Below are 72089 nucleotides of genomic sequence, written 5' to 3'. Positions count from 1 at the left end.
TTAAAAGTTGTCTATTAAATCAAGAATCAAAAATTACAACTTGAATCAGAAAAGGCACAAATACTGACATAAATCAGATGTTGAAATTTTCTGGCATGGATTTTTCAGTACCTGTTATATAAATGCTCCAAGAATCAATTATAAATTATTTTGAAACAAATGAATAAATAGTGAATATTAGCAAAGAAAGAGAAGTTATTTATAAAAAAAAACTATAGAAATAAAATTTAAAAACCAAGAAATTTAAAATTTGCTTAACGGTTAAGTGTAAATAAGATAGCTGAATGTGACAATAAATGAACAGAACTACCAATCTAAAAACAATGAGAAAAACAGACAAAAAGTAAAATGAATAGATCCCAGACTTGTGAGAAAAACAACAAAAATCCAATATTTGTTATATCAGAATGCCAGAAAGACAAAAGGAAAAGAATGACGCAAAAGAGTGTTTAAATAAATAATGACTAAAAACTCCTTAAATTTGGCAAAACATGCAAATTTACATGTACAAGAAATTGGCTAAATCTCAAATAGAATACACCCAAATAAATCTATGTCATGGCACAAAATAATGAAAACTAGTAAAACTAAAGACACTTAAAAATAATTTAAAGATGCCAGGGAGAAACAATACATTATGAGACCAGGCGTGTTGGCTGACGCCTGTAATCCCAGCACTTTTGGAGGCTGAGGCAGGAGGATCACCTCAGGTCAGGAGTTGGAGACCAGCCTGGCCAACATGGTGAAACCCTATCTCTACTAAAAATATCAAAATTAGCGGGGTGTGGTGGTGAACACCTGTGGTCTCAGCTACTTGGGAGGCTGAGGCACAAGAATTGCTTGAACCAGTAGGCAGAGGTTGCAGTGAGCCAAGAGTGTGCCACTGCACTCCAGCCTAGGGGACAGAACAAGGCTTGATCTCAAAAAAAAGAAAAGAAAAGAAAAGAAAGGAGAAAGAAACAATACATTATGCCTAGTTGAACACAAATCTGAATTTTAATAGAGTTTAAAAAAAATCTGAAACCAAAGAGAACAGAGGGAGTGGTACAAGTTCTAAGAGCTGAAAGAAAAGAACTGCCAGCTATAAATTCTATATCTAGCTAAACTGTACATCAGGAAGAAAGACTAAAATGAAGACATTGGCATACTATAAACAACTAAAAGGCTTTTTTTTTTTTTGCTTTCAGACTCACCCTTCAATATTGCTTAAATAAAATACTTCATTACAGAGGAAATAATAAAAATAGTGAATCTTGGAACATCAGGAAGAAAGATAAGACAATGACAAGAGAGGAAATATGGGTACATATAATAGACTATTTTTTCCATTGTGACTTTTATAAATCATATTTGATGATTAAAAACATTATAGTACTGTTTACACTGAAGACAGATTATTGTTAGGCAACAATAGGATAGGGGACAAGAGGTTGGGCAACAGGATAGGGGAGGGAGCCAGGGGTAATTATAAAAGTGAAATAGGAGGGATCTGTGTGGTGATGGAACTGTTTAGTATCATGATTGTGGTGGTGAATACAAGAACTAATACTTGTAATAAAATTGTGTAGAACTCTACACATACACAAATAGTTATAAGTAAAACTGAAGATACCTGAATAAGATGGATGGATTGTTAACAATGACAATAGTGTTGGAATTATATTATAGTTTTGCAAAATGCTATCATTAGGGGAAACTTTTTATTGTTTCTTTTTTTCATTTTATTTATTTTTTTTGAGACGGAGTCTTGCTCTGTCGCCCAGGCTGGAGTGCAGTGGCTCGACTGGGCTCACTGCAAGCTCTGCCTCCCGGGTTCATGCCATTCTCCTGTCTCAGCCTCCTGAGTAGCTGGGACTACAGGCGCCCACCATCAGGCCTGGCTAATTTTGTTTTGTATTTTTAGTAGAGATGGGGTTTCACCGTGTCAGCCAGGATGGTCTCGATCTCCTGACATCGTGATCCGTCCGCCTCGGCCTCCCAAAGTGCAGGGATTACAGGCGTGAGCCACCGCGCCCGGCCACTTAAAACTCCATGTATCTCTACAAGTAACTTAAAACATTTAAATTTAAAATACACAAGTGATATTATCAGAAAGTTTTATATTTCCTCTTAGAAATCTTTTCTTCTATAGAATTGTCCAAAACCAGAGATGAGTACGCACACCTTTTCTAGTTTAAGCAGGAGGACACTAAAAACTCATCAGATTGTACGACTGTTGTTTAAACTACATAGTAAGATCACTGATGAAAACTGGCCTAAAACGAATCAAGGAGGATCCTACAATCATTCTAGGTCCCTAAATTATGTACATTATGAAAGAAAAAATGTATATTCTTGAAAAACTCCACAAGGATACCCTACCCTTTGGTTCCCAGGTTGTATCAGCCTTCGATAGAATATTCCAAGAGTGCTACGTCAAGACTGAGTTTGAAAACATGCAAATGCCTACAACCATGCTTTGTTTTTCTATCTTCACCTCAAGGTTCAAACAGATTCTTCTTAACCCTCAAAGCATCAAGTACCTGATGATATCTCATCTTCTAGATAATTACTATGCTCCCACTTCTTTAAGGATAACTACCCTCAAGATCAGCATAAAAGCTCCATTCTTCTGTAGAAGAGCTGGCAACTGCATGTCTTACTTCAAATGAGAATTTATACCATTCCATAACTTCCTTCTGGTATCATTTTACTTCTACCTAAAGTACTTCCTTTATTAGGTGATGAATCCATTTAGGTATGTCTTAAAAAGTCTTTATTTCAATTTACTTTCAAAAAATATATTCACTAGATGTAGAATTCTAACTTAACAGTTGCTTTTCTTGCTGTTGACTTTTTTTCTTTCAGTATTTTAAAGACCTAGTTCTTTCAGTAATTTAAAGACTTAGTAAGTTAAAGACTGTCTATCCTTAAAGAAGTGTTTTCTACTGATTATGAGGCCACCACACCAAGCCTCATCATGTGTTGTTTCTCCCTACTATCTTTAATTTAATTATGTTTACATAATTTCTGGGGGAAAATGTGCTGCAACTCATATCTCTGCTATTCTGCCCGTAACATTTTTTTTTCCTGCCTGCTTGTGAGAAGTATCTTTATAATTGATTTTGAGAAATTTGATTGTATTTTAACTAGGTCTAGTTTTTTTTTGTTTTATTGTACTTGGGTTTTATGGAGTTTCTTGCATATGTGGGACTATAGTTGTTTTAATCAGATTTGCAAGTCTGTTTTTTTTTCAAATCTGTTCCACTGCTCATTGATGCTCTATATGTTTTTGTATTTTTTCTTTCTCTTTTATCTTGGATGGCTTCCGTTGATAGGTTTTCAAGTTCACTAAGCTTTCTTCTGCAATGTGTAATCTACCAGCAAGACCATCTAGATTCTCTTTCATTTCAAATTGTATAGATTTTTAAAGTTTGATCTGATTTTATATAATTATTGCTGTACTTAATTATTTGAAAGTATATAATGCAGCTATAAAATTTCTCATGTACTTTTCTGACAATCAACATTTGTGCCAATTCTGGATCAGATTGTTTTGATTAATTTTTTCCTCATTATGGATTATATTTTCCTGCTTCTTTTCATTACTGGTAACTTTTGGATGGATATGAGAAAATGTGAATTTTACCTTGTTAGGTATTACATATTTTTGTATTTTTATTAATATTACTATTATTTTTCTAATATAAACTTGTTACTATAAAACAGTTCAATGCTTTTATGCCTTGATTTTAAGATTTACACATTTTATATGATTTTAAGGTGTTATTATCAAAGAATTGTTCAGTCCAGGGCTAATTTTTACCTACCTTTGAGACAAGCCCACTCTGTTAATTGTACCAACTACCCCATAAATTATGGAGATTCCTGAGAGAAATAGGAATAATTCCTGGCTCCTTGTGAACTCTGAGCACAATTACTTCTAATCATTTTTATGTGTTTCTCTCTTTTTTAAGGCAGTTATTTTTTTCCCATAGGCATGTGATCAGCTCTCTGCTGAGTATTCATTCAAAGGCGACATTTTGCATATCTCTGTAATTCTTGTAATGCGCATCTATCTCCTCTGTGGTACTTTGTCTTGGAAACTCTAGCTGCCTTGCTTTCCCCACACTCAACTCCATCTCTGCTTGTCAGGGAGTTTGACTTCTGCAATGGCCTGGAAACTATTTTCAGACAGTAGTAAATTGGACCAATAACAGAATTTACCTTCTAAATACGTAATTTCTCCAATACCACTGTCCTTTGTTGTCTATGTTCAGTGTCTTTGAAACTATCTCTATCTATCTATCATCTGTCTATTATCTAGCTAGCTAGCTAGCTGCCAACCGATTTTTTGTTTGTATCAGATTGGTGAGTAAATCCAGCCTCTTTTACTTTATCTTGAGGAAAAGTGACAGCTTTCCATCTATATATTTGAAGTCACAGAATCCTTATGAGGTGGTATCATCTGCTCTGATTTACAAACAATGAATCCTAAATGGCAGAGAAGGCAAGGCTTTTGTTCCCGTAGTCAGAAAGTTTAAAAGCAAGAGAGCAAAGACTTAAAATTAGCTCTACCTACTGCCAAATTCTGTGCTTTCTTTATGGGAAGAGAAGATTAAAGAGGTTTTTAAGAGTTAGCACGATAAGCATGTGACATTCTCCCTGTGGCAATGTAACAATACAATTTTTCTTCACCTAGCAACCTTTTATACTTTATGACATGAGTCAGATAACATCTCCCCTGACCAGGCTAAAGACGCTCTCACCACATTTTGCTGATTGTTTTCACTCATATTTGAAAAGTACACTGTGGCTGTGTTTGCCTTTAGCATGAGACTGAATTTGTGGGGGAGGGGAGAGCTATAAATTTTGTGTATTTTATCTTTCTTTTCTTAGCATCAAGCAAAATTCCTGGCACTTGGTGGGTAAAATCTGTGTTTGTAGAATTGAACTGACTGCTTGAGGCTTCCTCAAAGCAAGCCAAGTTTAATAATGGCCTACAGGTTGCACAGCAGAAGATATTGACAAGTAAAAGCACAATGTGTATTCCAAAGCTAAAGAGAATTTTGTTTTGTGGTATGGGTTTATCTCTCTGTGTAAATAAAAACAGATTAGCCTCTCAAATTGGAGGGACTAGGCTTTTAGAAAGCCTGTCCTTAAAGACATGGAAAACATGCTAAACTACAATGTATTGTTTAGGTTTGTGTTACTGCAGTAATAAACAAAGAATCAATTAATTGCATGGAGAAACCCATTTCAGGACCTACCAAGAGGATCCACAGCAGCATACGTTTTTGAAAGGCAGTTTGAGATAGCAGCAAAGACCGCAATTTCAACTCATGAAGCCTCAGGTTTCATGCTTCCTTCTAACACCACACATCAAATAATCTTTGGCAGTTGACTTAACTTCCTAAAGTTCCTCTTATTTAAAGTGTGGATAATTGTATTACCATGAGGGGATGTAGTAATCAGGAAATGAGAGGTTGGTATAGGACAGTTGACAAAAACACAGACTCATGTTTCCCTTCCAGTGTAGACTGAATGCTGGGAAGCATCTGTCCACTCAAGGACTGTATATGCCAGCCTCCAGCATTCAGGAGACACTTCATGACAAGTTCTTAACAACAGAATGCAGATGGGCATAATATACAGTGGAGGTGTATGAACATTAGGTTTGAGATTCTCTGTGTTCTCATATTTCTCATCTGCCAACTAAATGATCATGGCAAAGAATATCTGCATTGGTATTTGTTGAAGGGAGAAACCATATTGGTGTGCTAAGTCTTTGGGTTTGGGGGATTATATAAATTTCAGCAGTTAGCCTATTCTGATTACTAAAGAGAAAATGCTCATATAGAACATAACACAGCAGTTCAGTACATTATATATTATTTGCTCACAGACGTAATGATTCTTGGCTCGAACTGTATAAAGTGGTGTCACTTTGGAAAACAATTTACTGCTATCTACATTTATCTCTATCACTATGATAGTGTTGGATTAAAAGATCTCTAAGGTCCTTTTCAGCCTCAACACCACGTTTTCTTTGCTTAAGATTACTTGCTTATTATGACATATGAGCTGCTCCAAACCAAATTCCCAGGGTACAAAGAGTGATATCTCTGCCTGTCATGGGTACATGATAAGTAAGCACATATGCACATTACACATTATCAAAAGGGATCAATTTGCAATAGTGAACAAACGTCAAAGAATAGTGAACAAACGTCATGAACAAAGGGAGAGCTAAAATGGGACATGTAGAAAGATTGCTAAGCAATGCTGTAGGCCTGCATGTGTTGATCACAAGGCAGTACACACTCATGGAATTTTATCCAAGAGTTTCCAATATTCCAAAGTAAAACTAAAATGTAAGCATGTATGACTGAATCAATTCCATACATTTTAGGCAACGTGGAAAAAGACCAAACACAGGGGTATTAAGAGTCCTGATAAGAGAGTGGTTCAGATGTTGGATCAACCGTGATGCTGAGGCTGGTTAAAAAGTTAGTAATTATAGAATGGTTATGCAGATTGTGATATGATCAAAGTCTCCAGATGGCCATGATTCCATGAGAAGTGAGCTGGTGATGAAGGGATAAGAGAAATGAGGAGTTGTTTAAAGCTCTGGAGGGATGGCAGTTCTGGAAGATGGCTAGATGCATAGTATGGTCTGAGGATGAGTGGATAAAGTGGTATAAAGATAAAAGTTAGGAGTGCTTTATGTTAAACTTGGTTAACCATAGGATATGGGCATTTTCAATGGCATGTATTTGGGTGGAGAAGTAAACCATGGTCCTCTGTTTCTCTTATTAATGAAAGTAAAATAGTAACCCAGAGGACAGTAAATGGCAAGAGGAGAATTGGAAAGTGATAGAATCTTGTTGTTTACATTTCAGGAAAGGAACTTTCAAAAGAGAAAAAGAGAGTAAGTGTTTTAAAACTTAACTGGGGAGATTGTAGAAAAGGGCTCCAACTCCAAGCCTTGTGAAATATCCATCTGCAGGAGAAGTAGCTCAGTAGAATCAAAGAGGTGAAAGGGTATCTGTTCACAAACTTTAGATGTAGGCTTGTGTATCTACAATGGGTCTGGCATTTGCTACATGCAGTTATTGGGACTAGGCATTTCCTACATGTATTTATTGGGAGTAGGGCTCAATGATAGGTGAATTCATTAGGTATGAAACACAGGTTGTCTTTTAAGTCCTTTTATTTGCTACATTACTACTCCCTTAGATCTGTTTCCCTATTAATTTGAAAATATGAGGTTTAGACTTAATAATTTTCAGAATCTTTTCTAGTTCTCGTCTTTTCAATTATTTTATTCCCAAGGTAGACTTTCCCCAAGCCCCAAACTTACTAATATGACGTAAGGCACAGACTGTGAAAATGGCAGTTGAATTTTTAGGAAGTTCATATGCCAAAGGTAGTAGTCTGGGAAAAAGAAAGATCTCAAATACTGTTCTTACAGATAAAAGAGAAGGGAAATAATACAATCTGGGATTTTTCAGTAATTTACCAATAAGGAGACACTGTAGATGATGGACTGGTAAGCGAGTTGTTTGGTTTAATTGAATGCAAAAAAATCTACTTTTTAAAGAATTTCTTGTTCATATAATCTGATCATCTTTTGATTTTTATTACTTATGATTTTTATCACTCAATATATTTTCTTGTTGTGATAAATTCTAAGGAACATGAGCCCTAACTAAAGCCTTCTTATATTAAATCTTTGATGACAAAGAGAAAGAAGCTCTGAAAATTTCTGTATGTAGGTTGAAAGTTGAGATGTAAGGCAAAGGTTATTTATGAGGTTAATATATCACCAAAATTGAAAGCTGGAAAGTAATATAATATCAAAATTGGTCTTGGCTAAAAGTGTCAATCAAATCATTAAATATTTTTAAACATTGACCAGAGCTCTGGTAGGTGTAGTACTCCATCAAAGCTTAGAACTTCATTGTAAATTGAATTATTATGTAAATCAGTTAGCCAAGGAGTATTCATACTATAGAATAAAGTATTGTAGATTAAAACAATGAGGCATCTCTACAATTATGTAATTTCTGGCTTATTATAATCTATAAGGCATATTTTATTTTTAAATAATGAAATTTTACACTAATAAAATATGGTAAGATTTTGGCAAAAAATAAAGCAAAGCTATATTTTTCTTTGCTGGAAGAATTTACACCAAACTAATATTTCTCTGAGGAAGAAAACAGAATTGTAGAGAGGCAAGAATGACTTTGTTTTTAATTTGTTCTGTTGGAACAGTTTTTACAACAGCTAAGAATTAATATATTTGTTATGTGATAATTCTATAAAAATTAAAAATAAGATAGACCTACATGTGGTAATGTTGAGGATATAGTAGCGTATATATTTAAATGAAAGCACTAAGCAGCAAAGGAGTGTGCGCAATGTCCTTTCATTTGTATGTGTAAATGTTTGTGTGTGTGTGTGTGTGTGTGTGTATTTTACACTACATAAAATTTTAATTTTCCCACTTTCTCTTTCACAAGCTACCTGGTGAAAGGAGTTGCTTACTGCATAAGAGTTTCCTCAGGGCCCATGACATTTTGTGTTTTCTTCTCATTCTGACCTAATTGGTCTTATTCTTAGGTAAATCAAGGCACAAACCAGGTGTCTTTCAGAGTCAAAACTGTCTGGTATACAATTCTAATAATAACTTTGTGTTCGTCAATGTCCACAAAAGCCCACTACACCACCATTCACATTCTAGCAGCTTTCTGGCTATTTCTCCAGGTTGGCTGTGGGGAGGGAGGAAAAGTGAAGGAACAGAATACTCCTTTTTGATCTGGTACTTTAAGTAAACCTGTATTATGCTCTTTGGAACTGAGAGTTTTATAAATTACTTTCTCTCAAGAGGCTTCTTTGAAATGTCCACAGTTGGACTATTCTCCTCTGCTCTGGTAATTGCAATTATCTACCACTGCTTGTATTGGCTTTCTTCCCCTGCTAATGTTGCCTCAGCTTGGAGCTTTTTACTGCTGCAGTTCCTCTGTTCCTCTAGGGGCATATTTTGAGAGGATGTTGGAGAACTCTAATCCAATTGCTTATATATTCTCTACATCTCTATTTTGGGTCTCTTTTATGGCATGCCTGTGCATCCCTGGAAAAACTCCTGCATCTTTATCCTAACAGCAATCCTTGAAATACAAGCAGATTCCAATGGTAAGAAGCTCTCCCAGCTCTATCACTAATTCTGAGGGTAATTAGGAACTCTCATCTTCTCGATTTGTCAAGAAACAGTTAGGCCCAGGCTATAATGTCACAAAACTGCAGAAAAACACGTGACAAGCTCTCCCAGGGGTCGTGTTTAAATTTGAAGTTTCTAGGCCTAAAGCTAGAAAGTGGAATCATACCCAAACTCTCTCCTGTTAGGAGAGCAAGACAGCAGTTTTCCCCCAAAGAAATATCTTCACAAATCCTGTCCACATTCTGAGCAGTTTTTATATCCCGGAACTTGTTGATGGGACAATATAGAAGATCCATTTCCATGAGATATTTATTTGCAGATTCTGCATATGTTCATTTGCCTATGAAATGTCAACTCCATCTTATTAGTTTTCTTAGGCCTCTTGTTTTTCAGAACTTCAGAACACACTGCTATTATTATTATTGTTTTTGACTTGGTGATGGGAATATCACTAAAATGGATTAGGCTTTGCAAATGTTGAACAAAAAAACCCCACTAGGGTTCTTGGAATAAAATTGACGAGTAGTCTAAAAATGAGCACAGACATCACTAAATAAGATTATATATATATATATGCCTGAAACATAGGCTTATGTGCATATATTGGATTGGTAAGCGATCCAAGAAGCTATAGTTGAGAGTCAGGGGGAGAAAAGAAAAGAAGAGGAGAGAGTTAATAGGAAGATAATGAACTTTACCCCCGCTACAGGCAATTGGTTGTTCTATCCCATGAGAATGGATAAGTCATATAATGTGCTTTTGGGGAGCTTCTACCCCCGGTTGGTCAAAATTTTCATCATAAGGTTAATTCAAGGGCACCAACTGAATTTCCTAAGCAAAGAAATCCACACACACACACACAAAATGCAAAGGGCAGGAAGCAATAAAGTGGAGTGATGCCCCAACTGGCCGACCATAATGAGATGCCCATCATTTGCATTATATTGGCAAGATTTAAGAAGTCTAACAACACCAGCAATACACAGAATTATGGAAATATAAATTTCCATGGCCCAGGAAAGGAGCTGAAGTTTGCACTCCATGTGAGTTTGGTGAGGCTCACACTACAGTAACTAAGAAAAAAAAAGACTAAAGACTGACATGGAACAGAAAGATGCCCCATATCCTGGTAAGGCTTCCATTTCAGTGTCTTATTAGAGATATGTATAGATACACACATTGAGAAGGATGCGTTCTTTGCAGGAAATTAGGATAGCTACATTTTGATTGAGAGATTAGACACAGAGTGAGAGGTAGATTTACTCCATATTTTTCCTTTTTAAAATTTAAATTGGGAATTAAGAAACAATTAGAGAGTTATCTGAAGTCTCCTATGCTCCTATGTACCTTTTCTTAACCATATTCACCTTTCAAATTCTTCACAGAAACCCATATATAATATTGGGTGATTTTAATTAATATTCATTTAAAAATATTTTACAATATGTTTATATTATCTAAACAATACAATATTTTGGATGTTTTAAACATTTAAATTAATGGCTCCATCTATCATTAATTAACTTATTTTCTCAGAATTAATATATTTTAACATTATCTATGCTGAGACCCAATCTTCTATTTTATTAATGGTAATTACAGTGTTCCACATTTGAAAAAATATGATACTATACTCATTCTTTTCTGAATGAGAATTTAAATTTTCTCAGTTTCTTCATGACACTCAAGCTGCTAGGAACATTCTTTATATATGTCCCTGGGCCTGTGGGCAAGAAATTCTCTATGGTTTATGTCTGATGAATAAATAGTTGTTTCAGAAGGAATGTACATATCCAATTTTACTTTATATTGCCAAGTTGCTCTACAAAGTGGTGGCATAAATTTATATTTCCATAATAGAGCTTATCGCTCTACCTCCTCACTGCCAACGTTGTTAGGTTCTTATATCTTGGCAATATAATGGATATGGATGGGCATCTCATTATGGTTTTATTAGGTATTTACCCGATTAATGCAGAGGTTGAGCATCTATTCAAATGCTTACTGACTCTTTTGGTTTCCCCCTTTCTGAATTGCCTGCTTTAAATCATTGCCAATTTTTCTGCTGAATTGCTTGTCTCTCATGATTGTTTTGATTCTTTGTGTGTTTTGGATGCTAAACCTCTAAAAGTAGTACGTATCGCAAGGATCCTCTCTCAGGCAGTGGCTTGCCATTTAACTTTTCTTCATAGTGACTTACATTGACCAAAAAGTTTACATTTTAATGGAGTCAAACTTATCACATTTTTGTTTCTTTTTTATAAAAATATTTCTTAATACCAGGTCATAAAATTTAAACCTGTATTTCCTTTAAGAAATTTAAAAGTTTTGTTTTTTTCATTTGGGATTTTTGTGCACTTGGAATTGGCATGTGTGTATGTGTGTTTTTTCAAGGGCAGAAATACCTGAGATTAAAAATGGCTTTCTTCTATACTTATTACCTCTTACTCCATTATAATTTTTGAGTTATGTTTACCCTGATTAAAAGTGATATTTTATTAACATCTGAAGATTCTCCGTAAGAGCTCATTTTTACTGGTTTATTCTACCCTACTAGGCTATTTATGTATCTCAGTTATAATACCATTGTTTTTTTTAAACTCATATAGCTTTATGTTAAGCCTTGAAGTCTAGTAGGACATTTCTCAAGTTCTTTAAATTCACTTTGGTTACTGTTAGTTTTCCTTCTTTCATATAAATTTTAGGATCAACCCACATTTCATTGAATTTTCTTTGTAAATGGCTTAACATTACAGTTGTGTGTTATTCTCCTTATATGTTGTCATTTTAAGCCAATATCTAAGCCATTTTTTGGAGGGGTCATTCAATTTTTAAGAACCCACAATGTAAAGTCTACTGCTCTTTTAAAGAAAGTCTATAGAAGAAGGAAGGTCCCCTTCATGTGAGAAACTGAGAAGTTTGTGGTCTCCTGGAGCTGCAGGCAGCCATTCAGTATTCCATGACAGGGATCTATGCAATTAATAGCTTTTAGGTCATTTATTTGCAATTAATAGTGTGATATAAGTGATCATGAATGATTTTACCCATTGGCCAAAAGAACTTACTGCTTCAATTTTTTCAGCAAAATGCACTGATACATGCCCATGGCTTGTAGTATTGGCATATAGTATTGAGTCCTCTTGAACTTATTCTTTCTCTGTTTGTGTTGTGTGTTTATCAAGAGTCACTTTTGTTTGTTTCCAAACCAAATTATTCCAATTTTATTAGTGCAGTAACATAATTCAATTATTATATAAACCAATTAACATGAGTATGAAAAATGGTTATCTTTCATAAAACATAGATGTAAGTTTTGCAAAAAATAATAAAAAACAGTACAATGAGGTATGGATAAGAATAAAAGGGAGAATCATTTAAATAAAGAAGATTCTCCATTCTTTGCTTCAGGTTTATGGTCTTATTTTAAGTGAAACAAACTGGAAGTAGCAGAAGCTGCATCTGCATTGTAGATTCAGTTCATGCAAAAAAGAAATTTGGAACTTCAATCAAGAATGTTTGCTAAAATGTCTTGGCCCCTGGTAAAGGTTAACAAAAATTTATTATCATTGATATGTTCTTGGTAAATGCAAAATATTTAAGACACATACGTGTTTTTATATGTGTTTTTAACTACTGATGCCTCTTAAGTTTCAATATATTTGTTTCCTTACTCAGTGTACAGAATTTAAACCCAAAACTTTGTCAAATGATTACTATAAAGATTTGGCTTCCCTGTGACATGTTCTTAACTGCTATCTGTAGCTCTAACCCTTTATCCCTCACCCCACCTAATGTGAAACTTTATGCCTCTTTTCTCCACAAGTCAGAATTCTCTGCCTGCTGTGACAATTACAGGGATTTTTAAGGGATGCTTTGAAAGGAAGACTCTCTTCTACGTTGCAGCTTAAATTGAAAATGCCTTATCTTTTGAGCAAAACATGGATAACTTGAAAGTCTCTGAGAAATTCCATCAAACAACCCTCCTGAAGCACTGCCCTTTGGCAATACTAATTTATTCTTCAAATCCAACACATCTGTACTACAAAATGACTTGGCATGTTATTGATCATGTAGTAGAATCTCCACAAATATTCACTAAATCACAGTAAGAATATATTAACTGCCTTATCGTACAACTGTCTTAGCTCTGTTTTCATTTGTTCCTTGTATATGAAACTGGCTACCCTGAGGAGTTGGGCCCTTTGTGTTTTTTCTTAAAGAAATACTAATAGCTTAAATGTTGCTATTAGTTTTCTGATTTCAGATGCAAAACATCAATTTCACTTCAGAACACACTGCTATTATTATTATTGCTTTTGGTTTTGTGGTAGAAATATCACTAAAATGGATTAGGCTTTGCAAATGTTGAACAAAAATCCCCGCTACGGTTCTTGGAATAAAATTTAGGAGAAGTCTAAAAATGAGTACAGACGTCACTAAACAAGATTACATATATATATATGTATATATATGACACACACATTTATAATCTATATTCATATATTTATATATGCACACACACTTTTATTAAACACCACCTTCTCTATCCTTAGCTGTACCTTTAGTATAAAGAATCAAGTGTGAAAATAATCTGATCACATCAAAAAAATTTATTTTTTAAATTCAAATTCCTTAATATTCTTAGGACAAGTATTCATTTACCTTTGTGTTATGTATAATATCTCTGATCAAATACAATTAGTGAACTTTATAGTAAAAAGTCCAATATAATTTAAGTAATCATCATTGAAAATTAAATAATATTATTTAATATGATTTATTGTTTAGTATTTTATTTTTTTAAAGATGGCAGAAAATGTATACTTAAAATAAGATCTATATCAACTCTCGAATTTAAGATCACAAAAAATGTGTATTTCAAAAGAAAGACTGAAATCAAATGTTTAAGTTCTTTTGAAAATTTATATATCACGTATATTAGAATTCAGCAAATACATGTTTATTTAAATATCAAAGGCCTTCAACTCAACTAAAACCAATGCTGAAAGTCAGTGTTAACTTCATGGAATAAACGAATGGGCTATAAGAATTAATCTATCATTTTAAACTCCAATTTTATAGTTTAAGCTATTGCAATTTTACTATTATACATTTTGTAATTACGTTGGTAAAGTTTTCATTTGTGTCCAGCAACATGACTTACTCAGCCCTTTCCATGCCAAGGTACTTCCTGCCATTATTAAATATGAAGTTCACAGAAAAGAACATACTTTTGAGAAACCACATCATTCTCTAATACCTTTTAGTTCCTTTCTAATATTCATATTTTATTAGTTTAATGTAATTAGTCATGGATATTCTTTAACCTAAATTTTTATTCACTTGAAATTTTGCATCAAAATTGACAGCTTTTTTATTCATTCTTATGATATATCAACTTTCAAATAGAAATATTTGCTTGAAATTCTCATAGCCTAAGTAGAACTAAATGACTAATAGATCAAGATATTTTAAGTTTCTTCTCTAATTCAACAAATGGTAACTAACACACAGTTCAATTCTATAAAAATTAAAATTATATGACCGGACACCATGGCTTACACCTATAATGCCATCAAGTTGTGAGTTCAAGGCAGGAGGTTCGTTTGAGCCCAGGAGTTCGAGACCAGCCCTGGTCAACACGGCAAGACCCCCATCTCTACAAAAAATACAAAAATTAGCTAGACATGGTGGCGTGCACCTGTGGTCTCAGCTACTTGGGAGGCTGGGGTGAGAGGCTACCCCTGAGTTAAAGGCTGAAGTGAGCTGTAATCATGCCACTGCACTTCAGCTTGGGCCATACAGTGAAACTCTGTGTCAAAAAAATTTAAAAATATATATATGTACACACACACATACACATATACCAAATTTCTATTTTTCTGCCTTCAATTGTTATTTAAAATTTTATGTTTTCCCTCAAGGATTATATAATGTTTATCTCAATGTTAATTAAACAATGTACATTTTTATAATATTTAAATTAATCTCAATCTATTTCATTAGTTTATGTATTTGTTTTCCAAGGATGCCACATCAACTAATCACACATATGGGGACTTAAAATAACAGAAATTTAATTCTTTCACAGTTCTGGGGGCCAGAAATTAAAAATCAAGCTGTCTACAGGTTTGGTACCTTCTGGAGCCTCAGAGAGAGAAACCATCCTATGACTCTCTTTAAGCTTCTGATGTTATTGGCCATCCTTGTGATGCCTTGGTTTGTGGAGTCATCATTCAGCTCTCTACCTCCATCCTCACATTGTCTCTGTGTGTCTTATTCTCTCACATATAAGACACTTTCATTTCCTCACTATAATCTAGCATTATTTATCTTGATCTTTACCTTACTTACCTCTACAAAGATCCAGTTTCCAAATAATGTCATATCCCGAGTTTCTCAGTGTACATGAATTCCAGGGGGGAAGCTATTCAACCCATTATAGTCGGCTTTATGTCCCCCCAAATACATGGCTGTCCCATTTACATTCACCCCATCCTAACATCATTAAAAGTCTTAACCCATGCTAGCATCAACTCTAAATACAAAACTTTATCCAAATATAACCAACTAAAAGTCCCAAATTGCAACACCTGCAACAGATATGAATGGGACCCTGAGGAAGATTCATCTTGAGTCAAAACTTTTCTTCAATTGAGAACCTACGAAATTAGAAAACAAGTCCTTTGCTTCCAAAATACAATAGTGAGACATCATAGGATAGACATCCCTATTACCATAGGGAGAAATTAGAATAAATAAAGGGGTCATTTTTTCCACACAAGACTGAGAACTTTCAGTGCAAATTCCATCATGTTTTAAGGTCTGAGAACAATCACCTATGGCAAACATCTCTGTCTGCTGGGCCCAGCTGATCAGAGCTCCCTCTGCTTTTTCTTCCCCAACCTCTGTCTCTTATCATGTCTCCACTCTTGGAGTCATTCTTCCTTCTTCTTGAAGGATAGCACTATAAGTCCACTTCTTGCCTGTACAATTTTGGGATTCCATCAACTGTCTTTCATTTTGCATAGTTTCTGTCCTTTTCAGTCCAAGCTAATAGTGTTTCTGCTAACACCATATTCTCAATAATCTTGTGGATCTCCCATACATGTCAAAAGATCTATGTCATCAGACAAGAAGATTCTCCTTGAATCCTGCCTGGATAACCCCTTTTGTATTCCTGGCTTCTGCTGAGATGGATCTATAATGTTACTCACTTAACTCATTTCTGCAGCAAAATGTTTTCCAGCCACACCCTTGACCCCTTCTCCAGAATATACTTTTAACATCTTTTGTAATCATCATAGGATAAGAATTTTCCAAATCACCAAGCACTGTTTCTTATTTGCTTAATAGAACCTTCTTCAATTTATCTCCTTTCTTTTACATTTAACAATAAGCAGCAAGGATAAATCAGATTGTGCCTTCAACAGTAGTTGGAAATCTCCCCCGATAAATATTCAAGTTAATCACTGACAAGTTCTGCTTTCTATCCAATGTTAAAGAACAATGCAGTCATGTTATCTGCACTTTATAATAAGGATTATCTTTCTATCAGGGTCCAATAATATGTTTCTCATTTCCCTCTGAGACCTCAGCAGAAGCACTTTTGATGCTTGTATTTCTACCAACATTCTGTTTAGGATGACATGTTTATTCTCTAGAATGACACAAATTTTCTTTACCAGAATCGCCTTTCTCACCAGAATCATCTTTAATGTCCATTTTTCTACCAAGACTGTCAAAGTAATCTGGATTTTTTTTTTTTTTTACCTATTATGCTTCTAAAAGTTCTTCCAGCTGCTGCTGATTGCCTAATTCCAAAGCCATGCTCACATTTTTAGGTATTTGTTACAAAAGCACCCCACTTAACAGTACCAAAGTAGGTATTAGCTTCCTAGGGATGCCACAATAAATTACACAAACTTGGTGGTTTAAAATAACAGAAGTTTATTTTCTCACAGTTCTGGAGACTAGAAAGCCAAAATCAAACTACCTGTAGTGTTGGTTCCTTGTAGTATCCTTGGGAGAGTTATTATCTCATTCATCTCTTCTATGTGCTGTCTTTGCCAGTAATCAGCATTCCTTGGCTTATAGTCACATCACCCTAATTTCTAATGCCATTTTTTGCATTATTTCTCAAAGCTAATGTTGCTCCCTTTCTGCCTTTTATAAGAAAACTATTAATAAATTTAGGACCCATCCTAACCCAGCATCATCTCATCTGATTCTTACATTAATTATAATTGTAAAGATCTGATTTTCAAATAAATCACATTCTGAGGTTCCAGGTGTACATGAATTGGAGGGGAGAGGAATATTCAAACTACTACACTGAAAGAAATGTATTAATAACTTTCTGTATATGATATTAGCAGCTTTTCTAACAATAAGATATTACAATATATTTTACTCTTGAAATAATACATAATTAAATTGAGTAATATAATGCCAACAAAAAGAAATTAAAAATTTTGCCCTCTCTCACCACTCAACACCTTCAACATGGTGTTGGAAGTTCTGGCCAGGGCCATCAGGTAGGAGAAGGAAATAAAGGGTATTCAGTTAGGAAAAGAGGAAGTCAAATTGTCCCTGTTTGCAGATGAATGATTGTATATCTAGAAAACCCCATTGTCTCAGCCCAAAACCTCCTTAAGCTGATAAGCAACCTCAGCAAAGTCTCAGGATACAAAATCAATGTGCAAAAATCACAAGCATTCTTATACACCAATAACAGACAAACAGAGAGCCAAATCATGAGTGAACTCCCATTCACAATTGCTTCAAAGAGAATAAAATATCTAGGAATCCAACTTACAAGGGATGTGAAGGACCTCTTCAAGGAAAACTACAAACCACTGCTCAATGAAATAAAAGAGGATACAAACAAATGGAAGAACATTCCATGCTCATGGGTAGGAAGAATCAATATCGTGAAAATGGCCATACTGCCCAAGGTAATTTATAGATTCAATGCCATCCCCATCAAGCTACCAATGACTGTCTTCACAGAATTGGAAAAAACTACTTTAAAATTCATATGGAACCCAAAAAGAGCCTGCATTGCCAAGTCAATGCTAAGCCAAAAGAACAAAGCTGGAGGCATTACGCTACCTGTCTTCAAACGATACTACAAGTCTATGGTAACCAAAACAGCATGGTACTGGTTCCAAAACAGAGATATAGACCAATGGAACAGAACAGAGCCCTCAGAAATAATGCCGCATATCTACAACTATCTGATCTCTGACAAACCTGACAAAAACAAGCAATGGGGAAAGGATTCCCTATTTAATAAATGGTGCTGGGAAAAATGGCTAGCCATATGGAGAAAGCTGAAACTGGATCCTTTCCTTACAACTTATACAAACATTAATTCAAGATGAATTAAAGACTTACATTTTAGACCTTAAACCATAAAAGCCCTAGAAGAAAACGTAGGCAATACCATTCAGGACATAGGCGTGGGCAACGACTTCATGTCTAAAACACCAAAAGCAATGGCAACAAAAGACAAAATTGACAAATGGGATCTAATTAAACTAAAGAGCTTCTGCACAGCAAAAGAAACTACCATCAGAGTGAACAGGAAACCTACAGAATGGGAGAAAATTTTTGCAATCCACTCATCTGACAAAGGGCTAATATCCAGAAACTACAATGAACTCAAACAAATTTACAAGAAAAAAACAACCCCATCAACAAGTGGGCAAAGGATATGAACAGACACTTCTCAAAAGAAGACACTTATGCAGCCAAAAAACACATGAAAAAATGCTCATCATCACTGGCCATCAGAGAAATGCAAATCAAAACCACAATGAGATACCATCTCACACCAGTTAGAATGGTGATCATTAAAAAGTCAGGAAACAACAGGTGCTGGAGAGGATGTGGAGAAATAGGAACACTTTTACACTGTTGGTGGGACTGTAAACTAGTTCAACCATTGTGGAAGTCAGTGTGGCGATTCCTCAGGGATCTAGAACTAGAAATAGCATTTGACCCAGCCATCCCATTACTGGGTATATACCCAAAGGATTATAAATCATGCTGCTATAAAGACACATGCACATGTATGTTTATTGCGGCACTATTCACAATAGCAAAGACATGGAATCAACCCAAATGTCCAACAATGATAGACTGGATTAAGAAAATGTGGCACATATACACCACAGAATACTATGCAGCCATAAAAAAGGATGAGTTCATGTCCTTTGTAGGGACATAGATGAAGCTGGAAACTATCATTCTCAGCAAACTATTGCAAGGACAAAAAACCAAACACCGCATGTTCTCACTCATAGGTGGGAATTGAACAATGAGAACACATGGACACAGGAAGGGGAACATCACACACTGGGGACTGTTGTGGGGTGGGGGGAGTGGGGAGGGATAGCATTAGGAGATATACCTAATGTTGAATGATGAGTTAATGGGTGCAGCACACCAACATGGCACATGTATACATATGTAACAAACCTGCACGTTGTGTACATGTACCCTAAAACTTAAAGTATAATAAAAATAAAATAAAAAAATTGAAAAAAGATGATGAAAAAATTGCTTTGAGTTATATAATATTTAGAACATTCACCTACATTTTGAATTGAATATTTATGTTTTAATAATGCCTATGAATAACAAACCTTGATGATATTACTAATACTGTTACTCTGTTTAGATATGATGGTAAGCTATATAATTAAAATGACATCATCTAAGAGTATTTAGCACTTAGATCAGTCTTCAAAAGGTTTGAAACCAAACGAAAACCTAAATGGCAAATATGAGCCAATAAGTAGTTCAAAGTTATGATGGTGGTATTAGAAATTGTCTGAAAATCCCAGGCCTGTTTCACTTTCTGCATGCCAATTAAATTGGAGAAATGATATTTACTTTTTGTTAAATGAACTATTCAGACAATTGTTTAAAGAGTCAAAATTTTGCAAAAGCTTTATAAGTTCCCCATAGGTGGTCAAAGACCTCTTGTTAGTCCTTTTCTTTTTTATATTATTGGAATATTTTTTAATTGAAAAATCAGGGATCATCAATGAAAAAGAACAACAATTAGTGCCTCACATCTTAACCTCAATTTCAAATCATTTGAAATCATTTGAAATTGAAGGTACATGAGCATATTCACTGGTAAATATTCAATATATTTCTTATTTTTTTGCATTAGAATATCAATAATATATAAGAATATTAAAGGATCCACCCAACTCTACAGAAAGTTTAATTTGAGTTAAAATAAATAAGTAATTTCTCTAGAAATGCACCACTTGGCCAGGCACGGTGGCTCACGCTTGTAATCCCAGCACTTTGGGAGGCTGAGATGGGCAGATCACGAGGTCAGGAGTTTGAGACCAGCCTGTCTAACATAGTGAAACCCTGTCTATACTAAAAATACAAAAATTAGCCAGGTGTGGCAGCAGGCACCCGTAGTCCCAGCTACTCAGGAGGCTGAGACAGGAGAATCACTTCAACTCCGGAGGCTGAGGTTGCAGTGAGCCTAGATGGCACCATTGCACTCTAGCCTAGGTGATAGAGCAAAACTCTGTCTCAAAACAGAAAAAAAAAAAAGAAAAAGAAATGCACCAATTAATATGGCATCTCCTACCCACATGTAACAATTTAAATTTATTAAATAGGATTAAAATGCATTTTCTTTGTTGCAGTAGCTACAATGCTCAACAGCAACATATACTAGTGGCTACCATATTGAACAGTATAGACAAAGAACATTTTTCTAATATAATAGCTGAACGTTCTACTGGATTGTATCACTTTAGAACATCAAATATTCAATGTTGTTAAAATATACATATACATCTACTCACATGAACATGTATATTAACACATTTTATATGCTAATTAATGAGTACTAGATGGCTAACAATGAAATGTGCAAACAACCAGTCTATTCTGGTGCACCCACTTACTATTGGCTACAATAGAATTGCATCACCTAATTGAAAATCTTACTTTTTCTAGAGTACATGAATAGCATTATGGCTCCCTGAAACTTGATTACAGAAAACAAGAACTTTAGTTCAGTTGATGTGTTGATTATGAGGCTGAGAAGTTAGAGAGACAGCCCACTCTATCACTGGAAATTTGCACACAGACAAGGAGAAATGCCCATCAGAGTGATTAATGGGAGTTATTTTCATCTTACTGTCTATATCACTTCCAGCTCAAATTCCCAAATAATATTCATATTTCATGGGGAACACAAAATGGAGGAATTATCATACATATTTCATTTCTTGTCAAGAAATATGAGACAATTTATATATATATACACATATACACACATGATATTGATTTCATTTTTACTTCCTTAATCTTAGAAATTAAGTAGTTTTTACCATGCATAATCCAAAACTTATTTCTTTAAGATTATAAAATACTTTAATTAGAATTTCATAAAGGTGGAGCCTGAGGATTTGCTGATTGCCATGCCGCATTTTTTTCCAGGGTTCAGCGCAGCTTCAGAGACAGGCAGAAGCAAACAGTGTTTTAAGGCCATGTACAATGTGAGGACAGTGATATATATGCTAATTTCTTCATTCACTCCACTTCATTTCTTTTATTCTTCCAATTAAAGCAAATGCTACTGAAACTGTAATTAAGGCTGGGTGGTCTCTGAGTGCCTGCTGTTTTAGTAAAACCCTACTGATTTTCCTTTTATTTTTTATCTTTTATTTTAGGTTTGGGGATACATATGAAGGTTTTTTATATAGGTAAACTCATGTCACACAACTTTGTTGTACAGGTTATTTCAGCACCCAGGTATTAAACCTAGTACCCAACAGTCATTTTTTCTGACCCTCTTCCTCCTACCACCCTCCACTCAGTGTCTGTTGTTTTCTTCTTTGTATTCATGAGTTCTCTTCATTTAGCTTCCACTTATAAGCCAAAACATAGTATTTGGTTTTCTGTTCCTGCATTAGTTTGCTGAGGGTAATAGCTTCCAGCTCCATCCATGTTCTTGCAAAAGACATGATTTCATTCTTTTTTTCATGACTGCATAGTATTTCATGGTGTATAAATACCATATTTGCTTCATCCAGTCTACCACTGATGGTCATTTAGGTTGATTCCATGTTCTTGCTATTGTGAATAGTAATGCAGTGAACATTAGCATGCAAGCATTTTATAGTAGAATGATATATATTCCTCTGGGTGTATACCCAGCAATAGGACTGCTGGGTTAAATGGTAGTTCTGTTTTAAGCTCTTTGTGGAATTGCCATACTGCTTTCCACAATGGTTGAACTAATTTTCACTCCCATCAATAGTGTATTAGTGTTCCCTTTTCTCCATAAGCTTGTCAGTGTCTGTTAGTTTTTGACGTTTTAATAATGGCCATTCTGAGTGGTGTGAGATGGTATCTCATTGTGGTTTTGATTATCATTTCTCTAATGCTCAGTGATATTGAGCTTTGTTTCATATGCTTGTTGGTTGCATGTATGTTTTCTTTTGAGAAGTGTCTGTTCATGTTCTTTGCCCACTTTTTAATGGGGTTATTTGTTTTTCTCCTCTAAATTTGTTTAAGTTCCTTACAGATGCTGGATACTAGAACTTTGTCAGATGCATATTTTGCAAGCGTTTTCTCCTAATCTGTAGGTTATCTGTCTACTCTGTAGATAGTTTAGTTTACTGTGCAGAACCTCTTAAGTTTAATTAGATCCAACTTGTCAATTTTTGCTTTTGTTTCCATTGCTTTTGGTGTCTTTGTCTTGAAATCTTTGCTCAATCCTATGTCTAAGACTGTATTGCCTATTAAAGTTCTTTGCAGATACTGGATACTAAAACTTTGTCAGATGCATAGTTTGCAAGTGTTTTCTCCCATTCTGCAGGTTATCTGTCTACTTTGTTGATAGTTTAGTTTGCTGTGCAAAAGCTCCTAAGTTTAATTAGATCCCACTTGCCAATTTTTGCTTTTGTTGCTATTGCTTTTGGTGTCTTTGTCTTGAAATCTTTGCCCAATCCTATGACTAAGATGGTATTGCCTAGGTTTTCTTCCAGGGTTTTTATAGTTTTGCATTTTAAATTTAAGTATTTAACCCGTTTGGAATTGATTTTTGTATATGGCAAAAGGAAGAGGCCCAGCTTCAATCTTCTGCATATGGCTAGCCAGTTATCCTAGCACCATTTATTGAATAGGAAGTCTTTTCCCCATCGCTTGTTTTTGTCAGATGGTCATAGATGTGTAGCCTTGTTTCTAAGCTCTCTATTCTGTTCCACTGGTCTATGTGTCTTTTCTTGTACCGGTACCATGCTGTTTTGGTTACTGGAGTCCTGTAGCATAGTTTGAACTTGGGTAATGTGCTGCCTCCAGCTTTGTTCTTTTTGTTTAGTATTGCCTTGGCTATTTGAGCTCTTTTTTGTTTCTGTATTAATTTTAAAATAGTTTTTTTTTTTTTAGTTCTGTGAAGAATTTCGTTGGTAGTTTGATAGAAATAGCATTTAATCTGTAAATTGCTTTGGGCAATGTGGTGATTTTAATAATCTTGATTTTTACTATTCATGAGCATAGAATGTTTTCCCATTTGTCTCTTCTAATTTCTTTCAGCAGTGTTTTGTAATTCTGATGGTATAGATCTTTAACCTCCCTGTTTAGCTGTATACCTAGGTGTTTTACTCTTTTTGTGGCAATTGCGAATGGGATTGTCTTTCTGCTTTAGCCCTTGGCTTGGCTTTTGCTGGTATATAGGAATTCTAGTGATTTTTGAACATTGATTTTGTATCCTGAGACCTACCTCGATTTAACAACCTAACAACAACTGAAAAAAATAGAGATGCAAGAACAAATCAAACCCAAAGCTAGCATAAGACAAGAAATAACCAGAATCAGAGCTTAACTAAGCATACAGAGACACAATAAAATATTCAAAAGACCAACAAATTCAGTAGTTGTTTTTTTCAAATACTTAATAAGATAGACAGTCTGCTAGCTAGATTAATTAAGAAGGAAAGAGAGAAGATCCAAATAAACACAATTAGAAATGACAAAGAGGATATTACCACTGACCCAACAGAAATAAAACCATCAGAAACTACTACAAACACCTCTGTGCACACAACTAGAAAACCTAGAAGAGATGCATGAATTCCTGGACACATACACTCTCCCAAGATTGAATTTCAAGGAAGAAATTGATTCCCTGAATAGACCAACAGCAAGTTCCCAAATTGAATCAGTAATAAATAGCCTACCAACCAAAAAAAGCCCAGGACCAGATGGATTCACAGACAAATTCTACAAGATGTACAAAGAAGAGCTGGTATCATTCCCACTGAAACTATTCTAAAAAAAAAATGGAAAATGAGAGACTCCTCCCCAGCTTATTCTATGAGGGCAGCATCATCCTGATACCAAAACGTGACAGAGACACAACAAAAAATAAATCCTCAAGCCAATATCTTTGATGAACATTGACACAAAAATCCTCAACAAAATACTGTCACATCAAATCCAGCAGCACCTCAAAAAGCTAATCCACCACAATCATATAGGCTTCATCCCCGGGATGCAAGGTTGTTTCAACATATGCAAACCAATAAATGTTGTTTATCACATAAACAACTAAAGACAAAAACACAATTATCTCAATAGTTGCAGAAAAGGCCTTAAATAAAATTCAATATCCCTTCATGTTAAAAATTCTCAATTAACTAGGTATTGAAGGAACATACCTCAAAATAATAAGAGCCGTCTATGATAAATTCACAGCCAATGTCACACTGAATGGGCAAAAACTTGAAGCATTCTCCTTGAAAACTGGCACAAGGTAAGGATGCCCTTTCTCACCACTTCTATTCATCAGAGTATTGGAAGCTCCAGACGGAGCAATAAGGCAAGAAAAAGAAATAAAAGGCATCCAAATAGGAAAAGAGGAAGTCCAACTATTGCTGTTTGCAGATGACATGATTCTGTATCTGGAAAATCCCATAGTCTCAGCCCAAGAGCTCCTTCAGCTGAGAAACAAAACTCATTTCTATTAGTCATGATATGGCATTTTTTTTTCTGCACTTGTGTTTGTGTTTTGTTTTTTAGATTTATATGGTACTTTTTTATGCGAGACTAAATAAAATTTATTTTGAAATGTAAGTTTGAGTTTTAGAGTCAGATGACATGAATTGGAAATGTCAAAATGTTTTGGCATTATCAAAATAAGAAATACTGACCAACAGGTGGGTCTTCAGAATGCTAAGCCTTGGAGGGACATGGATGAATATCTGCACATCCCCATTGTAGCACATTGGCTTTGCGAAGGAGGTCTTCCACTGAAGGCAAATGACCCACCTCCTCAGTCTGTCTGAGAGAGCGAGGGTAGTTCTACGAATAGAATCAGAGCAATGGTTTCTGGTTTTAGCACTGCTGTGAAACTGAAAAAAAACCCATTTGGCCTTCCTGAGCTTCAGTTTTCTTATCTAAAACATGCTATAATAAAACATTTCTTGCTTGATATTTGATAATTAAATAACATGAAGTAAATTATAATAAAAATACCATGTATGTTTTTTGCTTAAGAGGTATACACAAGACCCTGAGTTAAATATTATACAGTACATGTACTATCTAAATTAATCCTCCCAATTCTATAGGTAAAAGTTTTATTTTTTTTCCAGGTGAGAAATTCAGTGTCCTGAGGTTTTCAGTAGTGACAGAAGTTATGCAGGATCACATAACTTTTCAGTAGCCTCAAAGGTTCTGGTTAGGATTCAGTGGAGGTTGTCTGTCAGTCTAGAATGTCAGTCAAACTATAAACATATGCAAATGTGCTTAAAAATATTGAACATATCCAAATTAGTGCTACTTTAGGAATGTTAGAAATAGTGTATTGGGGAACATTATTTGCCTTTACCTTACCCTTTGTTTTGGAAATTCATTGTTTTCATAATACCCATTGAAACGTGCTGTTCTTCTTTAGCTGTTCATATTTATGTGCGGATGAACCTCCAAGTGCTTTTAAGTACCTTGATGTTACACTCCAGAAAGATAAAACTTTGAAGTGATTCATATTTCTTTTTGGGGGGGACAGTCATTATCACTTGCATTTGTTTACTGCCATTTTAAATGATTCGAATTTTTAAATTTATTTCATCTATTTTAGATGGAATGAGATGTGATCTTTTGTACCAGTAGGTGGATATAATGATCATTCTTCTTTGACTACCATAGTGAATTTCCCAAGGGTATTAGTAGGGATCTGAGTACTGGAACACACATTTACGAAGTTTTATTTCCCGTTTCTTATTTCTTTCTATTGAACATAAAGGTTACACATAGGTGAAAAAAAACACCTCCATATTCACAGTGAGAAAATCTTCCCAAGCTGGCATGCTGCATGGCGTGCAAACTGTGCTCCACTGGTGAGCTCGGCACACCATGGCTCCCAAGCTTACTTGTCAATCCCGCTTCTCCCAAACATCCTCCCAAACTTCGGCATAACTCCCCTCTGTGTTGTTTTTCCACATAAGCCTGGAGCCATTTTTGTTTGTTTGTTTTGTCTTTGTTCACTGCCCCTATCACCATATCACCACTCTGCTCATGTGTTTTAGGGTCCCTGCATTGCCTATATTATAATTACTAAACCCCTTCATTTGGTATCTGAGGTCCTTTAGGGTCTGGCCTCTTTACAGCTTACCCCACTCAGTATGCTGAGTACCAAACAAGACTCTACTCGAGCGAGCTTTTGGGTATCCTTGAAATCTCAGATAATGTCAGCTCCTGGTTTTTCCTCAAAGACCGTATTTTTTTTTTTTCAGATCCATTAAACTCCTCAAGTAATAAGTTTTTATTATTTCCTCTCACAAGATTTTTCCACTGTTCTCTTTGTGTGCAAACAACCCTGTGCCTACTCTTGTTATTTCAATCTCACAGTGTATTACTATCATTTCTGATTAAAGATCTCCTTTTAAGGCAGAGCCCTTGCTTCATTCACCTTTGCGACTGTCATGCTAGATAACAGGACGCCCTGATGCTTAGTAAATCGAATTGACTCACATCACAGCTCCTTTTTAAAGAATATAAGAAAGGTTAGGTTTGCACACTGAATACACACAAAATCAGCATAAATACAAAAAACAATCCTGTAACCCAAGGCTCATTTGTAAAGGTGCTTAAAATTGAATTGTAAGTCATTTTCAACTTCCAGACCTCAGAGTCTATGAACCTGAGCCCCGTAAGTACAGCTCCACATTGTATTCATCCATGATATACTATCCATCTCTCAGGTCATACGTTCTACTTGAAAGCATGTCCACTAGTTGTTATAACATCACAGATAACCATGTGTTCAGTAACTATGTTGACCAATTACTACATGTCAAATGCAGTGGTGGAAAATTAGAAGCTATGTACATCATTTAAACCTGACAGTAAACTAAGATTTATCCTTGTATTTTTTTTTTTTTTTTTCATTTTGTGAATAAGGAAACTGAAGCTTGGGGAGATAGAGGAACTTATCCAAAATCCTCCAGTTAACAAATTCTAGATCTAGAATACTGATCTACAATATAGGTCAGACAGGTGTCTGACATCAAAACACATATGTTCAACCACTATGTGACCACACTATGCTATTATGTCGTTAACAAATTGTATCCGTTTGTCACTGCTAGAGATAAAAATATAAGGCTTTGGGAAATGCTAAATCATTACATATTGCAGAGCTTTACACACATTATCTAATGGTTAATTTTACCTTTTATATTCTAGTTTTTCTGGGAAACTAAAGGCATTAAAATGCCTTTTTATATGTGAGACATAGTAATTATCTTCGATTTCATTTTTACCTAGTGTCTTTACGTTGTTTAGTTTCCAAAATAATTTGCCTTTAGGAATAAAAACTTCTGATAAGATTGACACAAGGTTCTGGCTTTCTTGACAGTTATATTACTCAGGGTAGATGAATTAATTGACATGCACATTCATATTTTATTCTCTTTTGGGTATTTTTAGTGTGAGATTAGTAAGTATAAGTTGGCATCCGTGAATACAATCAACTCTAGGAGATCCGGGATTATGATAAATTGGAAAGCTGATTGTGAAAGCCACTTGGCTAGTACTGATTTTGAGACAGCCAGTTGGGAGAGGGTCCCTGGAGAAACTCCAACCAGCCTGCCCACTAAGGTGGAGCCTCAGGAAATTCATATCCTTTGCAGAGGGGAGGAGCCTGGCCCCTTCTCTTCCTGTGTGGAACCTGGGATTCGAACTGCCTGGCGGGAAGCACTCTAGCAGAGAGGCTCTGGCCGTTCAAGAATCTCTGATTCCCCCCTTTTTTTCTCCTTTTAAAAACCCAATGAAACCCTGCTTTACTCACTCTTTAAACCATCTGCCAGCCTACATTTTAACAGCCGTGGGGAGGACAAGAACCCAGTCTTTAGCTGAACTAAGGAAAAGTCCTGCAACATTTTTGGTACACAATGTGGGGACTCCAAAAGCGAGTAAAATGGAGACTCAAAACCTCACTGTTGCTTCTAAGACTTTTCATCCTCAGACTTCTGAGGTTGGAGGAAACCCTTATCATAATTTTTTATTTTTTAAACAAAAATGAGGACTGAAGAGAGATAAATTATGTTCCAAAACTTATCATACATTTGCCACTAAATTCTATATTTACTAGTTGTTTTTAAGTTTTCACCTACATTTTACACTACCCTGCTTGTTCCTGTAAACCAACCAGCAATCCCTGGGTGCAGCTCAGAAAGAACAAAATGAATTGGTAATGTAGAAATCCGGATCAATATTCTAGTTCTGAGCAATTATCTTGCAAATCCTGCCAGGTGATCTAATACATAGGGGTGTCCATCACCCAGTGCTTTCCTTTTTGGGAAAGTAAAACTAAGGGAACTAACCAAAGCCAAGCACCATGCACCCAAATCCTAGCAAGCCTAACTATAGCTAGCTTCCATTTATCCGGATGTGTCACAAAACATCCTTTCTTCTCCCTTGTTGGAGGAGGACTCAGTTCCACAGTTTCTGCTTAGCATTTGGTTTATGATAACAAGTCCATGCAACACCCTGAGAGACAAATTTTTGTCCCAGACTCAATTCCAGGCTTCGGGTCAAAGCCCTAGAAAAGAAAACTGGATCTAAGGGATCTAGAGGCAAATGACAACAGAGGTTAAAAGGCACAGCACAGGTGAGCATGGCTGATTCCTGCCAATTAAGCCAAGCCCAAGCTTCCTGTTTCATGGATAAAGGCCCATTAGTACCAAAGGCATAAATGAGATCTAGGCAATTCCAAGGCTACTAACAGTAGGGGGCTTAGAGGAATAGGTGAGAGTGATAATTCTTATTTTCTAGGCCCTCCCTGCTTCATGGGTACAAACCGCTTTGGCACTTACGGGGAGACCTGCCAAGTTCACCGGAACTCGGGGATCCAAGGATGGAAGATGGAAAGGGAACACTCCTTCCTCTCTCCCTCACATACCCTGGGTATCCACTAGGAAGAGAAGGGAACCAAGGATGCCTTCTCCCCTCTTTCTAGACGGGTAGCCATTCATCTTCAGTGTGTACCCCTTTCAAATACATCCTGAATCCCTGTGACTCCTTTTAAAAAATCCTTTGTTTCCCACCCCCCCCTCCTCCTCTGTCCTCTCTTCACTGACAGGTAATTGTATCTCTATACTATGGGACACTCCACTCAGCTGCATCCTCCAAACTGGAAAGAGTTAATTTCCCAAACCTTAAACTGGTTGGCTTAGGATTGGGCTCAGGGGAAAGGAACTCAGGAGCCCAACATGATGGCAAAAGGGTGAAGTTTTTTTTACCAGTCAGGCTTTTGCCCTCCCTCTCCCCATGCAAACAGGTAAAACGCTTCAGGATTTTTGAGCTGTTTTTACCCCAACCTCTGTTTTGTTTTAATACATGTTTTCTACTAACCTAGTTTGTCTGTCTGTTCCTGCCTTCAGGCCATCAAACTCCAAACAAATGATCAAGCCACTCGGGAGGCTGAGGCAGGAGAATGGCGTGAACCCGGGAGGCGGAGCTTGCAGTGAGCCGAGATTGCGCCACTGCACTCCAGCCTGGCGGACAGAGAAAAGACTCCGTCTCAAATAAAACAAAAAAAAAAAAACAAAAAGAAAACGCAGGCTCTCAGAGGATGGCCCCTCCTGCTGGGAACCCTTACACAGGCCTGTGAAGGAGCTCTAACTGCAGTTTCTCCAAAACAGCACGCCCAGTCAGCAGGAAGGAGTTAAGATCGGTCTTTGTCCTTTTCCTTAATCTAACGGCAGTCAGATATACTTCTTTAGATGGGGGAATGAGATAGCCAGGTGGGAAGGGAGTTCCTGAAGAAATCCAACCAGCCTACCCACTGAGCTGGAGCCTCAAGAAGTTCACACACCCTTTGCAGTGGGGAGAAGCCTGGCCCTCCTCTTCCTGTGTGAAACCTGAGATTTAAACTGCCCAGCAGGAAGCCCTCTAGCGGAGGGACTCTGGCCTTGTCAGAGTCCCTGTTTCCCCCATTTTTTGTTTTTACTTTTCACCCAGTAAAAACCTACTTTATTCACTCTTTAAACTGTCTGGGAGCCTAAATCTTAATGGCCATGGGATGGACAAGAACCCCGTATTTAGCTGAACTGAGAAAAGTCCTACCACCTTGTTTACCCTAGATGAGAGGGCGTGAGACGTGTGGCCATGATGGTGATGCCTGCACCTTTCCAACTGAATTTAAATCCCTGTTAATAATCAGGCTGTCAATAAAGGTTTATTCATTTCATTACATTCACTTAATTAAATTGTGCTAATTTTAATTTAATTGACCCAAACAATAAACTTATTTCTTACATATGGTACATTATTAAAATTTACTTTAAAAATTTTGTTTCAAAAATATTCCAAGTGAATTAAGCTTGGTCATGGAATTAGAAGTAGGGAGCTAGGATACAAACTCATGGTTTTCAATCCCCAGTTACTGCTAAGTCTTCATTTAGATGTTATACTGAATTCACCAAGACATTCTAAAATAAAATTTAAAAAAATAGTTCATCTCAGAGAAATAGAAAAAAATGAATGCTTTAGAAAATAAAGTTCAATAATTTAGAGTTAGTGACTAGAACTGTCATAAAAAATAAAAAGAAATTTTTTGTTCAACTTAACCACATTTTCTTTTCTCCTTTCATCTCAATGTACTTTTCATCTCAAATATTTGAGGTTCTGAAGAATACATAGTTAATAATGTTTCAGTTACCAACTTCTGAAGAATCTTTTAGGCAAAATAAAGTGAAAATGTGGTTCTCTTTTTGTTTTTGTTTTTTGTTTTTTTATCATAGAAAATAGAGCCTTTGTATTAAACAATTCGGTAAACAAAAAACAGGCCATTTATTCAAGTTAGATAAAATTTTTATTGCTCAATGGGAACTTTTGTTCTCAATTTTTTGACAAAAATCTACAAATGAAGGCTTTCATTATTGATTTAAGTCTCCCAAAATAGTGTCAGTTTCTTTCCACCTTTGAGTAATCTGACCTCTTCTCTCTCCTTGGGTACTGGTTCTCTGCCTGTCTTCTGTACTGACACCAGCTTGTTCTTCCTGTGGTTTTGCTTTGAGAATGCTTCCCAGTTAACTCCTTCCAGTGGTTTCTATGACCACATAAATGCAGAACATCTCGATCCAGATTTCAAGGGCTTCTAGGTTCTTTTTTAGTCACCTCTTCTTTCTTAGTTTCCAATACATCTGTTTCACTTCATTCAAATTGAGTTGTCTCTATTCTCTGTGACTTATATGTTTATATTTTAGAAAGATCATTCTTGATTCAGTGTAGAGAATGGCTTACATGGTGGCAAGGAAAGAGATGAGACAATATATAATGTCTCTACATTAATTGTTCCAGAATAAAATAATATAGATCATAATAAAAGATATTTAAATATATAATAATGAAATTTTCTTTAAATAAAATAAAATGTACATCAAAAGGTAGAATGAGAGCACTAGGTCCAAGAATGAAAAATGCTGAATTTCAAAAAAATTGTGGATATATCCTGATGAAGTTGACAGAAATGTAGAAGGAAAAATATTGAGAAAATAAGTATTAGACAAACACTAAAAGAAAGAGTACAATAATATGCAGCAAGCATGTAATTTTATGTTTAAAAAAGTAAATGAAAGAGAAAAGATGCCCTTATTTTTAAAAAGTTAATATAATGATATTTCAAAAAATTACATGTCTATCAACTGGAAGCATTCATTGGGCACTAGTGATCAATGGAAGTAAAGATTGGGTTGGAGCAGTTGTTAGTAATGTTCATTAAAATACATAACGGAGATGTCAATAAATTAGGGAAATGTACATATTGAAAATACAGTAAGGTAAACAAAATAGGGAGAAGAAGCTGGGGAATTGGAGGATATTTGCATTTTTTCAGATTCAGGAGTGAAAAGAGCCACCTTAAAGAATTATCTTGAAAAAAATTATATTTAAATACAGGCTAAATAGTGCAGGCTTTTATTCTAATTGCAATGACAATAGGGGTCTCTCTCACCTTATAGTAGTGATTTTATAACAAGAAAATAAACCCAAAAATTAATTAGCAGACCAAATTGTGATTGAGGTAATGGTATTTCAGAGGGAAATCCAAGGAGCAATTTGGAAGAATGCATGACAGCAGCAAAAGATTAGATTATAAAGGGAGGGAGTGGAATTGTCTATAAATATGAGTTGGGTACTGGATATAGTAAATCCATGTTATTTTGTGATAGGTTAAGGTGCAGGAAATGAAAATAAATTTGTAGTTGCAGATGCATATCATTACACTCATATTACCAATTTGCAATGTTGCTTTAAGGACAGTCTTGCCTGAAAAAAGTGGCACTTTTCCTTACATATGTAGCAGTTTACCTACAGTAGATTTCTCCCATGCCTTTTACTGCAGGCTTTCAGGAATGAAACTGACAAAAGATGTGAAGAAATAAAACTGAGAGGTGGTCAAAGGATTATTAAAAGCTCTAAGATAATTTTTAATTAATCTAGTTACAAAATGTATTATCTGCTAACATCCTTACAATGCAAATAGAGCAATTATAAATTATAGTAAAATATTTCATTTTTAATAACAATAAAGCAGAAAAACTATCCAGGAGTTTAAACAAGTCTTGGCTATGAAAATAATTTACTTTCTTAGCTAGAAAGAACTATTCATATAAAGATCACAATTATTCCAAAATCATTTGGGGAATTTCACGGGATTTGCATAAATCCATTAACCAGATTTATTATAAGAAGATGGGGAGTATGGGCAAGCTCATTCAAAAGTCCATATGAACACTTGTACCTATTGGTGGGAATGTAAATTAGTTCAGCCACTGTGTAAAGCAGTTTGGAGATTTCTCAATAAAACTGAAAACCAAACTACCATTGGACCCAGCAATTCCATTTCTGGGTATATATCCAATAGAAAACAAATAATTCTACTAAAAAGACACATGTACTAGCGTGCTTATCACAGTACTTCACAATAGCGAAGACATGGAATAAACCTAAGGTCTATCAATGGTGGATTGGATGAAGAAAATGTGGTACATATTCTTTTTAGTATTTACCATGAAATACTAAACAGAAAGAAAGAAATGTCCTTTGCAACACCTGGATCCAGCTGGAGGCCGTTATCCTCAGTGAATTAATTCAGGAACAGAAAGCCAAATAACATATGCTCTCACGTATAAGTGGGATCTAAATATCAGGTACTCATGGACATATCGATGACAATGATAGACACTGGGGACTACTAGAAGGCCACAAAAGGGAAGTGGAATCAAGGGTTGCAAAACTACCTATCGGGTACTATTCACTACTTGGGTAATTGAATCATTAGAAGCCCAAGCTTCAGCATCACACAATATACCCATATAACAAATTTGTACATGTACCCCTGGATCTAAAGTAAAATAAAGTGTTAATAAAGTATAAGACAAAAGAAATACTGGATTCAACAAGGGAGGCTCCACAGACATGTAGGAAAAGTGAGGAGCTTGCATGTCCTGATAGGAAAAAATTAATATTTTAAGACAAAATAAATGTGTTTCTGTGTAAAACACAGAAAAACACAGAAGTCATATATAATTATATAATGTGTGTGTATGCATGTGTCTGTGTGTGTGTGAGAGAGAGAGAGAAAGAGGGAGAGACAGACCCTGTAGTACAATACTCAAACAATTCTAGTAGCTGCCTCTGGAAAGGAGGACTGGAGACGTAGGGTAGCAGAAACACATTTTCTCACTTTTCTGTTCTTCTCTAACTTTTTAGCATGTGTGAATTAAATTTTTAGTTTAAAAAATGTTTAAAAACTATGCTGTAATATGACCTGAACTTAGGGATGGGAGTATTGATGGAGAAAAGATAGCTGTAGAAATTAAACATATAAAAACATTGAAAAAAATATTAAGGTGGTAGAGCTGGCCTGGTTTTGTGATTGATTGGATGGGGTTAGGGTTTAGAGTGGGAAGCATTAATGTTGAATTACTAATGTATAAATTAAGAAGCAAAGAAACTAGAAGTTTCCAAATCTAAGGTAGAAAACACATGAAAAATAGTAACATTGGGAAAGTATATAATTACTTCAGCTTTGGATATCATAATAAAAACTAAAATCTATTCATTCCTTATAATGTGATAGTCATAGTTCTAATTACTTTACATGTATTAACTCAATTTGATCACCATAACAACCTAATAAAGAGGTATTAAGTTCACGTTGCCATTTCAAAATTCTTAACACATAATTCAACACACAGTCCTCATTCCATTTATCACAGCACACCTCCATCAGAGTCTGAGACAGCACCCTGTTTAATAAATATATCAATATTTTTCATGGGAACACATATGAATATTTATACAAGTGTGGTAAAGAGATTCTTAGCCTCTTGATTATACCAACCTGAAAGTTTTTGTTGTTGTTGTTTGTTTGTTTGTTTGTTTGTTTTGAGACGGAGTTTCGCCCTTCTTACCTAAGCTGGAGTGCAAAGGTGCGACCTCAGCTCACTGCAATCTCCGCTTCCCGGGTTCAAGCGATTCTCCTGCCTCAGCCACCTGAGTAGCTGGGATTACAGGCACCCGCCACCATGCCCGGCTAATTTTGTATTTTTAGTAGAGACAGGGTTTCTCCGTGTTGGTCAGCCTGGTCTCGAACTCCTGACCTCAGGTGATCTGCCCACCTCGGCCTCCCAAACTGCTGGGATTATAGGCGTGAGCCACCGCGCCCGGCCAAAAGTTTTAAAGTTCTCTGGGGACATGAAGGGAAAGGAGTTGAGAGAGGAATGAAATCCAGAGAAGGATCTGGGAGCCATGATCAGAAGGATGGCCATTGTAGGCATGAGATGGATGAATTGATCAAGGTCAGTGCACACACAGAGAGAGGAAGGGGACTCTTGGTGTGAGCCTGAAGGGGATCAACATTGAAGGGACAGGGGAAAGAAAGTATTGTAATAGTTAACGTGTGTGGAGCATTTTCTGTGCCAGAAAAACCACATGGATTATTCCATTTCATTTTTTCCATTAACCTCATCAGAGTGTTTTCAGAATCTTGCTGATTAAGAAACAGACTCTGTTGGGTATGTTACAGTGAGAATGAATGCCAATGTCTCTGTATTGTTCCAAAGATACCAGGCTTCCCAAAACACTACACTGCACAAAATGGGGAGATGCAGAGTCAAAATGTTCGACCTTATTATCTTTGTCACTAGTGATATTTCAACAAGTAATTTGATTTTTGTTTATTCCAAAACTCTTCACTGAATACCCATAGGCACAGGAGACTAAGTGCTTGAATAATACATAAATAAAGTTTTGCTCTTAAGTAGCTTACAGAAAGAATAGATGATAATTACAAAAGGTGCTAATAGCTCTCAGGTGGATCACAATATATACTTGAGATGTATCAGAAGTGCTTTCTTGAAAGAACTGAAATCTAAACAGAGAAATAACATATGAATAGGGAAAAGAGGGCAAATTCTTCATTAAGAGTCATAACAGAAATGTTCGTAGAAACAAGGCAGCATGAGCACAAGCCAAGCATGAACAAATGCATTTTAATGTAGAACAGAAGGTAATGCCGTGTGAATGATCACAAATGATCATTGGAAAGAGAGAGTATTGAGGAGAGGCCAGAAAATGAGGGGGAGCTAAATCAAGACAGCCTTTCTATGCCATGCTGAGGAATCTTTGCTGTTGCAGACTGTTCTACCACACTATTAGCAGGTGACTCACAAAACTAGATCAGGACTTTCAATCACGTATTTATGCATGCACTTAGCAGGCGCTGTTGGAAAAATATATGTGAGCACATTGATAAGCTGCAGAGTGCATCTCAAGCATTAGATATTATTTTGATTCTATACAAAATAGTTATTATTTTCAATTACATGACATCATCAAGGTTTGGGTTCTGGACAAAATAAAGTTTGAATATGGTTACTGACTTTCCAGAACTCGTTTAATGGAACAGCAGAGACAGCAATGACTTTTATCCAACTTTCTCAAAGCAGTATGAAACAGTGGAAGTTGCCTTGTCTGGGGAATACAGAAGCCTTCCTTGGGTTTCAGTGCAATCTCTTCTACTTTCACCATATTTTACACTGGGAACTTTTCTCACTTCTCAAACTTTAATTTTCCGACCTACCAAATTTGTTCTCTTTAGGAACAGAACTCGGATAGATGGGTTCCCATTGCCCCTCTTTTACTGTTTGAAAAACTAACATAAAAAAGTTCTTGTTTTTACTCTAAAGCTTCTTTTTGCCCTTACCTATGGAGGTGGGGGACAGGTGTGGTTTACTTATTCTATTGACATTTACGTTTGCAAAGTAGAAAAATGAGTGCAGCACACAAGATTAATATTAATAATGGTAATAAAAGCTCCCACAAAGATTTCTCACTAATCTTATATTATTCAGGCTCTGGTACATAATGAACATCCTGAATATTTAATAACTCAAGGAAAGAAAACCCAATTGAAAGTACATCTTGAGCTGTCATATATATGCATGAAAAAGCCCCTTATCCCATGACAAGAGAGAACAGACAGGATCTGTCAATGGTAAAATACGACATTTTTACACCTTTATTCAAATGTCACTAGGGATTGCAAGTGACATCTTATAACAAAGAACAACTTCCTATACAATATGAAAAATATAAATCCTTTCCTCACTATGAATTCATATTGAAAGGTCATTACAGTGCATATAAAATCCCACTGAAGCTGCTTAATGCACTTCCCATTTTCACTCCATTATCATCAGTTGGTGAGAGTGCACCTTGTATAATTAAAAGCAGGTTGCAATTTGCATAGGCAGAGGCAAGAGAAAAGCAGAAAAGTGAAGTCTGCTTGGGGAAACTGATTGATCAACCAAGAAATAATGGGAAAATGAAGGAATTAAAATGTCTAGCCCTTTGCACTTTATTTGTAGGGAAAAAAGTTGTTTTCTTTTTTATTCTTCTTTCTTTCTCTCTCACTACCCCCCCAGACAATGCACAAGCATCTCCTTCGGGCAAAGGCATATTCCTCCAAAGCACATAAAGACTTTATGAGATACATAGTTTTCTTAAGAAAATGAGATTTTTCCGATTCAGTTCACCCTCAAAATGAAATTAGTTTGGTGTATTATGTGAATTGTGGCTGTTTTTTTCTTTCTTTGTATATTCAGCATTTTGAATATAGCAACAGAGACTAAGAATATTTGGGGGAAGGAAATAGAGCTCAAAGAAATTGATTTTTATTTGACAAATGTAAAAAGCTACCATCAAAAGAAAACTTAGCCTACTTCTTATGGCTGTTACACTCAATTTTTCCTCTTCATTTAATAACTATTACCTTTTCAAATCAGGCCTCACTGCAATATCTTCCTTGCTTTCATTCTGATCTTATTTTTACCTCAGAAAACGGCACAATGCTGTTCAACATTGCTTCTCACAGCTCCTTTTCTCTGATGTTAATATGTTTGTATTTGGCCTGATAGAGTCTTCATAAAAGACTGACAAGCCTTGAAACTCAAGGTCACAAACTCTGAAAACTTACTGGAAGCTTGAATTTGCCAAATGTGTCTAAGATCACACAACAATTGGTGTTGAGTAGGATTTCTGTTTATTAAGGTATTGGGGCAAACTCAAACAGTGCTTGCTGAAGGTTCTAAAACCCACAGACTGGCAGGGACCTTCTGAGCTAATCAGTCCATACCCCGGATATAAAATAGGCATGAAATCAAACCGGATTAAGAGATGGAAATCCATTCCATTATAAATATTCAAAACATATAAGGTATATAAAAAAGTACACTCTATTCCTCTATGCCAATTTTTAAAAACTTAGGTATACTTTACTATGCCTGACACAGTTCTTTTTCATTTTACAGGAGATATATCTTCCAAAAAAAATGCCAGATGGAGATATTGAAACCGAAGAGTGAAGGATTGCTTATATATGATATTGATAACCATGAAATCAAAATATGCATGTAAGAAGACTAGAGAACTACTTTAAATATTAAAAAAGATTGTTTCTAGGTGTTGAAATGTGAGTGATTTTTTCTGCTCTCAGTTTCAATTTATTGGCTACAGTTTCTAAAATGTAAATGATTAGATTTTTGTCATGTAGAAAACTTTACTAAACAATCGCTTCTCAGTTTGGCTAAGATCAAGTGTAGTGTAGAAAATTTTACTATAAAAGCTAAACACTCTAAAATATATTTCAAATCAAACTTCCTACTGCTTTATAATATAACATTTACAAAGCCTCTTTAGTTGAACTAAGTTGTGAAATTTCAGTGAAAAATATTGGTGGCATGATATACTGAGGGTCTATTCATTCGTTTATTCAATAGCATGTCTGAGTACTTCTAAAATACCTAACATGTTGCCAGGTGTATAGTAGATATTTGGCAAATGTTTAGCAAATTAAAAAAAAATAGGACACTCTCCTAGAGAATGAGATTATTGAGGTAATCAAGACAGCTTCCCTTCTCTACAAAATATCACTATTAAATACATATATATATATATATACACACGCACCTATGCTGTGCATCCACACACATAAATATATATATAGTTTATAGATTCTGCCAGTACAGGGGATTAAAAGTTCAGGTATTGGTTAACTTTGGAGAATCTCACAACTCATTTATTTTAAAAAATATTGGAAAGATACCACATGACATTACTTATATGTGGAAACTAAAAAAGTTGAAATTATAGAAGCAGATGATGGGGTGGTTACCAGGAGTGGGTCTGGGCAATTGGGAGATGTTTCTCAAAGGATACAAAATTTCAGTTAGGAGAAGTAAGTTCAAGAAATCTATTGTACATTATATTAGTCCATTCTTGCATTGCTATAAATACCTGAGGCTGGGTAATTTACAAAGAAAAGAGTTTTAATTGGCTCATGATTCCACATGCTTTACAGGAAGAATAATGCTGGCATCTTCTCAGCTTCCAGGGAGGCCTCAAGTAGCTTATAATCATGGCAAAAGGTAAAGGGGAAGCAGGAACATCACATGGTGAAACCAAGAGCAAGAGAGAGAAGGAGGAGGTGCATCACGGTTTTAAATGACTAGATATCATGAGATCTCACTTACTATTATGAGGAGAGTGCCTAGGGCGATGGTGCTAAATCATTCATGAGAAATCTGCCCCCATGATCCAATCACTTCCCACCAGGCTCCACATCCAACACTGGGGATTACATTTTCATATGAGATTTGGGCAGGGACACACATCCAAACTATGTCATTCCTCCCATGGCCTGTCCCAAATCTCATGTCATTCTAACACTTCAAAATACAATGGTGCCTTTCCATTAACCCTCCAAAGTCTTAATTCATTCCAGCATTAACACAAAAATCCAAACTCTTGTCTGAAACAAGCGAAGTCCTTTCTACCTGTGAGCCTGTAAAATCAAAAACAAGTGATTTACTTCCACAATGGGGGTACAAGCATTTGGTAAATATTCTTGTTTCCAATGGGGGAAATTGGCCAAAAGAAAGGGGCAACAGGTCTCATGCAAGTCTGAAACCCAGCGGGGTAGTACTTAAATCTCAAATCTCTGAAATAATCACTTTTTACTCCAAGTCCCACATCTAGGGCCCAGTGGTACAAGTGGTAGGCTCCCAAGGCCTTGGGCATCTCCACCTCTGTGGCTTTGCAGGGTATAACCCCAGAGACTGCTTTCACAAGTTGTTGAGTGCCTGCAGCTTTTCCAATTGCGGTGTGCGTGTTGCTGGTGGATCTACCATTACAGGGTCTGTAGAACAGTGGCCCTCTTCCCACAGCTCCCCTAGGCAGTGCCTCAATGGTAACTCTGTGTGGGGCATCAAACCCTACATTTCCCATCCACACTGCCCTAGTAGAGGTTTTCTGTGAGTGTGCTGCCCTTGTAATAGGGTTCTGCCTGGACACTCAGGCTTTCTCATACATCCTCTCAAATCTAGGGTGCCAAATCTCCTTCACACTTGCCCTCTGTCTACCTGCAGGCTTAACACCATGTAAAAGCCACCAAAGCTCATGGCAAGTTGCCCCCTCCACAAATAAGCTCAAGTTGAACCTCAGCCACTTTGAGCTGAGGCTGGAGCTGGAGCAGTACCGGATGTGAGGAGTAGTGTCCTGAGATTGTGCAGGGCAGCAGAGCCCTGTTAGCCTGGCCCACAAAAGCATTCTTTCCTTCCAGGCCACAGGGCATGTGATAGAAGGGGCTGCCACAAAATTATCTGAGATGCCTTTGAGGCCTTTTCCCCATTGTCTTGGATATTAGCCCTTGGGTTCTTTTTAGTTAATGCAAATTTCTGTAGCAAGTGGTATCTCCACAGCCGACTTGAAATCCTCTCCTGAAAAAGCTTTTCTTTCTTTGCCACGTGACCAGGCTGCAACTTTTTCAAACCTTTATGCTCTGCTTTTCTTTTAAATATAAGTTTCAATTTTAAGACATTCCTTTGCTTTCACATCTGAGAATAGGTGTTAGAAGTAGCCAGGCTACATCTTGAATGCTTTGTTGCTTAAAAATTTCTTCTGCCAGATACCAAAATCATCACATTCAAGTTCAAAGTTTTGTGGCAGGCCAGGTCTCACTAACACAGGCCTCCATTACAACTGTCTCAGCACTGAATGAGTAGCTAGGTTAAACATTAAAAGCTGATTGAGCCAGTACCCTTATACAAAGGCTGAAATGTAACAAAAAATTCACCAAGAGTTTGCCTAGATCTTTCCTGGGCTTTGAAGCATGACAAGTTAATATAGGAATTCTTAACAGGACCCTTTTAGGATTAAACAAGTTTTACTGGGGGTCTGAAGAAACTGCCGAGGCCTCCACAAACAAGTTTATTGGGGGTCTAAAGGAACTCCCTAAGCTCCATGATTTAGCAGGAGACAACATAAGGGTAATCACCCCAGTACCTGGACCCATTTAGGTTAAGTAAATTTACTGAAGCTCCAAAGAATGTCTTCAGGACTCAGATCTTAGTTATAGACGAGAAGAAGTTAACCACATACGTCTTTAGATGAATGAACACTTACACATGGACATACAGCTTAAAAGGTGTTAGGAATGCTTGTTCCTCGGTAGCATAAAGAAATAGCACTTGAACATAAATTTAATTTCCTCAGCAAGGCCTTTTTAACTTTCAGCAGAAAGGGTACACTCGCCAACAGTTTTGCCACAATAGTACACCAAACAAAGGAGACAGGGTGATTTATAACCTGATGCACCCACCCTACTGCTGTGTCCAGTTTCCATTGGCTGGAACGGGACCTCACATTCTGTATTTGCCCCAGTTGGCTAGCAACTTAGAGCTTTTTAAAAGAGGCAAAGGCAGAGGAGAACAAAGGAAGGAGGAAGTAACTTGTGGAATGCTAAGAAAGGTAAAAACATCTTCAAATAAGGAAGAGGAACAGGCTATGACCTAATGCTTGCTTGGACCAGTATAAGCATGCCAGGGCAAAATTTAGGCTAAATTGTGGGAGCCAAGAACATAAAGTACATCTATTTCTTTATTACGGCTAGCAGATATTTAGGAATGTTAGCACAGGTCTTTGAATAAATTTTGCTTCTAAGAGAAGTTACTATTGATTCCTAATTAGATGGGGAGGAAAGTCTTTGAAGAGGAACCTCTACTTTACTTTTTACAAAAGTATATAAGCTTTGGAAAACTTTGTAATTTTGAGTTGGTCTGGCAATAATTTCCAGGCCTTCTCCCTGTAACCAGTTGCAGAAAATAAAACCTCTCTTTCTCCCGAGTTCATCTACATCTCATTATTGGGCTGCGAGAAATAGCAGCCCAACCCTCAGTTTGGTCCGGGAATAGTTTCACACATCCCACAGGCAGGGGCACAATCAGCTAAGTTCTTTGCTAAAGCATAGCAAATGTGACCTTTGCTTCAGTTCTCAGTAAGTTCCTCATTTCCTTCCAAGACCTCCTCAGTCTGGACTTCATTTTCCATATCACTATCAGCATTTTGGTCACAAACTTTCAACACATCTCTAGCAAGTTTCAGATTTTCCCTCATCTTCCTGTCTTCCTCTGAGCTTTCCAAATTCTTCCAACTTCTGCCCAATTACCCCGTTCCAAAGCTGCTTCTGCATTCCCAGCTATCTTTATAGGAATGACCCACTACTCAGTACCAATTTTCTGTATTAGGTGTTTCTTGCATTACTATAAAGAAATACCTGAGACTGGGTAATTTTTAAATAAAGGAGGTTTAATTGGCTTATAGTTCTGCAAGCTGTACAGGAAGCATGGCAGCATCTGCTCATGTTCTGGGGAGGCCTCGGGAAGCTTACCATTATGGTGGAAGGTGAAAGGAGAGCAGACACTTCACATGGCAAAAGCAGCAGCAAGAGAGGGTCAGGGAAGTTGCCACACACTTTTAAACATCCAGATCTCATAAGAACTCACTCACTATCATGAGTATAGTATCAAGAGGGATGGTGTGACACCATTCGTGAGAAATTCACTACCATAATCCAATCGTCTTCCACCAGAACCCACCTCCAACACTGGGGATTACAATTCAACATGAGATTTGGGCAGGAAAACATCCAAATTATATCATATGTCATGGTGACAATAGTTAATAATAAAATATTGAATACTGAAAATTGGTTAAAAAATGTAGACTTTAAATGTTCTTAATACAAATAAAATGTTAAGTAGATGAGGTCATACATATGTTAATTAGCTTGATTCAGCCATTCTACAATGCACACACATATCAAAACATTATGCCTGTAATCCCAGCACTTTGGGAGACGGAGGCAGGTGGATCACTTGAGGCCAGGAGTTGGAGACCAGCCTGGCCAACATGACGAAACCCCATCTGTACTAAAAATACAAAAATTAGCCACTTGTGGTGGCTCATACCTGTAGACCCAGCTACTCAGGAGGCTGAGGCATGAGAATCACTGGAACTTGGGAGGTGGAGGCAGAGGTTGCAGTCAGCGGAGATTGTGCCACTGCACTCCAGCCTGGGCGACAGAGTGAGACTGTCTCAAGAAACAAATAAAACAAATCATGTTTAACATCATGAATAAATACAACTTTAATTTGCCAATAAAATTAATTTAAAAAAAAGAAAAGAATTCTACTGTAACAGAATATTCTTTAGCATTTTAGCTATTCCTTGCAGCCAACATTCTTCATGTAGCCCATGGAAGGACAATGCCCCAACAGATGCAAAATAGCTGGTGAAAGGACATTTTTACCACAACAAGAAAAACTATAATGGCCCCCCACAAGGACACCTCATCTGAGTGCCTGGTACTGGCTAAAGTATACAGACATTTTGTCCTCCTGAATAGTATGTAATTATTATCTTCATTTTACAAATAATAAAACTGAGGGAGACAGAGCTTGTGTTCTTTCACACATGACGCTGTTGGCCAGTGGAGAGGCTGAGTCAGAACCTTCCAGTATAAGAAGCTGGAATCTACTGCTGCCACTTCAGCAAGCCACAATAAGTTTAATACCTTAGAAATCTCATTTGATGGGTTTTAAATGTATTTATAACACTAAATATGTATACTGAAGGATACTTGTAGTGCATATCTACAGAAGGAAGTACAAAAATGCAATGAACTGATAAATCCACCATGCATCTTCAGATCTAGAATAGCATCAAGATAGTTTTAAGCATGTGCTCTATGTCTGTCCTATTCCCCAGTTTCCATCTTCCTTGAAGAATACTTCTTTAAATTATCTTTTGAAAATGTATGTTAGAAGAAGACCATATTGTTGTGGATGGTTTGTTAATTTTATATTGCTTGACCTCTAATTCTAAGATTCATACATGCTATTGGTTAGAGATGATATTTATTTTTATTTCTGTATGATATTCTATTGAACAAAGGTATCAGAATTTATCCAGTCCTTTGACAATGGTTACCTATTGTTTTCAATTTTTTATTTTTTTGTTATTTTACAAACAGCACATACACATACACATATGCACACATACACATAAAGGTTGCTGTGAACATTTTTGTTCCTGTGTTCATGTATAAGAGTTACTGTAACATATATAAGAGTGCAAATGTTAGATCAATACGTATGTGATTATTGAGTTTTGCAAGAAAATGCCAAACATTTTCCAAAATGATTGTTCCTAATCACACAACCTACAATAAATTTGTTTGACACGCATCCTTTTCAATACTTCGTGCTGCCAGACTTTATAACTGTTAGCAATCTAAGCACTATGAAATTATATATTATTATAATCTCAATTTCCATTTTGCTGATTATTAACCAGGGTGAGCATGTTTTCATATGTCCATGGGCCATTTATATTTTCTCTTCTCTGTAATATTTCACACTTTCTGTATTATTCTAAAAATAGGATTATTTGTATATTCCTTATTGATTTAAAAGTGTTACTTAAATTTTAGAGAGGCAAATACTTTATTTTACATTTCTCCTGCCAATTCAGAGCTTGCATTTTTAATTTTCTTATGATGCTTTTGTGTAATTGATATCTTAAATCCTAGTCTTTCCTTTTGTGATTAGAGTCTACATCTTATTTAAGATACATTTCTCTAGTTTGGGAAAATAATTTCCTACACTTTCTAACACTTTAAAAAGTGTTGAAGTTGATCTTTCAAATTTAAGTCTTTAATCCACTAGAATTAATTTTGTATGTAGTATAAGATTATGATCCAATTAATTTTTCTATATGAATAACTAGACCTTTTGTTGAATAACATTTTTTCCTTAAAGATCTACACAGACATGCCCATCATTTGATGTTTTCATATTATTTGTGGGTCTGAGTCTAGTCTCTCTTTTTGTTCCATTTATCAACATATCAATTTCTGTGCCTATATCAAGTGACTTAATCAGTATAACCCCAGATGTCTTATTATATAATAGGCAAGCTGAACCAACTTATGCTTGGATTTGCTCTACCATACATATTTTGGAATTGGTTTGTCATTTCATTTACAAAATCAATACTTGGGATATTGATTAAGTGTACAAAACTCTTGATAAATTTGAAGAGAGTAGATACAGTGATTATATTGAATTGTTTTATGTAAGAACATTGTACATTTTCTCACTTATTTAGGGCTTCTTTAATATTGTTCAATATGATTATATAATTATCTCTTTCTGGCACATATTTAATTAAATGTGTTCCTCATTACTTTATGATGTTTTGCTATTATAAGTAATACCTTAAAATTATCTTTACTAAATCTTATTTGCTGGTGAATAGAAATACAGATTATTATGTTGATATTATATACAATTATCTTGCTAAATTTTTAACAATTTGTTTGTAAATTATTTTTTCCCTTCCCAATAAACATATTTACTACCAAAATTTAGTTCTGAGATTTTTGTTTATTTCATTTTTGTAAAGCAATGTCTAATTTTCTCATCTATTCTATTTTGGATTATGTACCATTTTTATTCATATGTTTAATTTTTTTCTGGTTATTTTTGAAATCTCTATCACCGTTTGAAGGATGTGTTTCTTAGTAATATGTTCATTTACATAAGCCAGTTTTTAATAACAATTATGAAATAATTGTAACATCAAAAGTCTTTTGGGTTCTAAGACCCTGATTTTAGTTTTTGCTTCTGACTCCTATTCATGGTGGTTCCTTTCCTTTAGAGCCGGTTATTTCATTTGTGAGCTCAAATTTGCTTAATACAAATTTGCATCAATTCTGAGTGCCTAAATTGATGATTTTGGACACTGTTGGACATTTAGAAATCAGTAAATGTAACTGACTTGAAATCTCTGTGGTATCTTTCAAAGGCCTCTAAGGTTCCAGGCTGCTGAGTCTTACTCCCTAGATCCCAGCACCAGTCAGCATCTGGCCGTGGAGTGTCTCTCCATTCGGCATCACTACTTATTGCTTCAGTTTCACATTTTTTTTTTTTTTTTTTGAGACGGAGTCTTGCTCTGTCACCCAGGCTGGAGTGCAGTGGCACAGTCTCGGCTCACTGCAAGCTCCGCTTCCCGGGTTCACGCCATTCTCCTGCCTCAGCCTCTCCAAGTAGCTGGGACTACAGGCGCCCGCCACCACGCCCGGCTAATTTTTTGTATTTTTAGTAGAGACGGGGTTTCACCGTGGTCTCGATCTCCTGACCTCGTGATCCGCCCGCCTCGGCCGCCCAAAGTGCTGGGATTACAAGCGTGAGCCACCGCGCCCAGCCAGTTTCACATTTTTATGATTTGTTTGTTTTTACTTGTTTGATCTGAGGGCTCATGGAGATTTTTCTTACCTCAAATATTTTAAAAAGTATCTTTTCCTTAGAACCTAGTTTTTCTGTTAGTGTGTTTCTTTGTCATTATTGAGATGGAAGTTCCCTCAGGTATCTGGTTTACATACTACAAGTAATGGAGTCTTCAGATTAAATATTTTAAATTTGTAAATACATAATTTGGAATATAAGTATTAATAAACACGATGACTAAAATCACAACTTAGTTTGAAACCTCCGGTTCTTTAAACTAAACGTAAGTCATTGTTTTGTGGGAAAAAGGCAAATGCCTAACTAGTGTGTCATACTTGGTGGAATACATCTATAATGACATGGTTTTTGACATTGCTGTAGTTTTGTTCTTTCACGTGGCTTTACCCATCTATTCTTTATATTTAGGGGTGCTTATAGATGTTAGCTCAGACCATCTACAGGTATGTTCTCTCACTTTTGGATGAATATGTTTTAGGTTATGATTTAAGCTGCTTCGCTGAGATTGAAAATAGCAGAGGCTCAAAGATCTCAGCACAACAGCTAAGGGCAGGTGTAGCAGCTCCACACTGCCAGTGAGGCAGGTTCCACTGTCGTGTTACTTCAACGACCCTAGAGAGTTGCTCTCATCTGCATGGTCTGCAGCACACCATTACATCACCATATGCCCACAAAGAGAAAAAGAGAAGGCACATCCCTTTCCACTGAAGAATACAAGAAGCTACACGTCAAGCACCACATACCTTACAGGTCATCACATGGTAAACTTAAGACAAGATCCAGCCTTCAACAAAACTGTGAGGTGAACAAAGTTTATCTTGCCTGTTTTTCTACTTCTCTGCCCCCATAATCTGGGCTTCCATTTCTGCTTTGCCTTCAGAGACTGACATCCCTCTAAAATGACCAGCTGATGAAGGCTGAAAGATGTGTATGTTTTAACCAAGCCTCTTGGAAATCAAAAAGTCTTCAAGATTCATAAGGAGGAAACTATAATGGTAAGATTTCAGACCCTTTACAGATATTGAGGAAATACAGGGATCCACAAGATCCTTTCCAAACCATGGGGGCATTAACAACTCAGTACAGGCCGGGCGCGGTGGCTCACGCTTGTAATCCCAGCACTTTGGGAAGCCGAGGCGGGCGGATCACGAGGTCAGGAGATCGAGACCACGGTGAAACCCCGTCTCTACTAAAAATACAAAAAAATTAGCTGGGCGTGGTGGCGAGCGCCTGTAGTCCCAGCTACTCGGAGAGGCTGAGGCAGGAGAATGGCGTGAACCCGGGAGGCGGAGCTTGCAGTGAGCAGAGATTGCGCCACTGCACTCCAGCCTGGGCCACAGAGAGAGACTCCGTCTCAAAAAAAACCAAAAAACAAAAAACTCAGTACATGTTTTTGACTTTTCCTGCCCAAGAATATGTTTCCAAAGCTGACACATTTCCTGGATCCAGAATATCTTGCCAGTCTAGCTGTGGAAGTAACTGTGGTGCAATAACCCTAGAAATACAAACTGTTAACTCCTTCCCCTCTTCCTACATCAGATCCAGGTGTAAGGGCTGACTCTGGTGCTTCATGCAAAGAGTTGCTAAATAAAACCGCAACAAGATCAAACTTCAAAGAAACCCAAGCAATTGTTATGAATAGGTTCCACTTCCGTCTTTCCATTCCCAGAGTTATTCCAGTGGAGCAATGTGAACAAATCTGTGATGCCCTCTGCTTTGTATCCTTTTCCACGTTCTGCAGAGACTCTATCAAAAGGAATAGTAAGAATAAAAGCGGAAAACAGGAGAGGAAACAGGGACTGAATGGTTCATGGGCTGGGATGGCAGCCTTGATGCCCAGAAAGACACCACTGGGCATAGGGAGCCTCTCTCCAGGCAGCCTGCCCCAGGATCCCCACAGCCCTCCTACGAGCTAGGCAAGGAAGTGTGTCCCTGTAAGAGGAAACTGGGAAATGTGGTGTTTATACTTGGCAGCTACATTTCCAGTTAACATTTTGACGATCTACTACTATAGAAGAGGCAGGATTCAATATGAATTGCTAATACAGTTGTTTTCTTTCTTTGTTTATTGCTAACTTCCTTCTGAGTCAAGACACATGATGCTAAGGATGGTTGCATAGACTCTGTGGTTAGCAAATGGAGCCTCATTCCAGAACTTAGCAGTCAGTAAGAGCCAGGAGGACAGAATGATAATATGCGTGTAATACATCAGGCATAATGTTAGACATTCCACATGCATTGGGCCATATTTAATTTCAGAAAAAAATCCTAGTTTGGATTGTGCCTCAAAAGAGCTTTGAGGCAAGGATTTGGGTGCAATAGTTCAATTGAGAAATGATCCCAGGAAGCAGGACCAGAACATGAAGAAACAAGGCAGGAATGAGATAAGGGCCGATAATTAACTCTCTAGCACCGCTTTCCCTCTCTGTGCTTTGGGCCAAGCAGATTTCCCTGGCCACAGAATGCCCACACAGAGACAGGGAGGAAGCCACGGTTGTGCACAGGAACTGCAGTTCACCTGGAATTAGACCAGGAGATACAGGCAGGGCACTGAGAGTGACTGTTGTAACCCCATGAGGAATTATCTCCATGTTCCAAGGAAGAATAGTGATGCTCTCAGAGATATTGAAACTTGCCTTTTAAGGGCATTTCTAGACTTCACTCTTGCCCAAATGACTACACGGCCTGTGTGTTATTCCCTCTCTCTGCATGAGAACACAAAAACACTCATTTTCCAGAAGTTTGGCTTCTCAAGATGACTGTGTGGGATCCCTGCTTGTAAACTCTTAACTAAGTTTCCAGGGACCTGTCTCCATTGACTCAGTGATGCAATTTAGTCTTCCTTTGAGTCACTCCCAAGCAGCTCAGACTCCCCTTGTCTATTTCCCAGATTCTGCCGCAGTAATTGCTGTGATTGGATAATTATTGAAATACTGTGACATAAAGCTGATCATTTGCATTTCTTATCCTCTCTGAGTCTGGGCCCTCCATGGGAGGAGCCTGTTTGGAAGAGAAACTGGGGGCGGTCCAATGTACTTTTGGCACTAGATTTCCTCCCACTGGCACTGGATGTCTGATTATTAGTAGAGAAAGATAATTATCAAGTTGCTTCACCTTGTAGCGCATTCTTTTTAAGAGAGAACCAAGGCAGTTGGAACTGTTCAGGTTTCCTTTTATAGAATAAAGAAGGCACATTGTGTGCACATGTGTGTGTTGCTATATCCACATTTGTCTGCTCCCACAACAATATATACATACATATGAAACTTTGTGCAACTATTTCTTTTCTGTAAAATGAAGATGTTATACTTTGCACTTGTGTATATATACACTTATATAGTATAATATTCTATACAGTATATTATATTGTATATATAACATATATGGTATATTCTATATAAAATATCTATAAAACATATGTTATATATAACATCCCCATAAAAAATAACATATATATATGTATATGTGTGTATGTGTGTGTATATATACACACACATCTATAATATGTGTTTGTGTCACACATATATGTGCGTGTGTCTGTATATATATAGGGGGAGCATAGGGAATAACATTCTCATTTTACAGAAAAGAAATAGAGGCACAAAGAGGTGAGGTAACTTACACAAGAACCTAGAGCAAAACAAGATGTAAACTTGACTACAACCAAGACAGTTGGCCATATCTTCCTGCCTCTCCTGAGCAACCCCCACCAAATTAGACCAAAATTCCTCTTAAATAATACATTATAATATTCCTGCTTTCTTAAACAGAAAAGATACATCATACTGAAGACTTCTTTAGTAACTGAGTTACGTCTTCATTAACATCCTATTCTCTGTCTTTCTCATTTGTCTCTGTCTGTGATGTCTTTGTACAACCTGCCTGGAATGTGCTCATTCTATTACTATTACCTTCATTTGGCTCCTCCTGGCCCCTCAGCTCTGGCCCTACACCTGGACAATTTGGAGGATACTTCGAGTTTTGTCACTTCCTTGGAAACGTGGCCTTAACCGCTGATATCATTTTCATAGGGCCTTTTGCTTTCATGCAATAGCATTTGTCCCAGTTGTTAGGGTATAGTGACCTGTGTAACGATTTGAAAGTAACCTGCTCTCTCTTTATAAGCCCTACAAGGACAGAGCCCATATATACCATTTTCACAAGTGTGTATATCAGCAAAATGTAAATACAGAACAGGCAATCAAAAAAGTTTGTTAGGTGTTTCAATCGATTGTCTTCTAAAATTTCAGTCAGTCAAAGACAATACAGAAGAAAAATTTAGCCACTTCTCCGAAACATAATTGTTTTTATTCTTCCACATAATTTTCCAATTGCTAACCACAGTTTTTTAAATGATCCTTCTTTTTATCATAATGTAAATGTAATTCCATACTCTGCTGGATTGGGAACCTGACCATTTGAGTATTTTTCTTCTGGTAACTGTATTTTTCACACCAGAACAGAGTCCCTCTGCTATTAATTCAAGGGGTGCTGGCACCGTTGCAATGTCCTTACTTAGTCCTCCAAGGATGCTTCATTAAATTACTTCTCCTGCCATGTTTTTTCCTAATATTTGTAATATTATCCCATAGTAAACAATATTAAACATGAATTTTTTTATTTTTCCACTTAATTACTTTGAGTAAATTCCCAGAAGTTGAGGTCAAAATGTATATAGCTACCTATTGCCCTAAAAATATCTTCTTAAAATACTCCCTAAAAAAAGTGTGAATTTAGATTTCTACTAACTATATATAGACCCCATTGTCTCTTGCTACCTTCAAGATAAAGAAAGTTAACAATCTGGCTGGATACCTTCCCATCTTTCTCTGTGTTCATATAAACATAAAAACATATATTTACATGGAAATGATTATGCTTTTGTGCATTTCTCTGTTCCTTGATTTTCTCACCCAGCCTTCCTCCGAATCAGTTAAAGAAGGCCAACTATAACCTTTTAAATAACTGCTATTTTATCATACAAATTCACCAAATTAATCTCTAAATAATAGGCATTCAGAGTTGTTTCCAAGCTGTTTTTTTTGTTTGTTTGTTTGCGTGCTTTTCTTGCAGCATTACAAATAATTCTGTATTGAACATTCTTGGACATAAAACAATACTTACCCATGCTTTAATTTCTCGAACCTCTGAAAAGGGATTCCCACCAGTGAGATTACTGGGTCAAAGGTTATTTGAACTTTAAAATATGAGAGATATGGACAGATTACTTTCCAAATAATACCATAGAAATCAATCACCTCACTACATGAGATGTATATGAAAATAGCCTTCTCTCTGAATCTGCTAGAGATAATTGACTACTGAAAATATGTAGTTTTATTCTTTGCCTTACCTATTAAAAAAATCTGTCAATTTTGTATATGCAGTTTGCCTTTTTCTCCTTAGTTTTAGGACCTAATACACATGCATGAATATACACACACCCTTTTCTTAATAGTATGAATTGCTTTGCAATTGTTTAAAATATAGTGTTGGTCTTTTTGCATAAAAAGTAAATAGTAACTTGAAAGCCATATATAATTTTATAATTTTATATAGCCAAATGTTTTTTTCTATAGATTCTTAATTTCTTGTATAAATTACTCTCACCCTTACCACATTTATGTAGTCTTCTAAATTTTCTCAATAATTTTGAACATTTTACTTTCTACGTTGACACTTCTCATTTGGACATTTATTTTTACAGATGCTGTGATGTAATAACACAAAATTTTTTTTGTTTCGATCTAAATGGATAATCAAAGTTTCCATACCATTTATTAAATGAATAATCATTTTCCTACTGAGATAAAATATTACTCTCCATATATCCTTCTCTTCAATGGTCCTCAATTCTATCCTCATCTGTCTTTTCCTGTTTTAATAACATACATTTTTGCAGCCTCATATAATCTATGTATATGGAAAACCATGAATCTTTAAAAAATTGTTTGCCATTCTTAGACAAGTGATTTGTCATTATAAATTGTTATTATTTTAAAATTCCAGTTCCAATAAATGGCTTGCTAGGTTTCTAATGGAATTTGCACAAAAATTGTATGTAAATTTTGACTAATATGGTTAAACTTTCTTCGTGTATACATGTATTTTTCTAAACAGTTTTTTGTTTTTCCTGTAATTGTTTACATTGATCTATGGATTGTTCTTATAACTTCAGAGAAAATGTATTAAACTTATGTATTTTTCTAAAATCCAACGCCTTGGCCAATGTATCAATATTCTACTAGAATTTTTATGGTTTTATTCAGCAAACTATTACACGGTCAATAAAAAGAAAGAATTTATTTCCTGACTTTTCATTCTTTTAATAATTACTATCCTTTTGGAAAATGCTGTATGGATTTTTCAAATACTTTTTCTGGTACTTTTAAACATAATAATGTTTTTTCTTTGATTAGTGGATGACAGAAAAATGCACAGATACGTCCGCCCCTAACAATTGTGTCCAAGAAAATTACACAAATGAAGGCGCACGTAACCCATATCTAAATATTGAAAAGTCATAAATTAACCTATTATAAAATAAACTGTTTAATAAAACATGTGCTACCTTCCGACCTTGACTAACATGTCTCCATAAGCATCTGGAAAGTCAATTTAAACTTAGCATTGTCTTCCTCCAAATTCTACCCCAGATAATGAAGGCGCACGGATTATGGACCCTGGCCTATGAGACTGCCATGAGAATAGTGGTGATTTCTGTTTGCTGAATTGCTGTCCATAATCTTTGGTAACTTTCATTGCTTCCTTGTTTTTTTATGTGGACAATCATATTGCCTGCCAATAAGCATCAGTGATAAATTATTAGTGATTTTAGCTTTTATTTTTTTCTTTCTCTGCCCCTCCTTCTGTCTTTTTCTCTTTCTTTCTTTGTTATTATATTAGTCAGTTCTTTTTGAACAATGTTGAGTAGAAGCCATGGTGATAGTAATTGTAGCCATGCTCTTGAATTTATAGAAAATCAATTTAAAGCCTCATTGCTAAGTATGATGATTACTGAAGATTTCTGTGAGATACATTGGATTAAGTTAAGAAGAAGTCCTATTATTTATTAGTTATTCCTAAAATGTTTAATGCTGGATTGTTGTTTAATTTTATCAAAAGATTTTGCTTTACCTAATAAAAAGATGGTTCAAGTCTTGCTCTTTAAATCTGTTAATATGATATATGACATTATAATTTCTGATTTTGAGAATACATTCATTCCTAAAATAATTTGGTCTATAATTCTATGCATATATTTTTAACTCACTTTTTGGGGTTATTCACAAAATAGCTTTAAGCCTGTCAAATTCTCTCTCTCTCTCTGTCTCAACTGTGTGTGTGTGTGTGTGTGTGTGTGTGTGAATTCTAATTTTGAAAGGTATTTTATTGTCTCTTTCCTGGATTTGTTTTTGTGTGTGTCTGCTTTTAGTAGACTACTTACTTCTTATGTTGCTTATATTGTGTTGCAATTTCCCTTAACACAAGTAGAGATAATTGCCTTCTAGAGCGCATCAGGAGAATTTTTTTAAGTATGTATACATTCAGCTTTATTTGCCACTTTGTCGTTCTGGCTTATACAGGTTGCTCCTGTTCACATCTCTGTGTGCATAACAACCCCATATATTGAACTACACCATGCTTTCCCACATTAGCTGGGGCAGGGATTGTGGCTTGGAGTTGAGAGTAGAAACTGGAGATGCATGCTAAGTTTCCACTTTACCCTGGCCCATGTCTTCGTGTACACACACCATCCGAACCCTATGGAAGGCTGTTATTCATTTAGTTGACTATTTTAGCTCTTGGGATAGTCAGTCTGTTTCAATTTCTTTTCAGTATTCTCTGCCTCATTCAAGATGAGCTGTGATTTTTAACTAGACATTGTAGCTCTGCCTTAATAGCCTTCTTTCTTCCTAAGGCTACTATACAGTCATGCATCGCTTAAGCATGGGACAACAGTGTAACAAATGCATCATTAGGTGATTTTTTTTCATTGTTTAAACATCATAAAGTGTACTTGCCCAAAACTAAATAGTATAGCCTACTATACATCTAAGCTATGTGGTAGAGCTAATTGCTCCTGGGTTACAGCCTTGTACAGCATGTAACTGTACTAAATACTGTAAGCAACTGTAACACAGTGTTAGTATGTGTGTATCTAAACATATCTAGGCTTAGAAAAGGTGCAGTAAACATATGATATAACAGATTAAAATAGTTACACCGGTGTAGAGCATGTACAATGAGAGAAGCTTGCAGGACTGGAAGTTGCTCTTGGGGAGTGAGTGAGTGATGCGTGAATGTGAGGGCCTAGGACATTGCCATACACTACCATAGACTTCATAAACTATGTACAGTTAGGCTACACTAAATTTACAAAAAAATTTTTCTTCAATAATAAATTAACCTCATTTAACTGTAAATTGTCTACCTTATAAACTTTCTAATTTTTGTAACATTTTGACTCTTTTGTAATAATTCTTAGCTTAAAACACAAATGTATTATACACCTGTACAAAATATTGTCTTTACATCCTTATTCTATAAACTTTTTTCTATTTTTATTATACTACTTTTCACTTGTTTTTACTCTTAAACTATTTTTTGTTGTTGTTGTTAGAAAGTAAGACATAAACACACAGATTAGCCTAGGCCTACACAGGATCAGCATAATCAATTTCACTGTCTTCCACCTCCACATCTTGTCCCATTAGAAGGTCTTCAGGGACAAGAACACACATGGCGCTGTCGTCTCCTATGATAACAATGTCATCTTCTGGAATTCTTCCTGAAGGACCTGCCTGAGGCTGTTTCACAGTTAATGTTTTCTTTTATATATAAGCAAAAGGAGTACACTCTGAATTGATAAAAGCTGTGGTATAATAAATACATAAATCAGTAACGTCGTTATTTATTACCATTATTAAGCATTATGTGCTATGCATAATTGCATGTGCTGTACCACTGGCAGTGCCGTAGGTTCATTTACACTAACATCAAAACAATGATGCTTTGCACTATGACATTACAATGTCTATGATGTCATTAGACAATGGGAATTTTTCAGTTCCATTAAAATCTTATGGAACCACCATAGTATATGCCATCCATCAATGACCAAAATATTGTTATGCAGTATATGAATATAATTTATTAACTCCATGTGCCAATCATAAATCCATAGAATATAGGAAGCATATAAATATTCTCCTAGTTATAAAACCTACAAGATTGAGATGATGGGGTTTATCATATGCCTTCTGGGTTCTCAGAGACTTTACTCGCCTAATCATTTTGTCCAAATTCTGTTTGAGATTATTTACAAATAAATTATACCTTGATAAGTTCCTAAACTATTGACTGGCAAACAAACACTAACCTTCAGATGTAATCAGAATTATAAAAACAGAAAGATATAGTCATGAAGTATTCTTATTTAGGTAGAAATTCTTAATGTTTAATTATATATAATTATATCTAAGGCTAGAAAATGTAAATGTAGAAAAATGCCAGTGAACTAATAGTTGAGAGATCTGGAATCAGTTTGCACTCAGTTTCAGTTCAAATTAAGTATATTATACCTTTACAAATCCAGTGTTTTAAATATTATTTAAAAAATAATAAATCTGTAAACAGGGACAGTTTCACTTCCTCTCTTCCTATTTGGATGCCCTTCATTTATTTCACTTGCCTGATTGCCTTTGCCAGAAATTCCAACACTGTGTTGAATAGGAGTGGAGAGAGAGGGCATCCTTGTCTTGGGTCAGTTTTCAAGGGAAATGCTTCCAGTTTTGCCAATTCAGTATGATGTTGGCTGTGGGTTTGTCATAAATAGCTCTTATTATTTTGAGGTATGTTCCTTCAATACCTAGTTAATTGAGAGTTTTTAAAGTGAAGGGATGTTGAATTTTATTGAAAGTCTTTTCTGCGTCTATTGAGATAATCATGTGGTTTTTGTCTTTAGTTCTATTTATGTACTGAATTACATTTATTGATTTGCGTATGTTGAACCAACCTTGGATCCCAGGGAAGAAGCCTACTTGAACGTTGTGGATAAGCTTCTTGATGTGCTGCTGGATTCAGCTTTCCAGTATTTTGTTGAGAATTTTTGCATCAGTGTTCATCAAGAATATTGGTCTGAAGTTTTCTTTTTTTGTTGTATCTCTGTCAGGTTTTAATATTAGGATGATGCTGGTCTCATAGAATGAGTTATGGTGGAGGACTTCCTCCTCTTCAATTCTTTTTAGAATAATTTCAGTAGGAATGGGACCAGCTTTTCTTTGTACATCTGGTAGAATTCAGCTGTGAATTTTTCTGGTCCTGGGCTATTTTTTGGACGGTAAGCTATTTATTATTGCCTCAATTTCAGAGCTTGTTATTGGTCTGTTCAGGGAATCAATTTCTTCCTGGTTAAGTTTTGGGAGAGTGTATGTGTTCAGGAATGTATCCGTCTCTTCTAGATTTTCTAGTTTATGTGCATAGAGGTGTTCATAATATTCTCTGATGGTTGCTTGTATTTCTGTGCAGTCAATGGTAATATTTCCCTTGTCTTTTCTGATTGTGTTTATTTGCATCTTCTCTATTTTCTTCTTTATTAGTCTAGCTAGCAATCTATCTATTTTGTAAATTTTTTCAAACAACCAGATCCTGGATTCATTGATCTTTTGAATGTTTTTTTTGTGTCTCTGTCTCCTTCAGTTCAGCTCTGATTTTGGTTATGTTTTGTCTTCCACAAGCTTCAGCATTTGTTTGTTTTTGATTCTCTAGTCCTTTTAGTAGTGACGTTAAATTGTTAACTTGAGATCTTTCTATTTTTTTGATGTGGGCATGTAGAGCTATAAATATCCCTGTTAACACTGCCTTAGGTGTGCCCCAGGGGTTCTCTTATGTTGAATCTTTGTTCTCATTAATTCCAAAGAACTTCTTGACTTTTGCCTTTATTTCATTATTTACCGAAATTCATAATCCTATATCTAGAAAACCCCATAGTCTCAGCCTAAAAGCTTCTTAAGCTTCAGCAAAGTCTCAGGATAAAAAAATCAACGTGCAAAATCACTAGCATTCCTATGCACCAAAAACAGATAAGCCATGAGTCAAATCAGGAATGAGCTCATATTCACAACTCCCACAAAAAGAATAAAATACCTAGGAATACAGTTAACTAGGGAGGTGAAAGATCTTCACAAGGAGAATGACCAACCACTGCTCAAAGAAATCAGAAATGACATAAACAAATGGAAAAACATTCCATGTTCATGGATTAATACAAATCAGTATTGCTAAAATGGCCATACTGCCCGAAGTAATTTATAAATTCAATGTTATGTCTATTAAACTACCATTGACACTCTTCAAAAAACTAGAAGAAACTATTTTAAAATTCATACGAAACCAAAAAAGAGCCTGAATAGCCAAGGCAAGTCTAAGCAAAAACAGCACAGCTGGTGGCATCATGCTACCTGACTTTAAACTATACTACAGGGCTGCAATAATCAAAACAGCATGGCGCTGGTACAAAACAGACACATAGATCAATGGGACAGAATAGAGAACTTAAAAATAAGACTGCACATTTCAAAGTATCTGATCTTTGACAAACCTGATAAAAATAATCAAGACGGAAAGGATTCCCTATTCAATAAATGGTGCTGGAGTAATTGGCTAGCTATATTCAAAAGATTAAAACTGGACCCCTTTCTTACACTACATACAAACATTAACTTAAGATAGGTTAAAGACTTAAGTGTAAAACCCAAGACTATAAAAACCCTGGAAGACAACCTAGGCAACACCATTCAGGACATAGGCATCAGCAAAAATTTCATGATAAAGATGCCAAAAGCAATTGCAACAAAAGCAAAACATTGATAAGAGGGACCTAATTAAACCAAAGAGCTTCTGCACAGCCAAAGAAACTATCAACAGACTAGGTACACAGCCTAAAGAATGGGAGAAAATTTTTGCAAACTGTGTATTCAACAAAGAACTAATATCCAGCATCTATAAGAAACTTAAACAAATTTACAAGAACTAAAAGCAACCCCATAAAAAGGTAGGCAAAGGACATGAACAAACTCTTCAAAGAAGCAATGCCTGCAGCCAACAGATCATATGAAAAAAAGCTCAACATCACTAATCATTAGAGAAATGCAAATCAAAACTACAATGAGATACCATTCACACAAGTCAGAATGGCTATTATTAAAAAGTCAAAAAATAACAGACATTGGCAAAGTTGGGGAAAAAAAGAAATGCTTATACACTGTTGATGGGAGTGTAAATTAGTTCAGCTATTGTGGAAGACAGTGTGGCAGTTCCTTAAATACCTAAAGACAGAAATACCATTTGACACAGCAATTCCATTACTGGATATATTCCCAAAGACAAATAAAAGATTCTATTATAAATATACATATACAAGTATGTTCATTGCAACACTATTCACAATAGAAAACATGGAATAAACCTAAATGCCCATCAGAAAATGTGATATATATATACACCATGGAATACTATGTAGACATAAAAAAATGAGTTCATGTCCTTTGCAGAGACATGGATAAAGATGGAGGACAATATCCTTAGCAAACTAACACAGGAGTAGAAAACCAAATACTGAATGTTCTCACTTATACGTGGCAGCTGAATGAGAAGAACACATGAAGAGGAGAACAACACACATTGGGGCCTATTGGAGGCTGGAATTTGGGAGGAGGGAGAGGATCAGGAAAAATAACTAATGGATACTAGGCTTAATACCTGGGTGATGAAACAATGTGTATAATAAACCCCCAGGACACATGTTTACCTATGTAACCAACCTGCTCATGTGCCCCTGAACTTAAAATAAAAGTTTAAAAAATCAATCAAACTTTTAATAGAAAATGTAAATACATTGATGTATAAACACTTACAACAATCTTATCTTTCTTCAAACTAATTATTAAGAATATGGAGTGCATTCTTTGACATCTTTGCTCAAGCTTGTGCATATATAGTCACAGATATAAATAAGGTTTTTATTGTGGTTTGTTTTTATTCTTAAATATAGAGTTGCATTACTAAATAATCTTGCTGCTTAATCATTTTGCCTAATGATACATCAGGGGCAATGCTACAAGGTAATAGTCAAAGACAAATCTCAATTTTCATAACTAAAATATATTATAAAATTGGATGTTCAGAAGGTTTTCAGGTTTTATGTTGTTTTTACCACTGAAGAAATTTTGCAATAAAAATAACTGCAAAGGCTGGGTGCGGTGGCTCACACCTGTAATCCCAGCACTTTGGGAGGCCAAGGCAGGTATGTCACGAGTTCAGAAGTTCGAGACCAGTCTGGCCAACATAGTGAAACCCCATCTCTAAAAAAAATACAAAAAAATAGCCAAGTGTGGTGGTGTGTGCCTGTAATCCCAGCTACTTGGAGGCTGAGGTAGGAGAATCGTGTGCACCTGGGAGGCAGAGGTTGCAGTGAGCTGAGATTGCACCATTGCACTCCAGTCTGGGTGACAATGCAAGATTCCATCTCAAAAACAAACAAACAAACAAACTGCACATATATTTTTACATTTTGCATATGACCTTTTATTATATAAAATTGATTCCAGCTTTTATTATTGATTTAGGCTGCATGCATTGATTCACACCTGTAATCCCAACACTTTGGGAGGCCATGGATGGCAGATCACTTGAACCTAGGATTTCAAGACCAGCCTGGGCAACAAATTGAGACCTGTTTCTACAAAAAATACAATAAATTAACAAGGGCCATTGATGCATTCCTATAGTCCCAGGTACTTGGGAGGCTGAGGTGGGAGGATTGTATGTACTCAGGAGTTGGAGGCTGCGGTGAGCTATAGTCGCACCACTGCACTACAGTCTGGGCAACAGAGTGAGATCTAGTTTCTTAAAAAATCCTTTTTTTTAAATGAAACAAAATCGATCCACACATTTAGGACTTCCATGTCATGGCTTGTCTGATTTTTTCTTTTCACTTTTGCAGATTGGATTGATAGAATTATACTATATTTAACTTGCACTCAGAGTGCAAACTGAGTCCAGAATGCTTAAGTCTTAGTCGGCTTGCATTTTCCTATACTTCACTTTTTACATCTTAAGGTACATTATCTATTATTAAATACTAAGAATTTCCACATCAAAAAGAATACTTCATGACTACGTCTTTCATTTTTTAAATAATCCCCCAAAACTGTGTTGTCATTTCCATAAGCAATTAATGGGAGTGACAATATCATCAACAGCCCTATATTATCTCTGCACTTTTACCAGCTGGATAGGCTAAAGTTGCATTAAATTATAATTTTAGTTTTATTTCTTATTAGTAGTATTGAAGTTAAATATCATTATTGGTTATTTTGATACTCTTATGGCAGAGGACAAGAGAGTTGACCTCACCCTGGGGCTAGATAATAAATGTGTACTGTCACCCTTCACATATGAATGCATATGCGAAGGATGCAAACAGCTTTTGATCCCCTTTAGTGATAGAGATTGAAAATAAAATGCATTCACCTTATCAGTAGTTTCACAGCAAATGCCAGGTACTTTATTAATATATTGGTACAAATATTCATCCCCCGCTACTGGTGTTAAAATTTACACCTTGCAGTAATAAGTTTTAGTTTCTTGCCATTGGATTTTTGAAAGTATTAAATGGGAACGAACTATAATTAAAATGGAGACCATTGTACTTGTAGTAGAATTCTTTGATGATGGAGCATTTCATGGCATTATTCCTGGGATAAAATGTTGCTTTTGATTTGCTACAGTGGTGAAATGGGGGAAGTTTTAGGAGCCTCCAATCGTACTTCCTCATGTAATAACTCAACTTTCGAAAATAATCATAAAATGGAAATGACAAACAAAGCCAAATGTTTTTATATTTCACTGAAGACTAATTTAAAAATGACAAATGAAATTGTACACTTCTGAAAATCTTGATTAAAAAGCAATAGAAAGAGTTGAAGACAAAGAAACAGAATGATGTGCACACACACATATATTTTATCTAAAATGAAGTCAATTTTAACTGTACTAAATTTTTTTACAAAGCCCAGTTTTAAGCACAGAAATATGCCCAGACATTTGAAAAATCCTAAAAATGGCAATTTCCTAAAAAACATCTAATCACCAAAACTTGGTCAATGGTTAAAAAATCACATGAATTAAACTATAAATATTAAAGTAGTCATACTATTTTAAAGCTAAGCCCCAAATACTAGGAAAATGCCATTATTAGAAGCCCTGTAAGGTCATAAAATAACTAAAACAAAGGGCATGCTCTGAAAATCTTTTCAAATTCTATTTGGTTGGTGCAAAATTAATTGCAGTTTTGCACCAATCTAATATATTTATATGCTACTTCCACCCATAAGTGTAGATGTAAATATTTCTATACAATCAGCAGCCAAAATTCAGTAATGTATAAACAATGTCACATGAGAAAGTCAAGTTTCCAGAAATGTAAAAATTGTATAACATTATGAAATCTATTGAGGTTCATCCCATTACAAATTAAAGGAAAGTCACAAAATTTTCCGAATAAATTTAGGAAACGTATTTGGCCTATTTCAGTACCTATTAGTTTTAGAACCCTTAGCAAACTAGGAATGGTAGAAAAGGTCCTTGACACGATAAAGTTTGTCTGCAAATCATACATGGTAGAAGAGTATAAGTTGTTGTTTTTTTCTTTTTCTCAACTTTTATTTTAGATACAGGAGTTACATGTGCAGGTTTGTTACCTGGGTACATTGCACTAAGGTAGTGAGCATAGTACCCAATAGGTAGTTTTCTCACTCGTGTCCTCCTCCCACCTGCTACCTTTAGTAGTTTGTAATATCTATTGTTCCTATAGTTTATGTCCATGGCTGCTCAGTGTTTAGCTCCTGTGAGAACATGCTGTATTTTGTTTCCTGTTCCTGCATTAATTCACTTAGGATAATGGCCTCCAGCTCCATCCAAGTTGCTGCAAGGGATATCATGTCATTCTTTTTTATGACTGTGTGGTATTCCACGGTGTGCGTGCACCACATTTTCTTTATCAAATCCACCATTAATAGGCACCTAGGTTGATTCCATGTCTTTGCTCTTGTGAATAGTGCTGTGATGAATGGACAATACATGTGTCTTTTTAGTATAATGTTCTATTTTCCTTTGGGTATATGTATATACCAAGTAACAGAATTGCTACGTCAAATGGTACCTGTGTTAAGTTCAGTGCTTTCCACAGTGACCAAACTGATTTACATTCCCACCAACATTGCATAAGCATTCACTTTTCTCCATAGGTTCACCACCAGCATCTGTTTTTTTTTTAGTTGTTGTTGTTGTTGTTTGTTTGTTTTTTACTGTTTAACAATAGTCATGCTGACTGGTATGAGATGCCGTCTCATTGTGGTTTTGATTTGAATTTCTCTGATTATTAGTGATGATGAGCATTTTCTAAAATGGACACAACCTAAAGCAATTTACAGATTCAACACTCTTCCTATCAAACTACCACTATCATTCTTCATAAAATTAGAAGAAAACTCTAAAATGTATATGGAACCAAAAATGAATCTGAATAGCAAAAGTAAACTGAAGCAAAAAGAACAAAGCTTGAGACGTCATACTACCTGACTTCAAACTATACTATAAAGCTATAGTAACCAAAACCTCATGGTATTGGTACAAAAACAGACACATAACCAATGGAACAGAATAGAGAACCCTGAAATAAAACCTCACACTTATAACCATTTGATCTTCAACAAGGGTGACAAAAGCAAGCAATGGGGAAAATACTTCCTATTCAATGAATGGTTCTGGGATAACTGGCTAGCTAAATGCAGAAGAATGAAACAGGGTCCTTACCTTTTATCATATACAAAAACTAACTCGAGATGAATTAAAGAATATCGCAAACTACAGAAGCCCTAGAAGAAAATTTAAGAAATACACTTCATGTATTTCTTCATGATATAGGCTTGAGCAAATAATTTTTGTCTAAGTCCCCCAAAGCAATTACAACAAAAACAAAAGTTGACAAGTGGGACCTAATCAAACTACTGAGTTTTTGCATAGCAAAAGAAACTCTCAACAAAGTAAACAGAAAAACCTACAAAATGGGAGAAAATTTTCACAAGCTATGCGTCTGACAAATATCTAATATCCATAATCTATAAGGAACTTAAATCAACAAGCAAAAAACAACCCCATTAAAAAATGAGCAAAGAACATGAATAGACACTTCTCAAAAGAAGACATAAAAGCCACCAACAAACATAAATTATAATTTTAAATTCAGAAATAATCACTGCTGCTTTTATGAATATAGAAATATAGGCTCTGGCCAAACTAACGGGACCAACAAGTAAATAACAGAAGGACAATTTGGAGGGAAGAAACAAATCTGTCATGAATTGAGTACATTATAATTTTCCACATATAAAGACAAGTTTGATAAAGGTGAATGTGCAGTATAGTTAGCAGGTTTACTGGATGCATGATAAATATATACAAATTAAATATCTATCAATTTATAGAAATATATTTTCAAGTTATATATTTATAATAGCTATAAAAAATAAAATCCCTATAAATAAACCTAATAAAATTTGCACATGATCCTTATTGAAGAGAAAACTCAAATTGGTGTATACATGTGTGTGTAAACATATATATGTAATATATTTGTATGTAAGTAAAATGTGTGTGTATATATATACATGTACATATATTTTGTTATGAAAGACCCAGTATTACATCGATTATTCTAAAATGTACCTATGTAGTGAAACTAAGTTTAATGAAGAACATTATAGTGTTTCATAGAACTTTTCAAGAAATGTCTATTTCACATATGAAAAAGGAAGGATCAAGGTTAGTTAACAGCACAGCCTTATGAAGAACAGTCTACAAATGGAAACAACCCAAATGTCCATCAACTGATGAATGGCTTAACAATATATGACATATCTATATATTGGAATATTTTTGGGTGGAAAAAATAGTGAAATATGGATACAGGCTGAAACGTGTGAACCTTGAAAACATGCTAAATGAAAGAAGTCAGTCAGAAATGATTCATATTTTATGATATCATTTATATCATGAAATGATATATGTCATCTGGGTATTGAAATATCCAAAATGTGTTAAGCCCATAGAGACAGAAAGTAGATTAATATTAGCCAACGGCTATGTATGATGGGGAATGCAAAGTGACTGTTATCAAGTAGTACAAGGCTTCTTTTGGGGGATGATTAAAAGGTTCTAAGCCTAAACAGTTGTACAACTCTGTGAAAACTGAAATACCACTAATTTGTGCATTTTAACTGGGTGATCTTATAGTGAATAAATTATACCTCTTAAACATGTGGAAAAATATTAGCTATGAAAATGTTAAAGAACAAGATGCAATTATGAAGTTGTTATACATTTGGCACTGTTATTGATAATATCAAAGTAATGAAACAAAAGATAGGGGTCAGAGATGGACAAATTCATTCATGAAAACTTGTTAAGTAAATTAAGAATAACTTTATAAATCATTGAGTAAAAAACTTAACAAATGATTCTGGGAAAAATATAATGGAATCCTTCATATAAAGTACACATGTAAATTAAATATAAATAAAAACCAGGCTAAGCAGAAAAACTTCTTTAAGACATTTTAGATAATATATGAGAATTTATTATCTTAATATAGGGAAGAAATTAATGAATTAACAAACAAAAAACATAAGCCACGAGAAAACTGAATTTTTTTCTAATGAGTGTGTATAAACTTCTCTGCATTAAAAAATGCCAAAAATGGGATGATGAGCCAAAGACTATGAAAAGTTATTTTCAACCACTAGATTACATGAAGGATCAATATCTAAAATAAATTTAAACACTACAAATCAGTAGCAACAAGATAGTCTCGAGAGAAATATTGTGAATAGGTAATTAACGGAAAATGGAATTCTAACAATAATCTAATGAAAAGTTGCTGAAACTCACTAGAAAGAAAGAAAACAAGTTAAAGCCAACATTTCACTCTCATTTTGGGTGGGGACGGGAAGAAAAGAACAGGTATGTACCTCAATTTCCATGTTACCATAACAGTGCATGTGTGTACAGGTTCATATATGGAAATATATATGTATGTATGTATGCATACCTCCAACATTATACTCATGAGGAGAGTGGATAATCAATTGTTATTTATTTTTACAACAGAATACTATACATTAGTTAAACGAGATACACTGGGGTAACAAATGTCAACAAAGAGAAACATTTATATGAATATTAAAATATATGCAGAAAACTATTTGATAAACATTTTCATTGTTTCATTAATTTTAAAAGAAAAACAATACTTAGAATTTCAGGAACAGAAAGTATCTTTACTCATATGGTAAGGGTATTCAGAAATGTATGATAAACATCATACTTGATGATGAAATTATGAAATCATTCCCTTTACACTGCACTGAAACAATGATGCTGACCATGTCTACTTTTATCTGACATTGTATTAGAGGACATGGTTAGTGCAGTAGCCAAATAAATGAAGTTAAATGTGCAAAAACTTGGAAATAAATAAACAAAATTTTATTACTAATAGATTACTTTTAGTGTATGAAAACCAAATAATATGAAGACAAAATATCATCAGATTGAACATGCAGCCTACAAATGGGAGAAAAATGTTGCAATCTATCCATCTGACAGAGGGCTAATATACAGAATCTACAAAGAACTTAAACAAATTTACAAGAAAAAAACAACCCCATCAAGAAGTGGGATAAGGGTATGAACAGACACTTCTCAAAAGAAGACATTTATGCAGCCAACAAACACATGAAAAAAAGCTAATCATCACTTGTCATTAGAGAAATGCAAATCAAAACCACAATGAGATACCATCTCACACCAGTTAGAAGGGAGATCATTAAAAAGTCAGGAAAAAACAGATGCTGGAGGGGATGTGGAGAAATAGGACTGCTTTTACACTGTTGGTGGGAGTGTAAATTACTTCAACCATTGTGGAAGACAGTGTGGCCATTCCTCAAGGATCTAGAACCAGAGATACCATTTGACTCAGCAATCCTGTTACTGGGTATACACCCAAAAGATTATATATCATTGTACTATAAAGACACATGCACACGTATGTTCATTGTGGCACTATTCACAATAGCAAAGACTTGGAACCAACCCAAATACCCATCAATGACAGACTGGATAAAGAAAATGTGGCACATATACACCGTGGAATACTATGCAGCCACAAAAAAAGGATGAATTCACATCCTTTGCAGGGACATGGATGAAGCTGGAAACCATCATTCTCAGCGAACTAAGACAAGAATAGAAAACCAAACACTGCATGTTCTCACTCAAAAGTGGGAATAGAACAATGAGAACACATGGACACAGCAAGGGGAACATCACACACTGGGTCCTGTGGGGGGATAGGGGGCTGGGGGAGGGATAGCATTAGGAGAAATATCTGATGTAGATGATGGGTTAATGGGTGCAGCAAACCACCGTGGCACGTATATACCTATGTAATAAATTCTGCACGTTCTGCATATGTACCCCAGAACTTAAAGTATAATTTTTAAAAAATTACATATAATTAAAAGTAGATATAACTATGACTATAAAACTGCCTCTGAGATGTTACTCCGGGCACACTGCCTATGGGGTAGCCCTGCTCTACAAGAAGCAGCACCTCTTCCGCTGTGCACTGCCACGTCAATGAAAGTTGCTGTTTAAACAACAAAAAATTAATTTGATGAGGTTAGCAAGTTTTTTAGATTAAAAAAATTAAAGAATCAAATAAACAATGCTTTTAAAGACAACATTTGCCATAACATCAAAAACACTGCAGAACTAAAAAATAAATCTAAAAATAGAATGTACTTAAAATGTATTTTACAAATTGACTTATGTGTTATAAATATTCCTAATAAAAATCCAATAGGATTCCAGACCTCATATCTTCCCTGAACACTTGATGGGTATGACATGTAATTAAGAAATAAAATTTTGGCCGGGTGCGGTGGCTCACACCTGTAATCCCAGCACTTTGGGAGGCCGAGGCGGGCAGATCACGAGGTCAGGAGATGGAGACCATCCTGGCTAAAGCAATGAAACCCCATCTCCACTAAAAATACAAAAAATTGGCCGAGCGTGGTGGCAGGTGCCTGTAGTCCCAGCTACTCAGGAGGCTGAGGCAGGAGAATGGTGTGAACCCAGGAGGCGGAGCTTGCAGTGAGCCGAGATCGCGTCACTGCACTCCAGCCTGGGAGACAGAGCGAGACTCTGTCTAAATAAAAGAAAAGAAATGAAAATAATAAAATTAATAAAATAAAACTTTGTTGTTCTGTTACTGCAGAAATTTTAATCCCTTCTGATGGGGCAATGTGATGTTATTGTGTAGTGGGAAGGACCATAACTCTCGTCAGTCTGTTCACTTATTTTTAAAAAGTCTACGCTATGTACCATGTGCTAAGCACTGTGCTTTACATTTTGAATACCGGCTTCAGCATTCATCATGTGTATAATTTAGCACAAAAATAATTGGTTGAAATTCCTGTCATCATTTTTAAAATTAGCTCATGTGTGTGTTTGAGTATAAATTTGGATTAAAGATAAATTCACTATAAAATTTATTGACTCAAAAAGCTACTCTTTTGAGAGTGAGAATGAGTTCCGTTCTCAAACACTCACAATTAGTGTAGCGGTCTCCATTATAACTGTAGTCAGTTCCCCTTTAATGCCTTCAAAGATCCAATGACAGGAAACTATACTTCTTACTACAAGTATAAGTTGTAACACCAAAAGCACATGATGAATATTTATTCAAATATATTAATATGGCATGTGCCATTTGCTATGTAACTACTGATATGGTGAATGCATTTTATTTTCATCTCTATCATGAAATTGAATTTGACTGAGAAAAGCAAGTGGGAAAAATATATCAGTAATGCAGCATTTAGATAAACATGCAAAACAAGAGAGACAATATATAATTTTTACATATGTTATTATGTATGTACAGATGTGCATATGTATGATATAAGCATATACATATACATAGGAATAATAAAATCAACTTCAGGTACTGGTGATCACTTGAAAGAGGCACAACTGATGCAACCAGGAGGGGAATCATGTACCAAAGCTAAATTGGTAATATTTTATTTTAAAGCTGGAGTGAGACAGGAGTTAATATTATAGTACTCAATATTTTTGCTATACTTTTAGAATACAGATTAAATATGTAATGTAAATTACTTACTAGTAGGAGGATTTACCAATTACGCAGTCTATTTCTTTTTATCCTATGCATTCAACAACGTAGTCATTCTCTAAATTTTTGGACGTTTCAAATTGGCTCTAGTCAGTATACAAACTGAAACCTTTTAATAGATTTGCTAGGCAAGACCTGTAGCATATATATTGTTACATTATCGAGACTTAGTTTATATAATTATACATAGAGAGACCTATGGAATTATATAGACCTAGTAATTATATAGAACATAGTTATATAAACTAGGTCCTGTAATGTTCGGTCCCATGTATTTGGAGAACAATATAAAAACTAATAGGGCTTAAAATTGCTTGTTATATTAATTTTAGTAACATACTCCAAATAATATTTTCAAATAAATTTTAGAGTTAGCAACCAGTTACACTTATTGAATGACTTTTATTGAGGGCTAACTGTAGCAAATAAAAAGAAAATCACATTGAAAAACAATGCCCAACTGTTTAGAGCTTAAGTTACGGAGCTGTAAGCTATGGGGATCCTAAATCCATACATAGTTTAAATTTCCTATGAGAGAAACAATCCATACAGTTATACAACTAGTTGCAAGACTAATGATGTTCATATAATCAATAAGTGTTATTTATTCATCCTTGCTGTTATTACAAAGGCTATCCATGAAGAGTTGAGTTTTCAAAGAATACTTAGGTTAATAAGACTTGTAGGAAATTCTATGAGGCAACTTCATATTTAAACATTTTGTTTCCTTAATTATTCACTCAATAAACACTAAATTTGTCACCTACTATGTGCTACGGTAGAAAATCATAGTCCTAATTGGTCTTGCAATCCAGAAGGTACTACAGAAAAATGGGATCGCACACACACACACACACACACACGCACACACACACACCAGATTGTGGGTTCAAAATACACAATATCTATTCTAGAAATTCAACATACAATTTCTCAAATAATTAAGTACCTTAGTAGTTTTCAGAAACCTATGTAAAGATGGGTATCATGGTTTCTTGCAATTTATAATGGCAAAATTGAAGAAAGAGAAAAAAAGACTATGGGCTCCAAGATCTACTGACTTTCATCCTATAGTGTTAAACAGGGAGTAGGGAGCAACATGGTGGCCAAGGATGAAAATGCACCCAAAGTGTCCTTTTTATTGTCTGTTTTTTTCTTCATCATCTTAGGCAAAAAATACTTTTACTGGGGTATCTGAGTGAACTCTTCCACTACACATGAGTTCAGAAGAGATAAAGCTTTAGATGTCTGGGATAGACACAAAAAGACTTTAACAGAGAAGATTTCCAAGATCTGCAAAATTTTTACAGGAGAACAGGATAAGAAAAGTTGGTAGAAGGCATTTTTCCTGATGAACAATTCTTCCCCTTAGGCGGAAGCTGCTGATCTTAACTAACCTCAAGTAACTTAGCTATTTAATTTTTATGAAGTCTTTTCTATGCAAGCAGTTGCTAAAATTCAAGCAAGCAAATGAATTTAATACTCAAAAGTGAGGTTGTTTTGCCTTTCCTGCAGTGTTACATTATTAGGATAGGCACTGAGATAAGAATAAAAGATAAGGAAATATTGAGTTTGTATTTGTCCATTTGGATGGTAAATTGTAGTCTGTGTGGTTCTTCAAAATTACTTTAATCTGCAATGAGTTTCAATATTCTTTGAATAATAATGACTGGGATTAATATAAAAACCTTCTCTAAGGAGCAAAGGAATTTTATGGGTGTTATCTAATTAGTCTTCTTAATAACCTTTTGTAAGAGAGAGGTGAGGCCAGTGAGAAAATTAGAAAATGTTGATACGAAATTCTAGCTAGCATCACTTAGCAAAGCAGTAGTCATGACAACATGGCCGTGCTCCCTATCCCTGCCAAGTCTCTTTTCTTTCATGCTGAGTCTTAGCTTGTCATGTGAGGGTGTGAAAACAGGCTTTGGAACCAGAGAGACCCTCAAATGCCATGTCCAGTACATCCAATGCAAAAGCCAAAACCAATATTTCTATAATGCATGATGTTGATGTAAAAGGGTTAGTCTGCATCCTACTACTTCAATAACCCCATCAAAGTGTGATCCCCATACTGAGGTTGTGAACCTCCTCCAGCACACTGAGGTCCTAAGGCTTCCTGCACCTCTCCATAGATGTACAACTGACTATACCTCACCCTCAATTATACTGTTCAGCTTCCTCGCTTTTCTGTCTGACTTGCCTACTACACGTTACTATTTTTTCCCCCTATTTTTACAGGGCTTTTCCAAGTGATTGTTTAATAAATGCATTCATATAAAGTTATTAATGATTTGAACAGATTATCTTTGAAAGTCCCTTCCAATGGATTTTGCATGACAGATGCAACCCCAAAGAGATGAATCCTGTAGTTTAACACACTGCAAATAATTAAGAGAAGAATGATGGGTCACAGTCTATGCTGTCTCATAAGTCAAGTAGGTGGATGGGATAGAGATTCAAATACATACTCAAGCTCTAGGAATTTTACAAAGTTCTTCTTTAATTAGGAGCACTAATTCTCCTTGTTATACCCGTGTGCTTTAGAACAGTACTCCCTCTCACTCTCAAAAATGCTATTTGACTCAATAAATTATACAGTAAACTTCTCCGTAATCTGAATTTACACTCGACCATACACACAAGCTAATTTTAAGAGGATGACAGGAATTTTGAGAAATTAAGTAATTTTTCTACTAAATTATGCCCATAATGAATGCTGAAACCAGTCTTCAAAATTTAAAGCATAGAGCTTAGCACATGGTACATACTATTTTTTTTAAGATAAATAAACGAACTAACAAGATTCATGGTTCTTACTAATACACAATAATTTTCTGCAGTTACACACACAGAAAAA

The sequence above is a fragment of the Hylobates moloch genome, unplaced genomic scaffold (genome assembly GCF_009828535.3).
Source record: "Hylobates moloch isolate HMO894 unplaced genomic scaffold, HMol_V3 SCAFFOLD_24, whole genome shotgun sequence".
NCBI lineage: Eukaryota > Metazoa > Chordata > Mammalia > Primates > Hylobatidae > Hylobates > Hylobates moloch.
This window is presented reverse-complemented; position numbering follows the sequence as displayed.